Below are 72,089 nucleotides of genomic sequence, written 5' to 3' on the forward strand. Positions count from 1 at the left end.
AAAACCTTTATGCACGTTGAAGCTGTTGAAGCTGTAAAATCAATACGAAATCAAGTAAAAGAAATACATGAAGCTTTAATTTTCATCACAGAAGATGACAGCTTAATTAGGCAACAAGGCATTAAAACAAAATTGAAAGCTAGTTCGTTTGCAAAAAAAAATAATTAATTCTTTCAAGTTTATATTTGGCACGTTTGTTTGATATGACATTCTAAGTGAAGTCAATGTATCTAGCAAACAATTGCAAAATATCTGTTGCAATATTATGGAAGCCTTGAAATCATTAGATGTCACGAAAAAATTCTTGACGTCATACAGAAGCGAAAATAATTTTTTGAAAGTTAAGCACCAAGCCCATAACTTTGCTCTAAATATTGGGTTAAATGCTGAACTCGAACACGAACACGACATGTAAAAACTCAATTCGATTATGAATGTCCTGAGGAATCAATTACTAATTTTGAGCGACAGTTTCAAATTAATTTTTTAAATGTAATTCTTGATTCAGCAATAACATCAATTACCGAGAGATTTGAACAGTTAAATAAATATGAATCAATTTTTGGGTTTCTCTTTAACATTGGTAACTTAAAATTTGATAATGATACAGTAAAAAAAGCTTGTTTCGACTTAGAAACTGTTCTTTCTAATGGTGATCAAAAAGATATTTCAGCAATAGATTTATTAGATGAATTAAAGATATTGTCTCGGAGGATATCCAATAATTATTCTCCCAAAGAAGTATTAAATTATATTTGTGCAAATAACTGCATAGTCTTTTTCCTAATGTGTACACATCACTACGAATTCTTTTAACAATCCCAACTACAGTTGCAAGTGCAGAGCGCAGTTTTTCTAAATTGAGACTTATTAAAAATTATTTGAGGTCCACAATGTCCCAAGAGAGAGATATTAGACGGATTAACCACTTTATCTATTGAAAGTGACATAGCCGAGAAATTAGATCTCGAAGAAGTAAAGTCTTTTGCCGAAATTAAGGCTAGAAAGGATTCTTTTTTTTTTTAATAATTAAAATTGTTAATTTCGATTCTTTTCATATTTATTTTGTCATATTTAATGTGATTTATGTAATATTTATAACTTGTTTTAAAATTATGTACTCATTATATAATAAACACAAAAATATATTATTTATTTATTATTATTGTTTAAAACGCAACATGTTTCATCGGATTGTCCGACTTCTTCAGGCGTGGGAACATAGAAAGTAAATAAAAATCAATATAAGAAACATCGTATTACTATAAAATGACTATTATAAAATTCAGTTAGCTTTGAAATGTAGCTACAGTCCGTGTTGAAGTTCTGTTGTTGGGCATCTGCGTGCGTCTGACTTGACGAGTGTGCCAATATCGGATATATATATATATATATACAGGGTGTTCGGGATAAATTTGACATATTTATAATTAATTATATTTTTCCGTAAGTTACATGTATTAACACACACTTCTCTTCATTTAAACGTTTGGACCCTTCTTCATTCATATACAAGATGTCAGAAAGGATGGATAGCTGGAACCCACCTGAATCATGGAAGAGAATAACTTGTATCATGATGATTCGTGCCCGCCATCAAAATAAGGATATTACGACTGCTGCCCAATGCTCCCTGAATACAGTAAAAACAATCAGGCATGAACTAGAGACTTGCAATGGTGACTACGAGGATGTAGCAAGAAGAAAGATCCCTAGCAGACGATCTGATTGCGTTCGTACAGCAGAATTCCTCGCAAATCTGCAGGAACAGGTGTTGAAGAACCCTGGCATTGGAATTCGGGCTTTGTTCGTGGAGTTGCCAGTTACCCTTGTTATCCAGTCAAGCCCTGGATAACAAGGGTAGCCAATGGTAGGCCGTATGTATGGCAGCAGGATTCGGCCCCTTGCCACACCTCTGGGAAAAGTCAAAAATGGTTGTCTGAAAATTTCTACGACTTCACCAGTCCAAATGTTTGGCCTCCAAACTCCCCAGACCTTAACCCCATGGATTATTTTGTATGGGGCGCAGTTGAAAAAGACACCAATCGCACTTCCAGTAATACAAAAGCCCAGTTAATGGATAAAATTAAAACAGTTTTTGCGGCCCTTCCCAGGGAGACTGTAGCATCAGCTTGTTCGAGGTTCCGAAGCAGAATTGAAGCTGTGATCGATGCTAATGGTGGTTATTTTGAGTAAATCTTGTTGATAGTATTGTAATTAACTCTGCCTGTAATGTTTTTTTGTCAATTCATTAAATTTAATAGATACAAAGAAGATTTTCTTTTTCCTTACGAAACTGTCAAATTTATCCCGAACACCCTGTATATATACACACACATATACAACATCAACGGAAGGGCGATAAAAAAATCTTGCCCACACTCAAATATTTGCTCGGGCCAGCGAGAAAAGGCTACGAGAAAATGTTTCGCACTTGAAACATGTTCAGCAAAATGCTCTTATAACAGTAGAAACATTCTAAGGACCTACTTAATTATGATTATTGAAATACTCGAGCAAAATATTCCATAAGCTTTGAGAAATGCTACGATATATTTGACTCTTGAAACATGGTTGAAGACTCCGGAAACATCATGAATATGTTTCATGGCACCTGAATTATTCTCAGTGACGTATTTGATAAGAACATGAAATTTGAAACTTGCTCATCAAAATATTTTGAAGACACTTGAAACATTCCCCAACACATGTTATGAAGACGTTTCAGACTTGCTCAGGGACATATCTGATGACTGCTGAAATATGCTCAAGAAAATTATTTGTTTTATATATTTTACGGATATGTTTTGACATTTGAAATAAATTTGTGACGTTTGATAACAGTACAAACATGGTAGAGATCTACTTCATGAATTTAGAATTTTCTGTCTAATATGTTTCCTGACACTTGAAGCATATTAAGATACGTTTTGTAACACTTGAAACATTCTAAGGGATATGTTTGATAACACTTTATACATGATCAGGAAAATTTTGAATGAAATTTTATACATGCTAATCGACATGGTTTTTTGGCTCTTGATACATGCTAAAGGGCATGTTTGTTGACACTGAACATGCTAAAGGGCATGTTTGTTGACACTGAACATGCTAATGGGAAAACATATCTGACTTTTGAAACATGATCAGAGACATATTCTTTTAGCTTTGAAGCTGGAATATTCTCGGACATGTTTTATAACAATTAGAAGTGAAAGGATGCATGTTTCATGGAATCTGATGAAAAACAAGGAATATGTTTTATATCATTTGTTGTATTTCCAGGATCATGTGCTATGGCACTCAGTGACATGTTGTGATACTTAGATATACACTATCCACCAATAATTGTCTAAACACTTTAGCAATTTACAATTGCAACCAGAAAGCGAATCTTAATATTGAGGATATCCACCTTTCGGCTTTGATCAACTGCACCCTTTGAGGGACGTTTTCCACCAATGTGACACAGACATCAAATGGAATTTGTGTCCATTCCTCCATCAAAGCAGCACTGCGTTCAGCGACAGATCGAGGATGTGTTGCTCTGTATCACAATCGTCGCTCCAATTAGTCCCATAGGTGTTTGATGAGGTTGAGGTCATGACATTCATTTAACACCAATGTCTTCATACCATTTCATAAAAGCTGCAGCTTGTGGGTGGGATATTGTCTTGATAGTAACGCGGGTACGTTCCATAAAAACTGCAGTATAGACAGCACCTGATTAGCCAGAATATCAAGGTACTGAGCTGCATTCATGGAACAATGGACAACGACTAGTGGTCCGACTCCAAACCAGCTGAATGCACTCCACACCCTGCACCACTTCACTGTGGGTATAACGCAATCCAGTAAAACGCGTTCACCAGGCTGCCTCCGCACCCACACCCTACCATCAGACTGGAAACATGTGAACCTTCATTCATTGCCAGAGTACGGATTTCCACTGGTCACTTGTCTAGTGTAAACATGCGGCAACGGCACGTATAGACATGTCTCCACTGACAGCTCACGATAACACTTCTCTCGGAGTCACCCGTATGCCATACCACCCGTATTTCGACGAAATACTGCTTCCTGTACACCGGTGTTTGTTATCAGCAAACTTTGAATGTTTCATAACTTCAAATAATAGAGGTATCCGGACCATTAGTGGTAAATAGTGTATTCAGGGACATGTTTTATGCACTTAACACATTCTGAGAGTCACGTGTTATTTATTACACTGGACATATATTTAGGCACATGATTCATGCTCGTTTAAACATTCTTACTGACATGTGATAATGGGTGGAACATGCCCGGGGAAAGGTTTTATATTACTTTAAATATATCACAGGATATAATTTATGAAAAATAGAAACATCTTAGTGGAATGTTTTATGGCATATTGAACATGTTCAGGGACATGTTTTATGAAAATTGAAAGATGGTCAGGGGACATGTTTTATTACACTGAAACGGGCTCAGGGGTGTGTTTTATAAGGCGCGAAGTCTACTCGGTGATATGTTTTATGACACTTTTAACATGGTAGGGGTTGTTTACAGCACTTGATGCATATTCAGGGGATGTTTTATGACATTTGAAATATCCAGAGGGATGTTTTTTGACCCTTGAAATATACTAGGGATGAGTGTTATGGCACTTGAAATATGCTGAAGGAATGTTCTACGAAACTAGAATCATGCCTATGGATATGTTTTATGATACTTTAAATATATTCAGGGGCATGTTTTATGACATTCGAAATATCCACAGACATATCTTAACTTGCGTTCAGGGACTTGTTTTAGGATATTTGAAATATGCTCAGGAACCCACTTTTATGATTCTTTACACATGTTATTGTTTTATGGCACTTGCGACATTGTTGAGGACATGTTTTATAAACGGGTAAGTTTTATAAAACTAAAGAATGGTATATGTTTTTATTGTGCTGTAAACATGCTCAGGAAAAGGTTTGTTGCACTGCAAACATCCTCGGGGATACATTTTATAATTTATCACACCTCAGTATGTTTTACATGTTTTATGGCATTTAAAATATGCTCAGTGACGTGTTTTATGGCTCATGAAATATGCTAAGGTTTGAAATTTAATATATGGGCATGTTTTGTGGTACTTGAAGCATTCAGAGACATGATGATTTAAACATGCTTTCACTGATATGTTTCGTGACAATGCAAATATTCTCAGGAACATATTTTATGACAATGCAGAAATGTTTGGAAATATGTTGTATTACACTGGAAGAATATTCGGGGATATGTTTTATGCCACTTGTATCAATCTCAGGGATATCTTTTATGGAATTGAAACTTGCTAAGAAGCACGGTTTTTTTGGAAATTGTAATACGATAATATACGTTTTGTGGCACCACTTAAACGATGATCAAGGATGTCTTTTATGGCACTTTGAAACATACTCATGGACATGCTTTATGACATTTTAAACATTTTTTATAGCATATGTTTTATAATATAATTCTGGAAATATGCTCGAACATGTGCTTATGGCACTTGAAAGATACTTGGGACATATTTTATTACACTTGAATTATACTCGGAGATGTACATTATGGCTCTTAAAAATTTAATGTTCCGGATCATGTTTTATGACATTTTAAATATGTTCAGGGATATGGTTTATTACATTTGTAACAAGTTTGTTTGTCGTAAGCAAATACCAAGACAACGTGATTAGTATCTTACAGGAAATCAAGTTTCATAATACTCAAAAACAAAACCGATTTGTTTGAAAAAAACAAACAAATTTGGGAATACTGTTCGAATTAACCTGATACGTGATTGATAGGGACGTTTCAGCTGTTTAATTATCCAACTGCTATTGGTTTCATGAAAATCCATCGAATGAACAATTAATCGAACGATAATTCGTCGAAAAACCAATTCACCGAAAATTTTAAATATTCGTTTTAAATGTTATATAAAAGTAATCCATTTAGAATAAAAACGGAACTACGAAGACAGCTTCTTGTACTGGCAACTTCTACTAATTCCACTAAGTCAGAGCTTTTGTAATACAGTACATAATTTGGACACGCGATTTCTTTGTCGCCCCGAATATAGCCGAACTGAAAACTGGGACGGTTCGACATTTTCTTGTAAAAGTTTCAAATAGCGAATCTGACTGAAATTTATCCCATAATAATTGCTTGGTTTTGTTTTTGAGTATTGAAGTGGCGTATTACTACTAGCAACAATAATAATAATAACGGAGCCTGCGTAGTTCAGCCGGTTCAAACGAAGCCGTTTAGTTAGAAAGACCAGGGTAGTTGGAATTCCATTTAGGAAGCGCATTATTTTTATCAGTCCTGTTCAGCTAAAGGTAAGTCATCAGGCATAATACGGAGATGGCTTTCCTCCTGGAAACAGGCAAATCAGTCCCAAGCACAGACAAGAAACAGTTATCGGACAAGAAAGACTATAAGAAACCATATTGTTCTACAATTATTCCCTATTAAAGTAGCGTTGCTTTCTCACTCTGCACGGTTCAGTATTTGTTCTCAATGGATCAATTTTCTCATAATACTTTCGAAAATTTAAAATTTTCGGTGAACTGTTTTTTTGATGAAATGCATTTTCGATGAATTGTTGTTCGATTAATTATTAATTTGCTGAATTGCCATTTCGATGAACTCTCCGGATACCATTGATATTGTATCAATTACCAATCCCCCCCCCCCTCTTAGAGGACACTCGTTGGTAGCGCGCAAACTAAATAAGCTTTAACTGAATGAACTGTTTATTCTGGATTTTCTTCGCTGTTAGATTTAAGCTTTAAGTATTTAGTAGAATTTAAATTAAAAATAAATATTGCGAAAGTTTTCAGAGCGTGTGCAGGCAGGTAATCATGATCTTGTAATGTTCCTTTCCATTCTGGGAATTATTAATTCCAAAGGAGAGAATAAAGACCGACTTTATTTGTTTCAGGAATTACATTTTAGAATGCAATTTTTCTCTTTGCATCATTAGGAAATTAATGAAATAGCAAAATTCTTTACCTCTGGCTAAATTACCACGCAGAAAACATAAAGAATGTAATTGCTTTTCTTTCATAAAAGTATTTGGCGAAATGTATGTCGCATAATTAAGGAAAAAATTAGACATGAGCGCATCTTAATCGAAGTACAGCTTCTCAGTGCATTACATCTAAATAAGAAAACATCATTCAACTGAAATACAGCAATCTTGTTTAAATACACCAGACAAATCAAATTTATGGAAGGCTGATTGAAACATATTCATCATTTAAGTTGATGTACGTAACGTCGCACATATTGGTAGAGTGAAACTGATGGAATAAGATTTCTGAGGTGTGTGTTTAATTATGCATCTACCATTCTGTATTCTCTTTTACATGTACCACCATGGGCCGACTGTAAAGGTGACGTTACGGAGTGGTACACGGATGGCATTGTTTCACCAGAGAACATGGACATTCCTTGCAAGAGGTGGTGAAGTTTCGAGTGTCTGAATCCACATTCAGCAATGTCCATTTAGCCTGGAAGAAATATGGGAGCTATTATCGTAAGGCAGAGCAACTTTGGCTGAAGCTCTGTGATGACAAATTGGAAACGCAGACGTTTGGGGCGAATAGAAACAGCTGAACATTTCCTGATTCGTCAAGAACAGCTTCAACAGTACAATGCCGAACCGAGTAAGCCAGTTTCAGAACGAACACTGCGGGGAGAACTGCATGGGTTAGGCATTTATTTTCAGTTGTGTAGTCCGGATACATCCTAACTTAACTGTCCAGAAGAAAAATCGCCAGGCTTGGAGACAACAAGATCACCGCTGGTCTAGTAGAAACCAATAATATGGTCCAATGAATGCAGATTCTGTTTCATTCCAATGATAGCTGCTCCACGGTCAAACGCATGCCTGGAGAAGCATTTAATCTCGAATGTGTCCAAAGGGCTTTGCAAAAAGAAGGGAGCAGTGTCATTTTGGGGAATGCATTTCAAGCTAAAATTGGCCCATTCGTTGAGATCTCAAATCGAATGAACTCCATGGATTATCTGACACTTTTAAGTAAAGAAATATTGCCATTTGTCAAGTGTTTGGAACAAAAAAGACAATGGATCCCGAGTTTCAAGATAACTCTCGTGTCCATCCAGCCAGAATAGTGCTGGCTCGGTTTGCAGAGCATGAGAATGATGTTCCACATCTCAACTGGCCACTGAAATTTTATCTTCCTCTTAGCTGACAGCATGGACTTATAGATGTTCGTCTGCTTCTGTACTCCACCTGATACAGTGTGATGAACTGTGGGCTTCGAGATGATATTCTGACCATCGTTGTTGTACTCACCTGTGATATGATTGGTTGTGGCCCTCCTGTCACCTTTGGCAAACTTTGTTATTTTTCTTTCACCCCTCTATTAGCTGTTTCCGTCCATAACATTGCCGTTGGCTTGAACTCGTTCCATTATTACAGCACTCCTAGTACATCTCTCCTAAACACTTAGTGTGCGTGAAAAATTAAATCTGAGATAGTGACACCAACATGCCTGGCATCAAGAGTCACACGACGTTCAAGGACACTCAGTAGGTGCTCGTAATAAAATGGCCACTCAGTGTAAACATCAGGAAGGAGGAAATATTTTCTGGACATTGTTGAAAATTAACAGAAAACGGGGGAAAATATGCTATAAAAAGAATAATCAAACATAACAAAAGTGATATGAAAACTGAGCCTGAGATGTTCCAGATGTCCGCAGGAATTCGAAATGTTGCTAAATGAAACAAGGGGTGGCAGCACGATGGTAGAAAACACCAAACAGGGATGAAATGCGGAGGTTAAATACTGAGGTGCGAGAATATTCCTCACTGCAGGATCGAACGAGCTGGTTTCATCTTGTGGAATATCCCAAAGTAGAGGGAATGACTGGAATGCCCAAGATACACCACCATCTGATATTGCGACTAAAGAGTGAAGACAAATTTTCCTTTTTTTTAAATATGTGTAATATTAATGATAATCAAGCCATTTTAGTTGAAGTAGGTTTTCGATTATATTAAGGGATTTTGAATTAATTTTACAGTTTATTTCAGTTTGTCCTTCGATGTCTCCGTTAAGCTTCAAATCGGAAAGGTGGATTTATATCGGGAGGGGTACGGACCTTAGTTGAAACTACTTTTTCGGATGTCTGAAAACGGAACTTTTGGCAATTCCAAAGCCACATAAACTGTATGTGTGGGTGAGAGAGAGAGGGAGATAACGAACTTAACGATAAATTATTCGTCGGTGTTTTGGTCGTTTTCTGTACTTCAGCTGTCGTCTGAAACTCTCGCAGATAATAAGTTTCTCGTGATTTATGCCACTCGGGCATTTGTAAATCGGATCCCGGCCAAGCTTTGCAGAAAAATGTGTCATTGACCATAATTGCGATTCTCATGAGCATTTTGCTGGCGTTGCGCTTTTAATTTACTGAAATAGTTCGCCAATGATCTCTCTGTAAAGGGGGATACAGTGGCTATTTTTCAAGTCGATCTGAGTACAGCATTTTATTCTTGATATCAGCTGGTTTCCCTTCACAGAGTGCATGCTAAGTTAAACCACCACGGGCAGCTTCCTCCCTCAAATCGTATCAGGGACGAAAAGGCTTAAGGGTCTCTCAAAGCGAAGGAGATTGTTGTTAGGGAAAGGATAGAAATTGTTTCCTAATCAGAAAGGGGTTAACCGCAGTCATTTAGAGCCACACAGGAGAAAGCTACGATCACAAATTATGAAAAAGAATTTGAGCCCTTTTTGGCTTTCTCACCAGTGGCGTAGAAAATATCGCACTGCTACTGGAATGATCTGATCGAAACTTCGGTGCGGATTCCGAATACGAAATTCCATTCAGACAGATCTGATTTATTTCTTTGGAAATTTAAAAAATGCAAAGAAATTCTGTGCTGAACGAAACGAAATTAGTGGTTGGAAAATTCCGAAAACTGCCGGAGAAGTTCAGCATAATCGACGAATTGAGATCAATGCTCCTTTCGTGAAAATCACTCAAGCGGACTTTCTTGAATACAATAAGATCACGAAATGCATTACTCGCTTAGAAATTCAAGCTGGTTTAAAATGGTTCATTTACTTTCGGATCAACCGTTTCCTGGCACTCAGTGTGCCAGAGGAAGTTCTTTAATCGAAAGACCGAATTTGCGCGATGAATTATTTTTTCGGGATTATACCTCTCTGCTCTCTAAAATCACAACCTGCTATTCTTCCTGCCCCCGTTTAGGATATTTCCTTGCAACGGTGCAGAGATAGCAGTGTTTGAGCACTTTTGAGGTTTTGGGGGGAGGAACTTCTGGATTTCAGAGAACAAGGATGGCTATCAGCAGCATCGTGCTTGTTTTTTTTTTTTTTCCTTTCCATAAACCTCTTTCTCAGCTGTGTGCATTTTGACAGTGGTGGAACCCATCTCCAATTGTACCACTCCTCATTCCTTTCCTATGAACATTTTCTGAACGCTTTGACTCTTCACGGAATGTTTCCGTGCCACCCTGGGAATGGGTGGCTCGTGGTAGATTAATTTTTTCATTTGGTATGTTAGAGTGCACTTCGATTAATGTTTGATCCTCCCACACTACAAATGCTACCCGAGAGATTATTAGTGTAGAATATTATATTCTACACTACTACTAATTATTACATAATGAACAAGCTACTAGAGGGCGCTCACTAGTAGCTTTATAGGCAGACCGTATTTATACTCTGCTGACAGAATTATCCCACTTTTTTCTCTACTTATTTCTAGACGTTTGTGGCCAGTTTACGAGATGTTGGCGGCCTACATCCGAGTTGATAGAGAAGAGAACGTAATCCAGACAGCTAAATTCATACTTTTACGCATGGAAGAACACCAAAGAGACACTTCCTACAACAGAACCAGGGCCAGCGCTCTCGCTCTCTCTCTCTCTCTCTCTCTCTCTAGCCACGTTCTCTTCTCTGTCAACTCGGATGTAGGCTTCCAACACCTCGTAGACTGGCCACGAACTTCTAATATCCATGTGTGATATGATGAATATAAGAAGAATAATTGAATCTAGAGAAATATCGCTCGATTCATCTCATATTACTAACAGCCTTAGCTACAATATTTCTGATGCACACATTGCCACTGTCCAATACTGGCGCACTCGTGTCAACTCACGCACGTAGTCAACTTCAGTTGGAAGTCAAGCACGCATTCCTGTTTTTAAATGTACTTGTTTGTTTTATACTAGATCTGTTAATGTATTTTATCATTGTCTGTTATTTTTTATTTAATTATTTGCCTGTGATACCTGAAGAAGTTGATTTATTCAACGAAACTAGTCGTATCTTAACATTAAACTTTTCTTTCTCGGTATAGAGTCATTTAATTTCCTTTTTTATATAAATTTTCTACCGAGTAAAATTATGAACAATAATATATATATAACACATGTACATATGTAATAAGAACAATGTAGTTCAGTAATTCAACAAACATTTATAATGGGGTACACAATGATTTTTGACAATATATACAGAAAATAATATATATTTATATTACACATATGTACTCGCGTAATAAGAAAAATGCAGTTCAGTAATTACTTGAATATTTTGTATTGGTTAATTTCTCTTGGTATAAATTGGTTAGCAAAGTAATTATACAATTACTCTAAACAAATTTTCAATATTCTTATAAGTAGGTACTCTCTATTCACATTTCTGCATGTGTTCATCTTGTGTTCCTTACGTATTAAGAGCGGTAAGCCTCTGAAGATTTTTGGAACCAAATAGATAGTGTTTGTGGATTATTTATTTTCGCACTTTACTAATAAAATATTTTAAGCCCGCTTTTCTAATACTTACGCACTGGTTATCAGTCTTTAGGAAAAGTAGCATCCTGTAAATATGTAGTTGTCTAAGTGGAAGGATATTTAATATGGTATATTTAGCGTTCACTGTGGTGTCTTCTCTCTATTTAATGTGGGTTAAAATGCGTATTAAGTTATTTTGTAAAGAGATTAATAGCGTCAGTGTGGTGTGTTATGTTCCTCCCTAGCTTAGTATACAGTCCTGTATAACAGTTTGTTACGAAGTGAAATCGAATGTTCTTAAACATTGTTAGAGTTAAGAATCTCTTTAAGAAGAAAACTCGAGATAGCATAAATATTACTTTGTTGCATACTTCTGTAATATGTGGTTTCCAGCTTAAGTTGCTGTCTATTTTTAATCCTAGGTAGGTTTTACTATTACAAGTACGTAGGCTGTTCAATACGTAATAAGACTATATTTATACATAAAACGGATTACATTTAATCGTCATCATTTACATGGTATTTTTCGAAGTAACTACTGTGAGACCCCATGCATTTGTTCCAAGGTTGCGTCCACTTCTTAAACACATGTGAGAGGCCGTTTTTTGAGAGTTCTTTCAAAATTGCCTCCGCAGCTTTTACACATGCTTTGTTGCTTTCGAAATGGCGGCCTCTTAGTGGTTACTTGAGCTGAGGAAATAGCCAGAAATCGCACGGTGCGAGATCAGGACTGTATGGAGGGTGTGGTAGGATATCTGTGTTGTTCTTCTGCAAAACGTCCACTACACAACCAGCAATATGTGGGCTTGCATTATCGTGGTGCAATAAGAATCCATTCTTCAGCAATGGACTCTTCCTTTTGACGTGCTTGATGATAATCGTTGCTGTCTTGATCATTGTCTCTGTGATGGACGTTGAAGGTCTTCCCTCACGTTCAAGATCTTCCACATTTTGCTTTCGTTCCTTAAACGTTTTATGCCAGCGAAAAACACTTGCCCTCGACATTGCTTCATCGTGGAAAGCTTCGCGTATCATGATAAAAGTGTCCGATGCCGATTTTTGCAAACGCACACAAAATTTAATCGCATAACGCTGTTCCAAGGACGCTTCCATTTCGAAGACTGGTAGCGCATCGCAGGAGCGCCGAAACAAGCTTGCGTTTAGTCGAGTGACACTCTGGCACATCAGCCCGTATACGCCATCTATCAACCTCTTTTGTTAATACAGACAGCAACATTTCGTTATTCCACAGAAATTAATATTGTGATGAGTGGTTTCGCCACAGTAAAATTAGTCTTATTACTTATTGAACAGGCCACGTATTTTTCAGTTTAAAAATTTTAACTTTTGTTTTTCCAGCATCGTGAGTGAGTTTGTTCACATGAAACCAATTTGTCACTATTTGCAAATCTTTGTTCACCATTTGAATTTCATTTACTGGATTTGCAGTGAATATCAATGCGGTATCATCTGCAAAGGTGTTTACTTTGCTTGATAACTGTAGGTCACAGAAGTCGTCGATGTAAGTTATAAATAGCTCTGGCCCAAGCACAGAACCTTGGGGAACACCACATTTTATCTCAACGAAATTGCTATACCTTTTGTTGGTTTTTACTGCTTGTGATCTAGACGTTAAATAACTCTTAAATCAGTCATGTGCACAACCTCTAATTCCTATATTCTCCGTTTTTTTATTAAAATATCGTGGGTGGTGTGTCAAAAGCTTTCTGCAGGCCTAAAAAACTGCTAAAATTTCTTTGTGTTGGTCTTGCGGTGAATAAATCAAGTTTGAAGTTCAGTAGACTTCAACAAAGGTCGAAACTGGTCTGGGGAATGACCCCTTCCCATAATGCATAGCATCATACATGTCCGCAAAGAGATGTGCTTTGCATTATGGAGAATACTAAGGAAAGTGATCAGAACTTACTCCACCTTTACCACGAGTTGCCCCTGTCCTGAAAGTTTGCTTACGCTTGGATCCGCCGAAACTTTTATAGTTTCTATATTCGGCACGAAACTCTTGTGGTTATATTCGGTTTTGAAATAAAGTTGGATTCAGTATCCACTTAATTTGTATAATTTTGCATCGCAGAAGTGAAACTTCTTGTTTCTTTATTTTCACCATGCTATTAATTAGAAGTAAAGCAAATCCAATGATTGGAAGTTTTATCATGGAACAAACCTTAGGCCAAAAAGGCATTCTACAATAGAAGAAACATCATGAAGAGAGGTCATTAATGAAACACATCAATAAGTGAAGAAAAAGCCTAATTGGACACTATTTGAGGCATGGGGGACTGATTACAGAAATAATGGAGGGGACTGTAGAAGGAAAGAGGTCACGAGGCAGACCAAGAATTTCATATATAAATAACATAATGATGCTAACTGGCGCTAAGAGTTTTGAAGAGATAAAAAGGAGGTCACAAGACAGGATGTTATGACGTGCTACTATAACTAACTAATCTTCGGATTGATGCACCAGAGAAGAAGAGAAATAATATAGGCTGTCTTCATACTCCTTTATCCATATTTCTGTCAGTATTAAAATTTCTATATTATAACCTTAACTACGTCATTTTATATTAGTTCTAGATGTTCCATTTCATCTCTTATACTTCTAATGTTTAAGTGTAATATTTTTAGAAGAGGCTCATCATTGAAAAATAAAAATCTTCCTAATTCTGTTGTGTCATTGCAAACTACACAATTTTCAAAAAAGCAGTTATACTACTTTCTCGTTATCCATCATAGTGCAATCAGCGATTTTTTCGTTATTTTTAAAGTTTTTGGAAGTCATCTTCGCACTTTATCCTCCACACATGCGACGTGTCATCTTTTGTTATGAAGACTTTATCGTCCTTGATCCAAAGAAATTGATAGTCTTTATCCTGTTTATATTTTTTGCTGCATCCAGTAGATGCTTCGTGTTCGCAGTCAAATATTCATTCATGTACATTTTGCCGTCTTTGAAATTACTACTTATATCTCCAGTACTTATTTTGTACTTTATGTTCTTGTTTCCTTCTAGCCTTATTAAGTTTCCTTAGTATTGAATATTACAATATGTTTTAGCTTTTTTTGTGTGCTTTATGGAATCTGTGGGCTGCTTCGTTGTCCTTCTCATTAAAATCCACTTGGGGTTTTTTGTGAAATCTGTTTCATTATTTCCAAATTTCTATTTATGGCTTGTTGACTGAGGTCATCAACAGTTTGATTAATTCATTAAAGTTTGTGCCGTAACTGTAAATTGAAATTTTCCAGTTCTGTATTTTAGTTTTAAGTTCTTAGATGTATTCTGACAGCCCAAATATCCTGTACAGAAGCTCGTCTATTTCGGCAGATGTATATTCATCAGCAGGTTTCAATTCACGTACCTTTTTCTTTAAGTCGCTGATCACACTCCTTAAATTAGCAATGGACGTTTCTTCACGTCCGTTGCTAATTAATATTAGGGCTGAGTGACTCGTTTACCTGCGAGCGCTGGTTCAGGACTGGAATGTGTACCGCTTTGGGACAAAGACTTGACCGCTGTAAGCTTGGTTGCGCCCTACATTTTCATGTAATACATTTCCACTTCTACTTTCTGTCTTTTGATAACCTTTTGCACCAATTTTCACTCAGTCCTGCGCAGTAAAAATGATAATTGTTGTTGCAGTTATAGTTTACGCACTTTATAATAGTCTTCTTATGAACGGCTATTTTCTCGCATACTTTGCAGCGTATCGTCATTTCCTAAGATAGCAGTATATTAATCCTTTAGCTCTTTGTTCTACTTACCTCGTACGTAGGTCATAAGGTTATGGCGGCTGTTGGCAGTCCTCGGGTTTCGATATATTTTTCATACACTGTTTGGACATTATCAGAGGCACACAGTTATCAGTTATATCACCTTGCAGGATAGTTGATAAGGTACATAACAACTAAAATTTACTTACTAATTTGCAACTAACCACCTTAAAAATGTTAAAAACAGATTTCACGGTTATAATTTCAGGAAAAAATTTAATACTGCGGAAGTGTGCGCAGGCGGGTGATCCCACACTCTGAAGAGCGTCATTTTTATTCCTGAAATGTAGTAGTTTAAGAAGGCTGAAGTGAAGAAGTTTCGTTTGTTTCAGAAACTCGGTTTGATCCGTATTCGATTAGCCTCATTAGGAAATGGTGAAAATGAATGATAAGGTAAACTACTTCTTTAAATCTAAGGAAATGAGTAAACAGGTAACAAATATTTACATTGCTTTTCTTTCGTGAAAATGTTTGTCAAAACTAATTAAGAAATTAAAGAGATGAGCGAACGCATCATATGCGATCGACAGCCACTCTGTATATTACATCTTAACGACAACGTTAGATAATAAGGAACTCGACATTCTTTTGTATTTATATTGGACCATAAAAATTATGCATTCGCATGCGAGCTGAGTTTCCCTATTGATGTTCTAATTTGAGGTGTCTGCTCTATTTTAAATCCTATGAAAAGATAAAGGATATTGAAAAGTCTTCAAGCTGTTTAAGACGATATCTATCGAGCACGAATGCCTTTTTGAATATTTCTGCAGAGGTGAAAAAAATTCTTCGAAGAAATTAAGGTTAAAAGCCGCAACACGAAAATAAAGAAGTGAATATGAGATCCCGTGCACCAGCACTTGATAAGAGCAGCATTTAGTTGCGTTTCAATTGTATTGGTGTGCCTGCTCTATCACTAAAGTGCAGACTCTTGGTTTCTTCTCTTTGGCTTGCTGATTATATGATGATGACCAGTTCATTACTTTTGTAATCCAAAAGTAATGGACCGGTCACGCTGCGTTGTTTACGGTCGATGATGTTTTTCAAATTGTAATTTTTGTCATTCTGAAATATTAAATCTTATTAGCATCTTGGTGAGCGAATCAGAAGGCGACATATGGAATAATCTCGCTTATAAAATGAAGCTGTTTCCACTTCTACTAACCAATTCGGATGTACGACGCCAGTGAAAACCTAATTTTTTCTCGCTTTACAACATACGACGCAGTTGCTTGAAAGCGGTGCCATTTGGCAAATGCAGCCACAGTTGGTGAACAGCGTACTTAAGAGGGCGTGCAAAGGCTGAAGTGAGTCTTTGCACCCCTCCCTTTAATTTATATCGCTCTAACCAAAATAAAATGAAAGCGGCATTTTGTGAAGGATGTCGTTTTAACCAAATTTAAAATTGGTCAAGTTGAATCGACAATGATACTACTTATTAGAAATCGACAATGTTATAGTGCTTGTTAGAAATCGGAACTAGGAGAAGTTCCATGTTTTGGTCTCTGCGGGAGATTTTAGAATGGTGTAAACAGATACGTTGACAGCCTTTTGTGGAAGGAATTAAACCAGTAACATCGGTGAATGATTGTTTTAGTGGATTTCATTTGAACGACTACTTTATAATTCTAAAATAAAAAGTAATGGTGTTTTAGGCTGCAGGAATATTTCACTACGTACTGTCTCAACTAGTCTGGCATTTAAAAATGTCAGTATGCGAATGCTGAACAATAAATATGCAGAAATAATAGGAATAAAGAATGTTACTTCATCTGAGTGTACCGTTTTCAATTTGGTTGCTTTACCAAGAACAATAACAACAAAAAAAGAGTCGCAGATCAACTGCTCTTCAACACGTGGAGTTCAACCAACCATCGAACATACTTTATAATTTTCAGTTGCTCAACATAAGAATTTCATCTAGTTTGTAATACTGCAATTATTTCGAAATTAGTTTTTATTCGTATGACCTATTTTATTTCGCTCGGTGTCATTTTCGCGTACGGTTTCTTTCCTTGTAAAATGAAGGGAGAAAAGCCTTGTGCGCAAATTTACTTGCGTCGCGAAATTTAAGATTTGTTCTTGGAATCATTTCCAATCGTTTTTGTCTAGTAAGTTCCTTCTTTTCATCGCTACTTAAGGAATTAATGCGATCTTGCTGGTGCTGCAGTCTTCTAATTTCAGACAAACAGACTGCCTTCACCTTCTGCCTTTTTTTCTCTTGAAACAAGCGTAATTGACTGAGTGCTGTTACTTCATTCGTTACAAATTAAGTGCAATTCATAATTTACTGAATTTGATTAGATTAGGGATTCAGATCGGAGATCAGTGATCTAACTAATTAGAAAAAATGATCACATTTTTCTTCTGGATGATTCAGTTTTTCCTTGAATTCATAATCTATTTGGGATCTCGCAACAAATTTTGTTGCTTCATGTGATGTGCGTTTTCGCAAGAACGGATGTTTCCGATTTAATTGTTTTTTTTTCTTGTTTATTATTCAAATACGGCAGCTTCTCGTCACGCTCTCCAAGAGATTTTGCGAAAGTCAGTGGACCGAGTTAAGCTACTTAAAACAGGTTCAGTGCATTGACGAAGCTTGTGGCATGAGAGGGGAAGGACGTTCGCTTCCCTAAAAGGAAACCTCTTTTCTCTCCTTTTTCACGATGACGAGGGAAGCTTGGAAAATGAAACGTAGAACTGAAAGAAGAGAGAAATGGTTCATACTGTAAATTATCACACCGAGAGACATTACGCGATTCCAAAAAATACTGGTGATCTTCGCCACGTATTTTCCTCCCAAATCTCAGTGACATCTCAACTTATTCTTTTGCGTTTGCATTTCTTCTCTGAATTTCCTCTTACAATCAGTAATGCTTTGGAGTTCTTGTGCACACTGGAAAATGTCTGCAAAATTCTACTTGTTTAACACCAACTGTTCTGCCGTTGGACAAAATTCTTCCTTCCAAATATTTAAATTAACACGCATATCTTTCGGTTACCTCGTTACTGCTTGCAGATGGCAGCACCTGTCTTTCGTGACCTGACTCGGTTATATCACTATGACGAGGTAATAATCCTTTCACGAAAAACAAATTGAGTATGCGGAACTTTTCTTTTGGCCGCATTTATTTTATTTGTGTCGTTCGCAAAAGTGCCCCATTAAGATGCAAGTCTTCATCGCCACCGGATGCATTTCAGTCAAACTTCTGAATCTTTGCTGTTGAAGGTCGACCCAGTCAAAACACAAACTCTCAGGTAAGTTTGGATAGATGTTCAAATTTACTACCGTTTTCATCGGTGAGAAATTTACGAGCAAGCAAATTATCGGAGAGTTCTCCTCGTGCTTAGATAGTGAATGATCTTTTCAGAATAGAAAATAATTAATTACCTTGGGGAAGAGGTGCTCTTTTGCTTTGTCAAAGGAATCATTTTCAGTGAGAAAAGGATCGCAATCACCGCGATACAAAACGAAAATGTGGCGCAATTGCTAGTTACGCACGCGGCATGGGAGGTCAGCAACTCGTTTCCATTATTGTAGACCTCAATCGTGGGATTCGTAGGTATTTTCAGCAGATTAAAAATATAATCGAAATCTTCATCGGGTCATTAATCTTAATGGTAATAATGCTTCCGGGTAGCAGTCTATTACAAATACGCGCTAATCGAAATATTAATTACAAAGCAACCCTAATTAATTTCAGCTAAACTAAGGAATCGACTAAACTTCAGGGGGTGTTTTTTCGCACACCGATAAATTCGATCGCCTACCGATGCGCAAGCGAAGAAATTTGGAAATATTTGGAAAGTGCCATTCGAACCAAATGGGGTGTGTGTTGATTCTCCCTCTGAAGAATTAACACAAGCTGATGTCTTTTTCTCTCCTTTTGTTGTTTGTGTTTATCAGACTTTTCGCGTGGTTAGCATGGAACTGAGTCGATCAAACAACTTTCCGCGTCGAATTCACGTATTCTCCCTTCCACAATTGTGTCGCTTCGTTTTATTCGCCATTCGTTTGTGCTTTCACATGCTGTTCGTGTCTGATGTATTTGAACACTAAGCTAAGGGATTTTGAAGGGAAAGCAGGGTCACACCCTCTCACATTCGCTTGCCAACATTCAGTAAAGATGTGTTCAGTAACCCTTACTGCCTTTTAACGCATGTGGCAAACATTTAATAAAAGTTTCTTTATTTTCTTCATTCTAGAAATTGGTCGGACAACTTACAGAAAAGTGCAGCGAAAGAGTTCCTGATGACCCCAATTAATCGATTGCCACTATATTTCCACTAAAAACCAGCGAATCGCCACTAATTACATTAATGTAGATACTTTGCTCATATTTTCACTCGGATTTCAATTTTGAATTCAGATTCGTGCACTTCAGTTCCACTCGGAAGGACTGAAATTATCGAAGATGTTCGGTGCTTCCCGCCCCCACTACTATAAAATTTAGGAGGGATGCTTCTCTTCTCCTTTCGCCTGTCTATCCCATTACTTTCTTTGTTGTTACCTTTAAAAGAAATGAAGGGGGGGGATAGATGGATCGACTCAAAAATAGAAGCAAACTTCTACCTCTTTTAATAGCATCACGCGATGCTGAGAGTTGCTGAAGCTGCTTTTAGATAACTCATTTGTTCGAATGGAAAGGCTGACTAATCATCAATTGGGAAAACATCTGAGAGACATTTATTCCAGCCTTCTCTTACCATTTTGATCTTCATGATTTTACCCTACATCAACTAATCGGGAATGGTCGCTTTCTGTTCTCGTAAAGCCGTCTCTAAACCGAGTATTTAAATCGCCCTGTTTTTTCGCAGAACCACTTTTGACTTTACAGTGAATTTCCTGAAGGAATTTAAGATGAGATTTGAGGTTTGTACCAATCTTCACTCACGAAATCAAAGAAAGATACTAATGGGAGATTTCCCTTACTTTTTCCTATTCTTCTCCTCCTCCCCCGAATCCTTTTTAATGTCGTAACGTGGCTGTCGAGAAATTCACATCTCTCACTTTGTTTCGTATAAGAGTTAACAGAGTGGATGCTCTATTTGCTTCCCCTCCCCCAATGGTAAACATAAGCCAACTGGGAAAGCACTCCTAACTTAATTAGCTGAAGGAGGAGGCGGAAAATACTAAACCGATTATTCGTTCATCTCGAATCAATGAACGCTTCATGGTTGCCCCTTTCACTTCAACAGAGAGAGAAAGAAAGAGGCGCGTCATTACATTAAGCTATTTGATCGCTTGATAAGAATAGTATCGTGGGAGAAACATTTCATTTCGTCTTCTGAGGCCTGATTAGCACGCGCTAATTGTATACAAAAGCGAATTTAGCTACATTGGATTAGGCTATAAGAACTCCTTCCGCATTTTAGACGGCTATCTCTCTTAAAACTGAGGTCAGAGGGTTCTTTCATTCCCATTATTACCACCTATCGTATGCACGCGATATTTTCAGGAAGGGGGGGGGTCTACATAGTATGAGCCTCGAAATTAGTATTCGTAAGGTGACTGGTGCTTGCTGGAGACAACATTAACTGATATCTGATATATATATTAACTACTGCAGGGTAAATGTATTCTTCCCAATTACTCGTTCACTAATTTTATTAATTTAAGACGAACCCATCTTGTGTGCGTTTCAGTGCATTGCTGAACGGACAATCGTCTCTTTCAGAGATGATAAGAGATTGTATTCCAGATGGGGAAAAGTCTTCAGTAACATCTCCAGCATTTACTTTAAATGTGCAAGAAAAGAACTAGCATTTATCGGGAGCCGTTGTCGGATTACGAATGCATATACCTCTCGACACGCGTCATCGTGACACCGAACTAATAACAGAACAACGGCATCTGTTATTTGCATTTTATTAGTTCGTAAGCCATGATACCAAACAGCTGTTTCGACTTCGTTGGTTATTCCTCAGCAGCAGTGAGCACAAACCTGGCGATATCTCCAACTGACTTGCACCGCTTGATCCATAAAAGAACGTTTACTTACAACAGGAGGGTGTCGGCAACCAAAGAGACACTGAAACGTTGCGCTCTTAAAAGGGAAGGACCGCTCCTACTAATATAACGCTGAATTGCTTCTCTCAAGGGAGAGAATCTCATATTTTCAGAATCAGAACTTATTTCATACAAGAAATAAGGAAACGAGTTTTTCACGCACAACCCGTGCCCAATTTAATGGACGCATACTTCGCTTTGTTGAATTCAACTTTCAAAAAGCGCAGAGAAACGAATAATACTAAGGTCACCAATTCGACGAAACATGCTGTATATCATCATCAGGAGAGACAGCCATTGCTGTATCAGAAATCGCTTTCAAACTTTCCTCTGATGGAACTGGCCACAGCAATGCTCTTCGCCGAATTGCAACCAAATCGTCCTACTACATCTTTCCACGTGTGGACCTGATTTTATTTTATTCAACAAGAACAAACCCTCGGAGTTTAGAGAATGTTCCCAACTCTGAGTGTTTCTGAGCTAGAGATGAGTTTTCTAAACTCCTCTGTAGCCAGAGGAAGATGAATGTCATCGCTGTTTCATCCATGATTGAAATTTTCTATTCAACTACCTCTGTTTTTGTTCGTTGATGTAGTTCGTGAGGTTAAAATATTTCTTCCCGTGAGGACCATTTGAAAGCACTCCTGCCTACCAGGAGTCAAAGTCTACTGCCTGTAGGGAATCTGTTCGTTCGTTTAGCTGCAATTCCCGTCACGCTGAAAATAAACTTTTGCGTCGGAGATGAAGTGAGTTTGGCTGAGTGTGTTCTCGGGGCATGGAGAAGTGGAAAAGGGAATTATCTGTAGGGTGTGCAGTACTTAACGGAGAATTGAAAGACATTGCAAATGAAAATACGACTGGTTTTACAACATTCGTGATTTCATAAAAGAAGGATTAATAATTTTAAAGATGTGGTTATCTTGTAGATGTGGAATTTCGTTTTTCTGTTAAATTGTAAATTAACAAAAAAACTGTAAGAAGAACATTTTGTTTTTATTCTTTCTTTCTTCTGGTTAAGATTTTAACTTTATCCAAAGGGCAAACAATAAATGGCTTTTTTTTTTTTTAAGACACAATACTAAAACCCGACAGCTTATGAAAAATTTGTTACCTGGGAGGAGAGAGGAAAAATTAATATTCGTTGTATTCCTCTCATTTTAGCTATAAAAAAATTATCCTCTTCCACTATGCTAGATAAACAATTGTAAGTGGAGGTTTCTGTGGTTTAGAAGTTCATGAGTCATATTCCTGTAATTGGATCACATTTTTTTTTATTAATCTAAAAGCACAATAAAGAAATAAATCCCGACAAGTTTCGTAAGCCGTTTGACTTAAATCTTCAGAGGTTAAAGGTAACTGAAAATTTAAACAGACGTCTGACTGTTCATAACATTCATCAATTCGCTACAATTGTATAGTATGAACTATTACTAATAATTTCTCTTTTGTTTGTTGTTTAAACTTTCAGTTACCTTTTTTACTCCTGAAGATGTAAGTCAAACGACTTACGAAACTTATCGGGTTTCGTTTCTTTGTGCTTTTAGCTTAATGAAAACATGTGGTCCAATTACCGGAATATGCCTTTGTAGATAAACAATATTAATACACTTTTAAATAAATTATAAGAACGCACAAAACACTGAAAATACAGCAGGTCGAGTCCGCGCATTGGCCGTTCCTACGATTATATTTAATATTTCCTGTCTTGAATAATTAATTATTCCGTTTAATCATACATTGATTTGGAACAGTAACCCGATAAATATCCGCTCACTGGGTAACTGCCTCTTCTTAAAAAAGATCTTTTTAATACTGAAAATGCTGCCCCACAATTGTTTATCAGTACTTAGTTTTCATTAAATGCTGACACAGAAATAAGTACTCACCAAACAGAACAAACGAAGAGAGTCGGGAATAGAACGGGGAAAAAAAAAGGAGAAATACCGAAAATAATTTACTTTAAAGCAAGTATAATTGAGGTTTCAGATTTATCTTTTTGACTTCCGCTTTAAGCCTGATTCCTCTAGGATTGGAGTGCGTGATCCTTCCCGCTGCTCTTGAAGACAATTGTGCGTGTAGTATCGCTAATCTTACTTGGAATAATAAAACATCGTAAGAACGATGTACTGCACTTTCTGTTGAATACCATGTAATCTTTCAGCGCAATTAGTGCGCATGATTTGACGTCTCTCCTACTTGGGCTCCACGTAATTTCCTTTGAACGTTGAGTTTTATTAAAGTAACGGCGCTTGTGATTTTCTTTTGTCTGTAATGACAATGAAGTGGGAAGCATTAGTTTTAGCAGCTACGTTGAGCAGCAAAAATACGCTGATCTTATGATCTTCGACACTCGCGTGTAATTCACCCTTCGTTGTTCTGAGTGCTGAAGCACCCTCTCCATGCTTACTGACGTTGCCATACCTTGCTGTCAAGAGTTAGCAATTCCTTATTAATTATTCTCGACATGTTATTCATTGTTTCTGAGTTGGTAAGAGCCGACTTTGAGCGACTCGTCCCTTTATTAAAACCTTCCATGGGAGAAAATACTTTATTGTTATCGAAGGAATCTGAGAGGTCCTAATTTGCAAGTAGTTAAAGGCATACATTTTTCTCTAATGAAACCCTCACAGGAATCGAAACTCCCCTCGCCTGGGGATATTTGGTTAGTCGGAAATCCATACTTTTCAGCCGAAAAAAGCTGCATTGAAATTTCTTTGAATTGGTGGTCTTCGATGGTCCCTTTACGTCTGGTTGTGAAGACCCACATTCGGAGGAACTCGACCGACAAAAGTTAAGTGATGAATTCCTACTCGTACCTGAATGGTTGTAACCCATTTCAGTGGTAATCACTCTTAATTTCTCTCCTCCAAAGAAAGATAACACTCATCTTCCCGAGGTACGACCTGTTCCATCAGATGAGTATTGTTGCCTTCAAGCAGAGTTCAAAATGCCCAGCAGGGGGTTTTCCTTACTCTGCTAAACACCACTGCCCTGACACTTTTTTCTTTACCCTTATAGCATGGCGTTGGGGGGAGACAGCCTTTATAAACATGCCTAGTACTCGATTAACTTAGAAGGTCGTGCGTGTTTCGTTTCTGAATAAGGAGCGTATCATTTCCCAGGCAGACGGATAGATAAGACTAATGGATTCCCTCAGAATGGCCTTCCCATCTTTAAATAATGCTTGAAAAGCCATCGTTGGTTTCGATTCCATTTAGAGAAAACATGGAATCCAATCCAGGCTAGAAGGCGAACTTTTTTTATCAGGGATTTTCAAACGAAGGTGAGATAGCCGATCTAACGAAGATTTCCGACTTTTCTTCCGGAAACCTCCGGTTTTTAATCTCGCGCAGCACATGTCTTTCTTTACTTACGAATGATAAATGTTAACAATTAAGTGAATCGCACATGACCGTCCACAGAAATAAGATTTCTGTACAAAATTCATTTCAGACGAAATCCCTCTTTCTCTAATCCCAAGAAACATCTGCTGTTGCAGTGAATGGTCACTGGCGAATGAATTAAATTTCGAATGCATCAAAAGGTTAAACTAAAAATGAATTAAAAGTATAATTACAAGAACTATAACAGTGCAGTACGAATAAAGGCTAAAACAATAGTTTCGAAAAACGATATGCAGTGATCAGCAGAACAATTTTCAGCTGGAAAAGTTTGGAACGAACTCTAAAACAGGATTAGAACAAAACCAAACTGTTAAATGGAAAATTTCCCGGCAAAGTTAATAAATAAATGCACTCACCAACCAAAACACGAAAAATACATACAGCAAACATTTTCGAGATAGGACTGTCATTGCAAATATGAAGCGTATAAAGAATACGTTATAAACTAAAAGACGACTTCAAAAGCAAAAATCCTGTGAAGGTTGAAAAAACGTAAATCTGAATTCCACGAGCACAGAATCACATGGGGGAGAACCTTCCGAAATTAATGAAAATGTGAGACTACATTAGCCCAAAGGGATCAAAACGAAATTATTTTGCCAAATCATATGTGAAGGTAAAACAAAAATATTCATGACAGAAAGCGCTGAAGAAATTGAAATATAAACAACGGTTTAATGAGGTGTGAGTGGCATTTCAAAATTTATAAAGAGAAAGTCTGCCTATATATAGGCAGAGTTTCTCTTTATAAATTTATATATATATGATATTTTAGTGAAATAAATGCAAAATTTCATTAATATTGAGGGATATTATAACCAATATGTTAAAAAAAGGAGTTAATCTGAACCTTCAAACCAGTGGGGAATGAACTTGCTGTCTTCCTCCTTAAATATGTGCAAAATTACATCCCATCCCAATGGCTTTAAGGCCCACAACCTTCCAAGAAGTCTTGGATTTCGTAATAATAATACAAGATAAGTTAGCTATGACTGAGAAAGAGGAAGCTCCTCACGTCGTCGATGGGAATCGAACCTAGGACACTCCTTTTCCATGCATATGGATGCGAAGCGCAAAGCCAATAGGCTAACAGCGCGGACAGTGAAAATTATAATCGGGACTAAATTTTAATGGCAAACCAAATCTGCAGTAGAGGTCGATAATACTCAACTTAAAAAAAAATGTAACTCAACTCAATAGAACGTAACAAACCAATATTTTTATGCTCTTCACTGATTTAGAAAAGCCTTCTCTTTTAATAGCAGTGCATTAAAAACATCTCCAGGATAGTTTTAATGCTCCGTCATAGAGATCAAAAGCAGCAAGAAGAACATTGAAATGATTAAATGAGCAGACACATGGATCAGACAGGGAGCATTGAAGGCCGTGCGTATTTAAGATAATTATTGAAGAAATGATGGAATTGAAGGAACAAAAATTGGTTTTCATTTCCAGAACTTAGTTGTCTTCAAAGGCGAATTTAATTGCAACAAAGTTACTTGGAAATGTGAACCAAAAATACAGAAATTGCAATGCAACCGAGAAGAAATAGTGGAATTAAATGGAAAAATATCGGAATGAAAAAGAATTTGCAGGCCGAGAGAGAAAATAACCAACTAAAAGCTAATAAAATACGGGATGTTTAAAATCGTCGAAATTTTAATTAATTTAATTCAAATTAAATGAATGAGCGTATTAATAGAATCTCGGAAGAAGAGCTTAAATTGATTGGAAACTGAGAGTCAAATACATAGAACCTTCGGCACACCAAGTAGCCTCTTACTAGGAAATATCACTCCAGAACTAACTAGTTATAATAATACTCTAACTGCCGAGCGGTTAGCGTATCCGCTCTCCAGCCAAAAGGCTGCGGGTTCGAATCCCGCTGTGGGCATGGATGTTCATGATGGTCTGTGGAAATGCTAGTTTTGGTGGCGTGGCGGGCGGTAGATGGCGTTACGGTAGTAATTGGTGGAGACGGAGAGTTGTAGAGTAGATGCCCTTCCTCGATGAGTTTTTGGACTCCCTGCAGATGTCACAATAATAATAATATATTCTTCGAGAATAAAAGAATTTTAAGGATTTCTCAAGGCTAAGCAAATTATCGTTACGACCAAATCAGGTTCACAATCGAAAATAAGTTAAGAGAAGTCTTGTCTGGCGATGTATCGAATTGTGCTCCCATCAAAATTATCGCGAGAACTGTCCTTTTCTGCGATCTATATAAAATATCGTTCTGCCACCACTTCAATGATATGATCGAAAACGTACTTGCCCGATAAAGGTCAGTGCGAAACCCACTTACTAAACTTAAAACAAAAGTTGGGCATTCGACCGATTTTTAAGCAGATACGAAACATTCTAATTTCAGTATGATCGGTTCAGATTCTTGCGCACTTTATGAAAGTTATCGAAACCAATGTTTGAATACAAAAGTAGGGCACGACATGCATAAAAAATGATTTCTGTTCGTGATGCTGTCTCGTAATGCGATGACCTGGAATAGATGAAGGCATTTTATATAAATTATAAGTAATAGATGTTTTTCATCTAAGAAAACGGCGGTTCTTGTCCTTCCGCTCTCTTCATTTCTAAGACATTCTCTTTTAACTGGCGCAGCGGATGCAAAGTTTAAATCCATTTTGACAAACCTTTTTTAAGGACTCCCCTTTTATTAGGTGAAGTTCCGAAGAAATTCAGGATTTACCATTCTGGGCGCACCATTAACCTCTCCAATAGTTTACTGTCTTTTGCACACATAAAGCAGGGTAACGGAGTATTTGAATACTGAAGAAACAAATTTCCACTGCATCCCTTCACGGTCATCTTGTGTGCGTCCGAACTGGTCACGTGGATAAAGCTTGTCTCCCTTCGACCAACGTTGTAGGTTTCATCTCACCATTGGGGTGGATGAATTTCGTCTTTCGGTGTGACACTTCGATTATTGGAGGACCAAAGAAAGTAGCCTTGTTAGGGATTCCCATCATACTTGGAGTGATAAAGAAAGGGAAGGTGTGTTAGTTGGGTTGGGCAATTCGCAGTCTCCCTCGATGAGTCATTGATTCCCTGGAAGTGTCAGATAATAATAGCATATTTATCAGCGTGCTTTGAATTATTCTTTTACTATCAGAAATGCCAGCAGGTTTAATATTTATAGATGTTCTCAATTTCCGTACATCGAAAAACAACCTCTTCGTCTTAATCTGTGTGTCGTTCTCCTGAAACCACAAAACTGTTTCTTTCGTTTTTATCACTCCATTATAAGAAGACAAAAATGTATATGGAAAAGAGGAGGTAATTATTGGAGAAAAGTATAGTTTATTATTATAGCAGATTATTAAAACTTGATTGCAGAAACACACATCAATCTGAAACTTAAATCCCTTAACATCCTAACCAATTTTCGCTTCTGAGCAATCCATACCGATGGCTCAGAAGCGAACGCTAATATAAGGGAGTCATTGAGATCAAGTGTAGATTTTAAAGAACCTTTTGGAATTCTTCTTCGTATTCTTGCAGCAGTTTAGAAGTCTTTAAAGTGTCAATTGTTTATACGCGCGAAGGCAAAAGTTTCAAGAAGGTAAAGTGTGCTTTAAATCTAACAAGAACATTCCATAGTAACCTTACCAGTATAAAAACGGACCTCAAGGACGACGTAGTGCTAATCGCATTTGCTGAAGGTGTTCAATCAAAAGAAAATATTGATCACAATAGCAGAAATGGAACCTTTTAGATTTCTTGCATCTTACGGATAGAAAGTTTGTGAACGAAAACGATTGAGTGGAAACAGAGAAAACAGACTGCTAATGGAGTTGTGTTTTACAAGCACCTCTTGCGTTTTGCTTCTCAACGAGAATGTACGGTGGCGCCACCAAGTAGACCGTTTATGTACGACTGCAGTACATTCCCTTGGTGCGCAACAGGCATCGGGGCCAAAGGAACTTGGCGTGAGAAGAGTTGCCAGGCTGGCAGTGGAGACCTCAATGGGTCATCAGGATTCAGTCGAAAACAAGAATCCTAAGAAATGAAATTGCAAGAAACACTCGAAAAGTTGTTCGCCAAAGTGTATACATTATTAATTCTAAATTAGAAGATGCTGAAAATGCTCCACGCGAAGCCTTGAGAAAGAGCTCGAAGTGTCAGTAGTTTAAAGGAGTAGGGCAGTTGAAGGAAGAAGAACCAGTTTCTTCACTAAAATAAGAAACACGACTCTTAACACTAGTTAAATAACACGTGGCGCATAACGTGCCACGGTTTTTACTTCGGGAAGTTCTCGCGGTGGCATTGGAATCGAATGCTCGGACATTTTTAATGGAAGTACAGACTGATGTGGAAAAAGTTTTGCGAAGTAAAAAAAAAAAAGAATTAAATGACTCGCAGTAAGGAAGAACTTCGTATTAGCAACTTCTTTGATAAACTGGACTGCTTCCTGCCGTTCCTCGATGGGATGTCGAAAAATGCGATGAAACGTACATTGCGAAGTAACCAACAAGACAATTTTTCTGTCAATATTTCTGAAGCAAACCCAGTGCCTTTTCCACAGAAACTTCACTGCCGAGTTTTATTTCGCTTGTAATTGAAAAAATGGGTTTAAACTAATGGTGATATATTAAAATTTGAGGGGGGGGCGAGAGGTATTATTGCAGAAACACCGGATGATCGCTAGTTAATATTACACCAGATCCTCCGTAGTTGAATGGATCTTCCCTTCGGCTGCAAAGAAACACGAAAGAAGAACGAAATCCCCTCATAACGTAGAGTTCGGTGTTTGATTGTCAGTCCCTCCTTTTGTTCATTCAGCCCATCTCCAGGCAGCAGTTCAAGTTGCACTGAGCTGCTGCGATGTTATTTATGGCCTGCAAAAGAATAACATCAATCAGTATAACCGGCACTTGAGTGTTTCTTTAATCTTTGTGATATCTTGAATGACATCTTCCTATCATCCAAGATGGTTCGTAAATGAGACAAATTGTGAAATGCGAATTTCAGTTTCAGATTCGTTAATTCCATTCGGTGAATGGAAATTGGGTGCCTGTAATTATCCAAAAGCTAATTGGGCTCATTTAATAGGCAGTTTGGCCAAGGAGTATGTCACGTGCTTACTGAACAATTAATTGCAAGAGGAAAAAAAACGCGTTGCATGATGGGAGAGTCGCAATTCGCTTAGCGAAGGGAATATTTTTGATTGAGAAATTCTGTTTTTCTTCGTTGTTCAATTAAATTGAATTGCGACAACAGCTAATAAATGAATCGATGAAGAAACGAAAACCGAGCACCACCCCACGCCTAGAAGTGAAATCTAAGAAACAGTTTTCTTTAACAGCAGCTTTCTTTTACTAAAGTCAAGCACGTGCATTTCACGTACTCGAAGGTTTTGTGTCAGCAGAAAAGAAGCTGGCAACGATGAATACGTCAACGAATAGGGGAGGAGTGCCTGTGCATGTACAGTAAACCTCGATTTAATGGACTAACAGGGCAAAGGGGTGTCCGTTAAATCGAAAGTCCGTTAAATCGCGATTTTTTTTAAACAAAAATATCTGTAACATTATACTGTACTTTTATCAATATTAACACTGCAATAACAAAAAAATTGTCTTTAGAATTATAATTTTTATAATTATCTTCCTAAAACTTACGAAAATGTGTAATAAATCTGCCGCAGGTTTTTACTTGTAATAAAACAAGTCACGCCACGCGACAAATGAACCAATTACAGCGCGACTGTTGGGGTCACGTCCTAATCATTCCCCGACCATGTTTTATGAGCGGTGACTCATTTATGTCGACTGAATTACTGCAGTGTTTTCCCAACATATGATGGCCTATTCGCCAAACATTGTTGAAAATAAGAGGAAATCAATAACAAAAATAACTTCTTAATTTAATTATAAGCAAATCTTGGTTAAAAGAATTTTAAAATTAACAGTTTCACGTGAAAAATTTTCACCCGTGACATACGGACCGGACATTTTGTCCGTGAAATCGAGGGTTTACTATATAAAGAGGAAATTCTTTTAGGGATTTGAATTTCGAAAAAAATATTAACCTCCATAAATGTGCCATAAAAAATATCCGATTTCCCCCCTTATACACGCACCGTCCTCAACCCACTAATGGGCTTCCGTCAGATTTTTCAGAGTACGAGAGCTTCTGATTGGCAGAGCTGCGATGTTTCTTTCCCTTAATTAATATTAAATCCCAACAGATGAAAGTTTATTTTTATTTTTTATAAAACGTCGTGAATTCCGTTTAGCAAATTCTTCTCTGCTGAATTCCGTGTCACGAGGAGTGGGAAGCGTCACACATCTCCAGCAACATGTTTCGTGGTCAGTCCACGCTATATTAGGTGAAGTTGCATGTGCTATTGCCGTCATCATTCGCCCTGGCGATGGGGGGGAACAACTCATCAACTAGGCAATACGCCACCGTAAGTGTCAATCGCAACGCTCGCGTATAAATTTAACCAATCACATTGGAAATAACACGTGGACTTTAATGACCAAAGATCCACCATCAGATTTGCATATCTTTACTATATGGGCTAAGGTCGGTGCGTATATTTGGAATTACAGACGAATCCAGCATTACATTCACACATTGTGGCTGCATCTTCTGGCTGGTTTGCCTGTTTTCAGTAATGAAAATACCGGCGGTGGTGAGCGTAGTGCATTATTTAAGGTTGTTTAAGAAAGAACAAAACGTGCTTGAGGTAACGGCTAAACGTGTACCAGAATCTCTCACCCAAGTGAGAGCTGGAACACATTAGGAAACCTCGCAATCATTCGAGTATTTTTATTTACGGTTTGGGGGATGTTGTTATTTATGGCAAAAAGACATCGAAGGTTATACTACGCCAGGTCGCAAATTACAGGAGTGCATATGGCGGACCGTTAGTAGGACAATCACAGACATCCATGCGCACGGTGGGATTCAAACCCACAGCCTTGTAGCTTGAGAGCAGATACACTAACCACTCGGCCAAGCAGGCCGGCGGTCTGGTGGTAATTAAGCCTCTTTAGAGCTTTTCTTCGCAGCCGCTCAGGTTATTTTTAAGAGCTCCCTCTTCCTTTTGTGGGTTAGTAGAATTCCAAATAAAGAAACGGATTAAATAAAAGATGAAGATAACCAGCGGTGTAGCTGGAGTTTCTTTATTAAAATTTGAAATCGATTCGGTTCATGATGGAATTTCTAAACACCTGTGAGATGGAAAACGATGCGATCCTCGGTGAAGGATATTTGATGCAAATATAAGAAGAGCGAAGAAAATAACTTTGCTGGTTAATGCACACAGATGCGGATGAGTTGTTAAAATCTCAGATGTAAAAATTGCATCTCATTTGCGACTTGTGTTTGTGCCAGTGTTTCCTTTTGGGTCTCCATTCTTCAGACGACGTTATTGCTAAACATACCTCTCGTGTATGTTTAGCAATGTGTATGTCTCGCGAAATATTCAAAAAACATTGTTTTGTGATACACAAACATCTCCCCACCCACATCAGATGAAGTGAATTTGGAAGATAAAAAGGATTGCACATGATAGAAGACAAACTTATGTTTTTAAATATATAACTTTGTGGAAAATATTGATTTTAATAGGATAGACAGATGATTTTCTACGCATGGAGTGAAGGTCATCTGGAGTGACATAAATCTGAAGGATTTTTTTGTTGTATTGCCAAGCGAAACACGCCCAATAAATGAAAAGGAGTGTTGAGGTAGGAAAGTTGAGTTTTGCGGTGAAGAAGGACGTCATTACTGAGCGACACACTGAACGATCCCCATAATGCAATGGCTGCTCAGATGGGAACCTAAATATCCCTTAAGGTCATATTTAACTATCTGGAAAGTAATAGGACACAACGAACACTGAATCTCAAGGTCCCTCTATAATGAACAGTACATGCGCATATCCCTCTGATCCTTATTCAGGAATACCATTTGAATAAAACTGAATAAAGGAGAAGCTTTGTGGATCTTACAGCGATCTCGCAATGAAAGTGAAAGAAAAGTACTGGAATCTCCCAAAATAATACCAATCTATTCCCGCGTGAATGTACTAGAGGACATTTAGCACTATGAGGGGGGGAGGACAGATTTTTTTTTTGTCTCTGCTTTAGAGTTCAAATACATGGAAAGCCTGGCTGCACGGCCATTGATGGATTAATAATGCAAATGTTTGATGCGGCAACGAACTCGTCGTAGAAATTACCCTTTTAGTCAAACGAGTCAAGAAATGAGTGCGCCTAAGCCGAGGGAGGATATTTTTTAATTTTTTCGAACTTAACTGCACAATTTGATATTTTCTTCCCCACATATATAATTCTGTTTGATCAAATGAATCGCGTTGCTTTTTAAAAACCAAGAGTTCGATAACAAGCGTTTAAAGCCTCACCTACGCTCAGGCAACATCGGACACCCGTTGTAGATAGTTTTGTTGCAGCTTGGTGGGTCTCAGTAGCTTATTGTCATCGAGATGGATCTCTAAATTCAAGGAACCTTGCAGGACGTAATCAACGTCTTTGGGTCCAATGCCGTTGGTATCCGACTCACGTTCACTATTTCGTACCATTCTTACCATCAAGAGATGAATCACTTGGTCTGGAAATAACACAAAACAATGCCCGAGTTTGATTTCTCACCAAGAGAAGCCTCATTGGGGGATATAAGCGACAAAATGAAAACGTGATAATTAAAGGGTTTTCACGAAATTCGTTTAACATCACGATGGTCCGAGTCTACTAAAACATTTCGAACTACTGAAGAAAATGAATTACTTATATGCAATCCTGGAATCAAAGAGATTGGAATAGCACGGAACAAACACAACGATAGGAGAGATGGAGAATTCACCGAAAGGAGTGCAGAAAGGGATATCACATCGCGGAAAATCGAAGAGGAAAGGCGATCATATTTTAGGATTGTCAAACGTTTCTAGGACCCGATAGGGAATTGAATAACAGCGCAGTGATTGCCGATGTCGCGATGAAACTCAATGATAAGGGGAGGCAATTCAGACAGATGCAAAGAAGATCATCGAGCAAATCGTTGGAGAATAGTACATTATGGAGGAAGAGGGAGGAGGAATCCACGAAATTTGAAAATAGAAACCAAAGTGGTCTGCACTCAAGAGAAGAAACAGTCCCCGAATGAGATTAGATTCCGACGAAGGTGGATTTCTCATAGAACACGTTTGATGCAATTCCAGAAAGAATGAGCATTAAAGATTAGAAGACGATGAAACATTTTATGATCCAATATCCCATAACGCCCTCTCGAAGGTTCACGTACCTCTATCATAGCACCCCCCTCTTTCTTCTGTCCATCAGTGTCCGCAGTCCACATACTCTCAATCCACCCTCATTATTTGCATTCCGTAATCCCGATAAGATATTTGTTGCTCCTCTTTGCACTTCCCCCCGTTCTTCATCACCACAGATGACCAAATGTGTGCAAAGTGGTTCATATGAGGTGGTTTGAAGACCTTTTTTTAAAGAGGCAAAATTACTTTCTTATACTTACATGTCAATCATTCTTTCTTTCTTTTTTTCTACTCTCCTATAGCTCAGATTTTATTCGTGTTTCGTTTTAACATCATCCTAATTCATATAATAATAATAAAAAACTTCCACAGAATTGAATTCGAATAACAAAAGTCGATTGAATTATTAAAATGTCTTTTTTTTTATGCGGGGACTTCTTAATGGAGCGGAAGACTTTCCGACTCGTAACTTTGCTACTTACTTTCATTTCCGTGGAGACAATCCAATCAGGAAATTCAAATCTCAAGTGTTGTCACGAGGGCTCGCGTTGAATGAGTAGCACGAAGGTTGCACTTTTTTTTTGTTGTTGCCTTTCGGCTACTAAAACATGCACCGAAGGGTTTTCAGTTTATTCCGACAAACTGCAAGGCTGATTTTGGATGGCGCAATTTTCAAACATACAAACGCGTTGTTACTCGCACCGGAATAAACACGTCGGTAGATGAACCTCCTCCGCAGAGAAATTCCAGAAAAAAAAGTCTTACAAAGATAACCAGTACTACAAGGAAAGAGTACAAAAATATACAACCACTAACTTCGCAAAATAGTCGAGAATGAAACGCTACAAAATAAAGTTGTGTGTGGGGGGGGGGGAACTGGAAAGCAAAGCCAAGTAGAAAAGATCTTATAACTACCGGAGAATAACATTTCTCTGAGTACAATTACATTACGCTTACGTGTTCTGATTTGTATGAATGAAAGTGCGTATCAGAGAGAATCGGAATCTTTATTAACAGTTGCGTAACAAACTTCATAATAACCCTGAAGTGGGGAAACAAAACAGAAGCAAATGCATTTTGAAAAGAATTATAAGAAAGCATAGCTGAAGTGAAACCAACCGAAGTGATTATTTAAGTCCTAACACTGTAAAAAGATGGGGATTTAAATGCTCGAATTGTGAATCACATAACCACAGGAATACGTCAAACATTTAAGGAACCACCAAAATAAAAGCAGTTAAATTACTGCTTTTCTGTACAGACAACGAATGGAAAGCCAACACTTTATACCGACTTAAAGAAGTTCGTTAATCAACACGGAGAAATACATCGAAATACCCTTAGAGCGGGAGAATTAATTGAGATCCAAATTCAGGCATAAATGGATGGTAGGAAACGATTAAAAATAAGATTGAGAAAGAGAGTTTAATGATCGACTATTACAGTAAGAAAGTGTTAATAAAGAAGAATGGAAGAACTTCATTTAAACAACTTTAATGAAAACAAAGAACACAACTGAGTTGTATGAGGATGAAGAAAAAATAACTCTCACCAAACACTTGAAACCCAAAATGAAGATCTTTAAAGGTGAGGATTTCTTCGATAAAAGTCCGAAATAGAAAACCCACCGGAATGGAAAAATACGGGATGAATTCTTAAAATAAAGAGGATAGTTCTCTCAGCTCGAGTATTAAAAGTATCCCATAAAACACAAATAAATAAAAGATGGCTGAAGTAAAAATATCGCAGTGCCAATGTTTTAATGGGACGAAACGGAAATTATAACCGTTACTGATGACGTAATAAAGGTTATAGTCACAAAAGGTCATTTACAAAGGGAAGGATTTCATTTCCGACAGGTTTGCTAAAAATATAATATGGAAATATCAGTTGCAAAGCCGAAACACTCGCGATCAGTAAACAAACAATTAAGCTCACCTAACTTAGAAAGAAACAGAAAAATAATCGAACAGGTGACAAATTTTACAAACTTCTAAATTCGTATTCATTCAGTTCCTTCATGACGAATGAAGCTAAAGGCAAACGAGATTTGGATGTCAAAATGTCAAGATCTTGATAGTTAGATGAAAACTAGAAATGGATCTGAATATTGCAACTGAGGCTAGTGAGTATAAATAAGACCAGTTTAAACTTATACGTCTGAATCAAGTTCAGTACTACGACTCAGATGAAAATTCTTAGCGAAGTTGGAGGAAAAACCAAATTAGATAAGATTGGAAATGAAGAAATGCGCAAAACATGTTTGCCTTAAAAGCAGTAAATGAATTCACAAGCGAACGAGAAAGAAAGGAAGCACAAAAGTACGTTAGTCGATTGGGGAAAAACAGATGAATATAAGAATGGAATCCTACTTTGAAAACGATTGAAAGATGCTTCGCAAGAATCGTTATTGCGAAATGATCTAAGACCTAAGGTGCAAGAAGGGACATGGCACTTAGTTGCTTTTCTTAAGCACGATTAATTTCAGGCGCATTAATACCGCGCGCTCTCGCAGGAGCGTGTGGGGGGTGGGGATGTTAAAAACGAACGAAGAAAGCTGTTTTTGATCGCACTGTTCTGAGCACTTGGAAATTACCGACTGTGGTGGTAGTGAGCACAGGACCGAAATGCAATCAGGAATGCATGGCAACACTTCAATTATTTGTGAATTGTTGATTTGCAGGACTGAACAAGCTACGCTACTGATATCGAATGCCCATCGTGGGAAGCAAATCACGTGAATGCTCAAAATACGTCAAACATCTACAATTGCGAACAAAAAAAAATGTTCTTCGAAAATGGATTCACAGAAAGAAATGTTAAGCTATTCTCGACGAAAGTCAGGATTTAAGTTTCCCTTGTCGATTACGTTAACGCATTTTGGAATTCTGGTGACAGTTCGAAGTTTGTTTGTCCTTCGCCGTGTCCTTTGCTCTTCAGTGGGAAGGGGAATCGATAGCGGGAAGAGCAAGAGAAGCTGACTTGGAACAGCGTCTATGGGTGTAGGAAAAGGAAACCTTTCCACTTTTAAGAGCTACGTCAATTAATCTCTGATGCTGAGAGAGAGAAAATTACTGTAAATATAATTTCTTAATCACTGATTTGTTCTGTCTCTCGCATTCGGAATCTTGTACTATCGCAGGTATCGTAACTTGAGCGTACGTGTGGTCGTAAGAGTTTAAATCACGTGGAATTTCATCGCAGAAGATGGTGTTATGCACAGTAGATACGAGATTCGATCATCGCGATTATTTTACTCACGTTCCATTCCTAATTTATTAAAGTATTTCGGCAATGCTCTCCCTGTTAACGGCACAGACGAGTTTTATATTTTCCACGTTGCTTTTACCTCGACGTTTGCTCTCTTCAGAAACGACGTCCGAGACTAAAAGCTAATTGCAGGAAGTTAAATCTCCACGATGCAACTACCCTTCGAATCGCATCAAAGACGAAAAGAATTTTAAGGACCTTTCAATGCGAAGAAGATTATTGCTGCAAACAAAACTTTTCCCAATTAAAACAAAGTCCATAGAAATGATGTCTGGACACGCACCAGAATGAGAGAATTGCAAATTATCGCGAGAACTGACCCATTTGTGGCTATTGACCTAAAACATCGCAAAAGCATTGTCTGATTGGTATTTTAATTCCTGATGGAGTTCCGTGCAGATCCGAAATACCAAAGTACGTATAATTCCAGAACTCAGTTCTGTTCTTTGAAAAGTTAAAAAAAAATCAAACGCTGTACAAAACGCACCTAAAATTGATGGTGAAACAAATTTCTGCAGGGGATTCCAGAAATACTGAATTTCGATGTAAGCGGTGAGACAGCGGCAAGCACAAAGGTTACGAGTGGTGAAAATTATTGGACTGACCCTTGTTGAGTACAAAATAAGGGCACGAAATGCATTAATCTCTTCGATTGATGGCTGTTTAACGGGGTTCATTTACCTCCGGATCAATCGCACGAAAATCTTTCATGGAATATTGGCGACAGGCGAAATGAAAAAACGATAAAAGATATGCGGTGAATTTTTCCACATTTGTTCTGGATTAGACATTCTTCTCTCGAAGAGAATTTACTTGATATTTCTACTCCTTCCCTTCCAGTATATTCCCTTGCAACTGGTGCAGAGATCGCAATGTGTAAGCCATTATTGGAAATACTTTTAAATCGTCTGCTTCGATGTTTCACGCCCAAGATTTTATAAATCATCGAAAGGAGTTCATTACTGAAGAAACATCAGTCGTGCTGTTCTTGCACAGATCAGTGAATAAAGCAACTGAAGGCATTTTCATTGGGGACAAAACCGTCCCCATTGCACCACCACCACTTAGCTCTTTTTATTTGAGCATCCTCTGAACCCTGGCCCTTCGCGCAAGGTTTTAATGCCAAATGGACGTGGGGCGGTAGATTAATGAAAAATTAATCTACCGTCCTGGTAGATTAATTTTTCATTCGGCATATATTTGAAATAAAGCGTCATGATTGGTCCTCCCACAGAACGAATTCCACCTATGAGCTAACAGCCTTAAGAATAACAGAATGAACAAGATGATAGAGCGCTCAATAGCAGCTTTATAATTATACCCTCCTGCCTTATTTATCCCAATATTTTATCTACTCATTACAGAATTTGTTCCCTCCCGATAGCGTGCGTTGTGAAATTATGTTTTAATGGAATTCCAAGTATGAATTAAATATTGGGAAAGTTTTTTCAAACTGTACCGACGTGGGCGATGACATTTCGAAGTACTTATTTTCCATCAAGGAAGTTTCAGAAGATTGAAGAAAACCGGATTTTCTACAGGAATTTGTGATTACCTCATTAGTGAATAAAAGGACGAGATTACTTCCTTAAATCAACTGGACGAGGACAGAGGCATCAGAGGTGTTGAAATTGCTTTGCTTTTCTTTCCTAAAACTATATCAAAACACGTTTAGCATAATTAAGGAGATGAGTGCAACAAGGATTTATGCAGCTGCTCCGAGGAGCTTATCCAGTGCTGTGTACCCAAGAGCTGAGCAATGAAATGATCACAGAGACCGAATGCTTTGGTGTTTGTGTCTCTGAATATTATGCGTGCTAACCAAGGAAAAGCATATTACATTTGTCACATCCTTGGTTTCAAGCTCCTCCTTTGCGCAGCTGGAAATAGAATTCTCCGTCCAAGAATCTCAACTAATACCTCCGTATACGACTTTTCTTATAGTTTTAGCGACGTCGAAGGCTCTTAATAACGTGAGATCTTTGTTTTATGGAAAATTTCTAACCTACAGTCTTCTCTCCATAAATATATTACATTAGTTTCCCTCGGCATTCAGGAAATCTGGTTTCCACTTTCCTGACGTTGGGTTGGTGTCCTATGAACTCCCTGAAATGCTCGACTCAGTACAGAAGGGAATGATTCGCTTGATTTAATCTTTGACAATTTCGCTCCTGCTGTTTTCTACAGATACCTCGATGAACAGACTGGGTCATAGTTGGCATCAATAACTGCATCAATCTTCTAAATCTATTTAAACTTGTGAATAATCTATTGACAATCGCTTCAGCACAACTCCATTCTTTCAGAACAGTTTAAATTCCACTTAATTTCTTTAGTGCTGTTTTTTTCGGATCAGGATTCAATATTGTGTACAACCTACAGGTCTTCAAATCCAATCTTAACAAGATTAATCTTTCCAAGTGTTTTACACTTGGATGTGGTACCAATTATATATTTGGTTTAATAATTTATCCAAGTGTTAGCAAACAAAGAAGTTTACGCCTGAAATATTTTCAGAACTGGGCAACTCGTCGCAAAGTTAGTATGACTTCTCACCACTTGCCTTAGTATCTCCCATAATCCAAAGCACATATCCTTATGGGTATGTATAATACTATGCTTTATGGGAAGGGGAAACCCAGACCGGTTTCGACCTTTATTCAGATCTCCTCAGTGGGAGCCAGACCCAGAGGTGGTGATACTAAGGTGGAAGCAATGGATAAGTCCTATTTAGCTACACAATTTGCCAAAAGTTGTCGCACCTTATTATTAAAATTTGCCGGATTAGAAATGGTTGACGGAAGTGTTTTTATAATAGTTGATGGAAGGGAGGATAACGATTAATCTTTATCCTCACCTCTGTTCATCCTCGACAATCATGTATTATAAATTTACCAAATACTACAACTCATCTTAGTGTCGGACGCAACATGGCTGTTTGGCAATACTGGGAACGGAGGGTGGTTTAGGATTAACCGAATTCTAGAGAGATTTCGATAGGATTCCATACGTTTCATTCTCAATCTGTTAAAACAACTGCAGAACATTTAATGTATTCAGGGAAATCGTGGCAAATTGCGTGAAAAAAAGGAAACTCTATGATAAACAAAGTTAAGAAACCGACCCTCCCCAATGTCACAAAGGGATAACAGTATTTCGATTAGCTGCGTACTCTTCCGTTCGACTCGGTCAGTTGCTTCTGTGATTTAGAGAATTAAGATTTACATCTACACAGATCACGTCATGGAATTCTGGGTAGAAGACAAGCTTGTCTAGAGACAATGTTCATTTTGTCCGCCGCAGAATGATATCAAAACACTCTTCGGATGAAATGGACGCACTCATGTGCGGATGGTCAGTGCTTTAGGGCACGAGAAAGGCATCCTCCCCATTTTCCCAAGACCCTCTTGTTCGCAGAGTCCGCGGGAAAAAATAACCTAATTTAATCTTGATAAATTAGTCTCAGTATACGGTTGAACTGCGTATTAATACCGCAACGTGCAAAACCCAATGATTTCTCAAATTTACACGGAGATGCAACGTTAGAAAGTGTGCCTAAACTTGATTATACTTACAGCGTGGTTTGGAGAATGTCGGACGCAGAAGCTGGCCGATGTTTGGGGGACGGAAGTAGTGGCCGAAATATTGTTTCCCGTCGATCAACATTCAGCGGAAAGGTTACCCGAATGGCATCTGTAATAAGCGTCAGGTCAGGATGTATTGGCTTGCGAAGTCCTCAGACCTCCCCTATTTTGGAAATTCAGTTACTTGTGAGTGATATTTTAAAATGATGACCAGGCGAGGAGAGGCGGGGTCATCACGCTGCGCAATCGCAGCGGTATCAGTAGGTAAAAAAGGCAGAGAAGCATTTATTAATAAAAGAGCAAATTCCCTACTTGGTTAAATCTGTGCAAGTGAGAACCGATAACTCCTATTTAAAGATTTTAAAAAGACTCAGATGAGCGCGATTAAAGGCTTGCTGAAAGTGGGCTTACTAAGCTGAAGGTGTTTCGACAATTCAGGTAGGTTTGGCGAATAAAATATTCGTCGGTCCCTCTTTGCTGAGTGGAGAATAGAACCAAGACGCAACGGCAAAAATCCAGAGAACTCTGCGAAAGTTCAGTGTGGAATACTCGAGTTCCTTCCAGGAAGAGACGAACTGATTGGTATCCCCTGGATACGGAAATGTGATTCGTCGCATTTCCGCACAAATAAAAACCGTTTTTGCATGTTGCAATCGACACTAAAATGACGATCGTAAACTATCGTAGCTCAGTCGGTATGGACGAAGCCCTTTGGTCAGAAAGACTTCGGTTCGATTCCCTTCAATGAAGTGAGGAACTTTACCTGGTCTCTTTCGACTAAAGGTGAGTTAGCCGGTCTCATACGGAGGTAAGTTTTCTTCACCAGGAAAACTCGGGTTTTTCATTCCCCAGAACAGGCAAACAAACCGGCCCCTTCTTAAACACCCGCATCTACAGACAGAGGTCACACTGGGAGGATGAGGACTTTACTCTCGGTTTGGAAGGGCTAAGGAGACCTCCGTAACAGGCTGTTAGGCCTAAGACGTAAAAAGAAAGAACTATCTTAAGAATAACACTCGCAGTTTAAAGGAAATATGAAGTCAGCTGTGTTCTTTAACATTTCTCAGAAGAGGTGGACTCAGATTTTTTCAGGATCTGCAAAAAAATTGCAGGTTGAAATAAATGAATGAAAGCTGACTTTACACTGATTTTGTTTTTAATAAATACACTTTGAATGCAAAGTAGACGCGGCTGCCCTGACGAATCTTCATTAAAAGCAACTTTTCTTTGAGTAAGGGTGTGGAATAGTTGAAATTAAGGGGGCTGAAGGTGTGGGCAGAAGAACGAATAAATGTAAAGGGAAACTATAGAATATCATCCAGGCAATATAATAATGGATCCAATCGATTAATTTGGATTTTTGTTCTTCCTGTTGATGGATGCCCGTTTCCACTGCCACAGGACGACACAGCAGCAGCTTTTTATCAAAGAACTAGCAGATTCACCAAGCCTTTTCTAGTTCTTTGTCGTGGCCTTTTCGAAAAGAAGACAAACAAAACACTCGATTCAGAAGTAAAATTTTCGTGGATGCGAATTTCACAAGATAAACGAACTGATTCGTTTCTGCAAAAATAATTATCGATTGAAACTCATTAAAGCAGTTATATTTTAATTTCTATTTCGCAAAACATTCTCTGTTCCTTAAACTAATGATGTTTTTTTTTTTTAATTTAATTCTCCTCTTATTAGAAAATAAGAAGGAAGTTGACCAGGGAAAATTCTACACTTAAAACATTTATTGAAATAAATGTTTTAAGTATAAGTTTTATTTGAATTAATAATACAAAATGAAATCGGTTTTAAATTTTTGGGTTTCGTCTCGGTTCTGGGGAAATACGAAGAAAACGAGTATGGAAATTACGAGCGAGAACAATGAAGAGAACCCTCCTTACTTTGTTTAGAAGCTCGAATTATAAAGAGCGAATGTAATTAGAATGCGGGGAGGAGTAACGGAAGCCTAGAGGATAGAAGTTTACTGGAATTAAAACTTGATGTTCTGTTAGTGAAAGCTACAACTTTGTGTTCGTGAAGAGAAGTCTGCTTTTGTTTTTACTTACATTCTGTTGACATCGAGTTTCATCCTTGATAAACAGGAAACTCGAAGAAAGGAAAAACACGAGCTTGCTAAGGAGGTGATAAAAATGTACCACGAACTAATTAAAAGGAGGTGGGGGGTAACACGTAATGGTTCTACTAAAAGATTCGCCGGTCCTACCAGTCTTAAGACTTGCAGTTCAGATTCGTGCGTTACTTAAAGCAGCGCTGTTTTTGCTAAATGCATGCCTTCATTCGGTATTGACGAGAAAATGAAAGAATACCGAGCTGATACGTGGCTATGGATTGAATGTTTGAACCGAATCTGGGAGATGAGTATCATCATCTGTCGGGAAGTCTCCCCCCGTATATTTGAGAGTTCAAGTAGCTTGAAAAATATGTGTGTGTGTAGTACAATGAAAGTTTGATAATTTCTAATCCAGTATTACTGTTTCACAAATTCATTCTGTTTACTACTTAACTTTCTTTCCACATTGCATTTACGTAATTTATATTTATTTCGCTTTATTTCCAGCAAGATAGCGTATACTGATTGTTGCATTACACCTTGGTGTACCTACTTTGCTTCAGTATGAATTTAAGGGATCATATGATCCGTCCAAGATTCATGCGTTGCGTGCACTTTATTTTGAGTAGAAAGTGGTTTTCTTAAGTATTATTTAATAACAATTAATGACAAAACAAAAACTGATTATTATGCTCGATGATTTATTTTCTACAACCTCGTCTGATGTTTGAACCTCATTTATGGCACGAACAAAGAGTCCTCTTAAACGTTGCTTCCGCTTTCTCATTTCGTAGCTTCCTTTAAGAAGGTTAAAGATTTTCTTGGTGCCAGAAATGAGCAATAGCGCTGCAGGATGCTTTTTGTTTCTCCTCTTCAATTGAAAATTGAAAGCTTAGGGTGGTGGGTGGGTTGTGTCTATTTTCAAAACTTTCGCGAGCAGGAATGTCGTCCTTAAATAAGCTAGAAGCTATCCCCCGTGGCGCGTGTGTACCCTGGAGCTATTTCTAAAGAATTTAATGATAATTAAGGCGTAAGCAACTGCTTCGAGCTATGACCGAGGATGCACACATTAGACGAGCAACGCCACCCTTGATGTGCGAGATAATTTGCCGTCTCAGTAACCGGGGCGACAGGCTTCGTACATAAAGAAAGATGACTCACGGGCGTGAATTGCTGAATGGGAAATGATCCGGTTTATTTGCAGATGGGGTTCAGATGCACGTTGTCTGACGCTCTCCGTAAGATCTCGCCTGGCAACAAATTACTTGGTGAAAAAAGTCTGCCCATCGAGAGATGCTCTCTCTGCATTGAGCAACGTCCTTTTAGAGTTCAGTTTCGCTTTTGCCTGCATTACTTGATTATGCTCGTCTTGAAGGGTGGCAGTCGTGTCATGAATTAAGGAGGGTAGTGATAATAAACAAGTTCTCGGCAAAGTAATTGCACCAATTTACGTGCACATTAAAGGGCAAACAGGAAGTTGCAGCAATTGTTTTCCATCGGTCGGGAAAGTGGATTGCTAATTAGGTTCATTAGCCACACCGAGCGACTCGTGTGTGTGCATTCGCTGAACCGAAATATTTTTTCGCTAAATTCAGAGACGTCAAACTGCCGGAAAAGTTTTGAATGAATTGGCGCCACCAGAAAGGAAAATATTTTCAGCTGCGAAATGAAAGGAATGCGATAAACGTGATTCAGCGATTAGGGTCACCTCTGACTTTGCATACTTGAAGGAACAGCACTTTAAAGTGTCTCCCCGGTATGCTGAAATGTTAGCTTGGCTAACTGTTGTACTCACTCGTCTAAGTTTCTCCATTACCAGCATATCTTGGGGGAATCGATCGCTCTCCTCGTTGCTAACGACACAAGAAAAAAACGTTCAGGTGAAAAGGAGGTGAATCTTCGAGAACATCCTAACCACATCTTGTAGTATCCTACAGGTAGCTCAAGCAGTCCTTTATAATTTACAACTTTCTTTCCCTGAACTCTTCAGAAATATCCCCAACCGAAACAAGTTTAAGCCCATAGGCGTTGTAGGTTCTGTTTTAATGAGACTATTTTCGCTTCCTTTGTGTTTCAACACGTCCCTAACTTCAGGTTCAATAAATTCACCTCTTTTTGTTTTTAATTATGGCTTCTACACTTTTTTAAAGCATGCACTTTCGTACTCCAGTGCAACCTCCTTTTTGTTCAATGCTTTAACAAAGAAGGATATTTTCATAATATTCATTGTAATATGTAACGATGGACAAATCTCTTGTGCCACCATGAGTGATTATTTATCCTCTTTCACCTATCGCCTCTTTCTGGTATAGAATCCAGATTTTATTCACGTCATCGTCTGTTGTGGTTACCTTTCTGTTTCGTAAACGAAGAGCTTCAGGGTTTTGTAAGTTCTCGTTCATACCCTGCATTAAGGCAATTAATTTTTAATCTGAACAAGCATGTTGGTGGTAGTCATGGTACCTTCATTCCATTAGTCATTGGACTTCCGTCCACTTTGACAATCGCCAAAAAGTATTTTATTTTATGTGAGACAACCATGAAAGGCCAAACCAAAATCCTCAATTTCACGAAACCTAATAACCTTTTTGGTAAGGGAATGGTTAACTGTAAAATATTTGAAAACGTGCATGGATGTCCGTTATTGTCTAGAAAAAGGAAAATGAGCTTCATGACCCGTGGTGTGGGAAAAGTGCTCCACTTATTGGGACGCCTGAAGAGGCTTCAAAACATTCCGTATTTGGTCTCTTAAGGGCATTTCCAATTTTGTAAAAATAAATCTGAAACTTTATTTTTAAAAAAAATCAGCTCGCCTACGGCACTAAAACGGAATCTTCAAATATAAGATTGAAAATTCCTAAAAAAGGAAAAAGCGTATTTTATCGCAAATCCAATACAAAAATTGTACTATGGGCAATTGTTATTCTATTTTATGCATTCAATGTGCCTTTTCTGGCGTTCCTTTAGCAGATTACTATTGGTGTTTGTCAGTGCGTGCTCATACTCTATCTGACTTTTCTTTGAATAAATTCATTCGAAGAAATCAATTGGGTGGAAATTTCAGGGATGCTGAGATATAACAGATGAAACCTCAGCATCCGTCAACAACATGTGTTACCAAGGAAATGCTACCTTTTAATGATAAATTTTTTTATTTCGAGCGCAAATAAACCCAGTGACTGTTCGATCTCACAATGCGCCAACTAATTAGTGGGAATTATTTTCTTTTCTCCATTTCACAGAAGATCAGTTCACAAAGAATAAATTCAATCTGGTAAACATCGCAATGATTGTACGAAGAAGAGATTCGTAAAGTGCAAACCAACCTCTAATAGTAAACGCATCGCGGGTCACACTGATATTAGCATATTCCCGCTGGTTACGAAACGTTACCTAGAAAAATAAAATCTCATGTGAGAGAGAGACGTCTGCTGTGCGGAGTTAAAGAAAAAACAGCGGAATGAACCCGTAAATGGAAAAGGTGGCAATTCTCTGAACCCTGGGAAATGTTAAATCCCAGAAGACGAAAAGATCGGACTCGATTCCCACCGCAAGAGTGGAAATTCTCAGCCAGAAGCGAATCTTCTCATTTTCAGAAAAGAAATGCGTTTATTTAACACAGATTTTGGCCAAGAAAGAGGAAGATTAAGGGGTGGGGGGAGAAACCCTTTCTGGCTGGAATTAGATGAGGCAAATGCGATTGTTTACAAGTCATTGCGAACAATGCGAAGGAAGTTTCGGGTTATATTTATGAAGAGCAAACTCATCCAAGAAATAAGATGTAACAAAGGTTCCGAGAAGAAAGCGGAAAAAAAATTATACCGAGCGGACGCCGCCTTCGTCTTGCGTCTACTCGATATATAACTACGTTTTCTCCGTCAAGAGTACCCTACAGCAGCGCTTCCCAAACTATGGGCTGCGGCCCCCTTGGGGGCCGTAGGTTTTGTAGAGGGGGGCCGTGAAATAATGAAAACAAATTTAAAATGTTTTAAGACTAAGTGTATTTTTTTTTTATTTTAAAAGAAACGTATTCAACTTTTATTATTTATTATTTCTTTTTTGTTAATTTTTATATTTTAATGGAAAAATTCACACATTGGTGTTGGTTCCTAAATTTTGCTTCCTGCGTATTTCGGCGCTTAACGAATATTAGTAAATATTGCTTATTCATATGTTTCATTTCAAAGCAGTGGTTAATTGTATTTACTTCGAATGCTCTCCAGGGAAGCTCCAAATCTTCCTGTCCCTTTCATAACGCGTTCGTAATCAGGGACTGTTGATATTGACTTTATATACATATCAAAACTCGTTTTATATTATCATGAGCTAGTTTTCTGTTACCAATAAAAGTTTCGCATATACTTCACACATGAAAAAAAGCTTAAACAAGTTCATGTGGGGAGATAGGAACTCGCCTGCAGGTAAACAACACGCCCTCCCTAACAGCCACTATACTGCAGAGGCAATAAAAACAAGTACTTTTATTATGCCAGTGAATAAGGTATGAGAAGTCTGTGTAATATATTACTCAACAAATAGTGCAATTAGAGACAACTGGGATAAAAACACACTAATTAATGAATCACATGTCCCCTCATACAGAAACTATGCTGTATAGACTGAAACAAAACCATATGTTGCATGGGCAAACACAGTATCTAACTAAAAACTATTGTTATTAATTAGATGTGTGTGGGTTCGATTTCCCAAGGCAGCAATAAAATTCAACCGAACGTGTTAAAATTCGTAAAAGTGTTAAAACTAAGTAATATATATTAAATGTTATGGCAGTTTCACATATGGAATTTGGTTGAAGAGAGTTAGCATTTCAACTCAATTGTCAGCTATGCTTTTATCTTTCGTTTGCGCGATCTTTTGTTAATACCGCACCAATCATATGCACGTCTTAATAAACAGACTGCCTTTGCTGTCTGTTTCGCGTTAGGCTTAATTACCGTAAAAGGAGAAAAGTCACAAAAGTGAAAAATGTTCCTGGTTCGGGGATTCCCTTATTCAGGTAATATTCACTAATTTCATGTTATCAGTCTGTGGTGTGCCAGTATCGGTAAGTGGTGATATTATTTGATCTATTCTACGTTAAAAAAATTTAATCCTGAGATGGATAAGTGGCTGATAAAAAAAAAAAAAAAAAAAAAAAAAAAAAAAAAAAATATCCACACGAACAATCGGAAGAAGCAGAAACAGAACTCAAAAAAAGGACAGTATTTCATATTTTACCAGAACAGCCCGCATCGTTTTCAGAACCAAACGGTAAGAGGCAAAAAATGTAATATATGCATTTGATTTTTGCGATATTCGCTGTGTATGTTTTGTATTGAATATAAATACAATAAATATTATAATAATATATCTCTCTATTACGCTTTTTTGTCGAGGGGGGGCCGTGAAATATTTTAATTTTGCAAAGCGGCCCTGACATCCAGAAGTTTGGGAAGCACTGCCCTACAGCATTCGTAAATTGGTTTCTTCCGGTGTGATCATATCCCCTCCCCCTCCTTTTTGGCATTTGAAGAGCACTAATAGCGACAGAAAGGAAAAGAGGAAGGAACGAAGGAAGCACTTCATTCTGGGCGATTCAGTTCTCCCCGAAGAGCTTTCGTGCGGTAGTACCGAGGCGTACGTGCGCGGTTATATTTAGTTCGGCAGTCTTTGGACAGCTTCCGTAGTGCGCTTATGATTACATAGAACAAAAGATTTCCAAGGAGCACGACATTATTTGAGCGAGTATTGATGGCTTTATGAATAATCAATAACGCCCACTTATTGGTCAGCTTGTTGGGACTGACAGCTACAAACTAATCCACGTTATTTGTATTTCTTCTGAAACCTGATTGAGCCTTATGTAAAGTCACATGGAAATGAATGACACACGGATTACGGAACCTGAATCCTTAATCTAGGAACGTACTCTCAGTAATTTTGTAAATGTTAATAGTTCTCTCCTCCCACCCACGAAAAGCCCTCAATATAACAGCGTGCATTCTCACTCTAAGACGTGTTTGGATTTACTCCAGAGACCAAACATCTTGTACTTTGGTTCATGGTATTGAGTGAAATCAGTTCCATCATCCAATGAGAAGGATGGTGTTCTGTTACGTGGAACAATGAAATGTGTCTACCAATTCAAGGACTTCTGAAAACCAAGATAGAATATGAATCCAGTTCGTGTCGGTGGGAGGGCGAGAACCTGCCTACCAACCCAGCTTTTTGGACACAAAGCTTGAGGGCTTTATAATGAAATTAAATATTGCGGTAACAAGATTCATTTTTTCTTCTTCATAGAGTGAAAACTGGGGCTTTCCTTAATCAGAAACAACTAATTGCTTTTATCTACATACAAGTCGTTTTTCTTATATATATATATATATATATATATATATATATATATATATATATATATATATATATATTGTGTGTACACGTATTTTACGCATAAAGCATTGTTTATGAAAGAATACGGTTAAATGAGGGGACGCCAGCATCTTTTCGTTTGAAGACGAAGCGTAGATAACTTACTAGTTGTAAGGCCTTCGCTTGCTACCGCCGAAGTGCATCATCCGAGAAACGTAGCATGATAATCACCAAAGAAATCGCTCATTAAAATTATAATTCATATACACACAGCAAAGGCACTTAAATTTATGAAGCGTATCGGACGACTGGCCTCTGCATCAGTGCACAGATGGGTGCGTCCCTGCATAAAGATTTCTTCGTACAGACAGACTGTTCTTAGTGTTAAGTAAGCAACAAAATCACAGCTCTACTAAGATTATGTATTAAGAATAAAATCGTCCTTCCTTTATGATCTACTAACAAAGAACTGTAGTACACAATATTATCAATTCCGCCAGATTCGTTGAATGACTTCTGACTCTAAAAAGATGCGAAACAGAGAGAAATCCACTGCTTGGAGAGAAGTCATAAGACATCGCCCATGGGCAAGTTGTATCGTGCCTTGTAAATACTCACCTGTTCATAGCAGATATAAATTGTAGACTTCCAAGTGATGAAATGACTGCGAGAGGGGAACTGAAGGAGTTTGAAAGATTCATTGTGATAGGATGCCCTATTATAGGCGTATCTATGCAAAGTGTTAACAAATTAATCGAGCCCAGGTAAACAAAATCGCCGATCGTTGACCTCGGATGGCCCACACAAACCGCCATTTATCGCCGACACGTTGAATGCGGAGTTCCAGGCATCGACTGGAACACGAATCTGCCCAAAAACATTGCGAACCGAGGTTCACAAAATGGATTTCTGTGGCAGGACCACAATATGCAAGCCCCAAGTTGTCCGAACCAACATGCGGATCATCTTCAGGACTGCAAACAGCTTTGCAGTGGAACGTGTAAGCTTCAAAAGCTGTGTTGGAGTGAGGAACCACGCTGCACACGCTACCCAGCAAATGGATTGATGTGGATACTGCAGATGCACGGTGATCATCTCTTATCAGAGTGTACAACCCCAGCTATGAAATTCAGAAGTGGCGTCGTGATGGAATGGTCCTGGTTTGGCTTCCGACCTCTGTTTGCCACTGAGAGGTATGGAACAGTCTGGACAATACAATACTTTGCGGGATTGGAACTGACCGCTTTCAGCAAGGCATTGCAATATGTCATAAGGCTACTGCTGTAACAGCGTGGTTTGTAGACATGAACGACACCACACGTGACTGGCCTCCACCGAAACCTGATCAATCCTATTAAACATCTGTAGAATGCATTGGAGCGTCGGGTTGTGGTCAACGGAAGTCCTCCCCACAAATAATCCAGGATCTCATGACATGCCTACGGAAAGAAAGGTCGAAAATTCCCATTGATCACTTATCGTACGCTGAGGGAACGTATGCTCCGTAGGATTGCTGCAGCGAAAGGAGGTCCTACAGGTGTCCTTAAGGTGGACAACACTTTGACTGTTTGTACCTCACACTATGCTCCAGTTGACTTTCTTCAACCCAGTGTATGGTGCCGATGTAGGAATGCATACATAACAACATTCCAGCAGCCACAGGTAGTATCCAATCGATTTCCAATTTAAAAAGTACATAAATGATCAGAGAACACTATACAAATAAGTAACTCGTAAAGGCATTTTGAATAGTCGCTGTATTTTCATTTTTGCACAGGAATCGAAAGAAGTATTAATCGATTTTGGCTTACGCACCGTGCTTTCCATCATCGATAGAAAGGGCTTCATTTCGACATCGGAAATTATTAAACGTGTCTTCGTGGTCTTTGAAATAATCATCCAGTTTCTTATCCTTTCAGTTTGATGCTAAGATGAAGCCTCTGTGGACTCTTCGTCAATAAGTCTAATTTATTTGGAACTCATTTGGAAAATAAGCAACTTGTGATCACGAGCTATATTTGGGCGGTTTGTTTGGGAGAACACCCGTTTTGAAATGTCTGTAAAGCTACCCCCCCCCTAATTAAAAGCTCAAATTTGTTTTCACAATCTTTCACTTTTGAATCTTCTTTTAAAAGAAACTGTTTTTGCTTACTTGGCTATAAAGTAGGAATGAGTGAAGGAAATTTTTAGCTGAAGGTATGTTAATATCTTATATGGAGGTGGCAGGGTTCCATCTAAAAAAAAAAAAAGAAAGAAACTGATTTATTTCAATTGCGAAGAACGTATTTTATTAAGGGAACTAAGACACTAAGAGTTACAGCTCATTCCCACCATACCAAATACCTGAACAAACTTGCGATCATCGCGTGCACCAAACGTCTTCATATTCTATACAGATCACAAGAACTGATTCATTGCTTTACTGTTGGTTTCGTCTGTGGAAAGTATGTCCGTAGGATTGCTGCAGTCATCCCAGCGAAAAGAGGGCCTACACCTTATTAAGGTGAGCGCCATGATGGTTGTTCCTCACACTATGGTGACCGCTGACTTCTTTCCATACAGTGTGTGTGTTCTTTGTTGCGCATCTGTAAACTTCTCCCAGTTTGACCTGAGTATATCTTTCCACAAGAACACGGAGTCTTGTACTTACCCGGATGTTTATAAAATAGAACTTTGTCTTCATGGAAGCGTAGAAAGTTTCGTAAAAGGTGTTGACTGGTCTGAACGCTGCTCTGATGTTGACTGCCTTTTTAATATTTTGGGCTATTTTGCTCGATGTATCGCGAGCATATGGAATGGATACCCTGCCTATTAATTTGTGCTATCATCGGATGGTTTGACAGAAAGTTAGATTTTTAGTACATTTTTCGAATATCCATTTGGAGGAATCGATGAAATAGTATTTTGGGTGGATTCATTTAGATATCAGCCGCTGGAGAAGAAAATAAAAAAACAACGAACATTTTCCAGCTGCCGCTCGCTAATATCTATAAATAATATCGGAACTGTAACGATAGAACTAGGTTATTAATATTAGCGGAGAATTCCAAGATATGGTTATAACAGAGTTAATTGGACTGATCGGCAGATGAGTCTGGCAAGAGAAAAAGGATTCCGTAAGGTTTTGCTGGCCAATAATTCTCATCCGTCGAATCCAGATTGGCCCTGTCCATTTTTATTTAGTACTTTACAGTCATATCAAAGTAAAGTAATGATTTCAATAAGGCGGAAGCAACATGTTCTAAATGTCAATTTATCTCTTCTGCAGCTCAAAAGGGAAAAAACTACTAAGCTTCTTATGAGATTAACTAACCTGTCTTCAGCTGAAGAGACCTGATTAGGAGCGGTTTCTTTTTAACCGAAGGACTCAGACTGGCTATCGATAGTACTGTGGAGCGCTACTTCCTGCACACAATGACCAATATGAAGTGCTTTCGGCATAAAAACCAATACTACGAACAGTGCGTTGATTTAACTGGCTTGCGTAGCGATTCATGCAAACCATTCAAGAAACAAAATGATTAATTCTCCTCTCACCCTTACTGGCCGAAATAGTTTTTGTTCCGTTTTCCCGTTTTCAATCTAGGCTCAGTCCGAATGAGCATCTTTTAATCTGACTGTTCAAGAAATCACGAGAAGCTTTTGAAAGCTGCGATGTGTTCAGAAAGCGATCAAATAGCTGTTGGCCATGAGGGCCCCGCAGTAGGAAATGCGCAACTTCAAAATGGAAGAACGTTCTTTCTAACTGCGTTCGACACTTTGGTCTAACATTCACAAATCATTGGAAGTAATTTCGCCTTTAATCACGTGGCCCTGCAGGAGTCCTCGCCCTCCTCATTTTCGCACGCCGAAATGAATTCACTTCAACACACTCCTCCATTCCATCAATTTCGTTTCAGTTTAACGCCTCGTGGGACAACATTCGCCTCCGTTATTAATACTAAACAATTCTCATTCCGTTCTTAGCTAAGGTCCGACCCACTGAGACCTTATTTAGAAAAGTTTTATATTGAAGATCATTTTATTCAGAATATTTTCGTTTACTTCTGAAGATACACATTTCGCAAACGTAAAAGAATATTGTTCAGCCCCACCCCTTTTTAGGTTTTCCACTGCAGGCGGTCATGTTTTTCCCTCCCACCCCAAACACAAACTCGTTTAATTTGCGTGGCCGTATTAAGATACGGCAGCGCTTCTGTTTTTTCAGAATAAAACGGAAATGTTAAGTTATTCGAACAGATGTTTCCAGTAATAGGAAACGAAGCGAGACACTCCGCTGGATCAATAGTTTTATTTTACTCTGTTTACGGTTGAAAGATTGCCCACCACATCTACGATGTTCCGATTAATTTTATGTTTTCTCACGGAATCCTAATTTTAAATTTCGATCGACGTATGTCAAGTCTAACGTCAATCCGAGCCAGTTTTCAGTCGCTGTTCAATACCAGCTGCAAGAATCGAGAATTTCAGCAATCTTTGCGAAAGGTCCATTTTATTTTTAGAATCTGGGGACGTACCCCAACTTTAAAAGAAATAAAATACGAATATACGGCACTTTCCCCTTATGGAAGAAAGGTAATGTCGTCTGAGAATGCAGCAGAGCGAATAACAATTCTGCTTGATCCTCTTTTGCGAGCAAAAGTGAAACATGATGAAAGACTTCCGATTCGTAGTATTTGAATGGATGATTGCAACTGATGATGGCATCTAAACGTCTTCGGGAAAGCATTACTACGAGGAAAACAAGAAAATGAGTTTTTGTCCCCTCTACAATGTAATAAGAGTGAATGTCAGAGGAATTGCCCATCTACGCTTTCAGGTTAAAAGTTCCGCAGCTGATCTGAGAATAGGCTAACCTTTCTGTCCGCTCACCTTGGCTCTCACCCAACTTTCTCGCCCAACTTGGATCTCACCCAGGCTAACTTTCTGTCCACTCACACTTGATCTCACCCACAAGTTGGGTTCAGGCAGGTCGACTGCAACAATCAGATTTTTACCTTGAAAAAAAAGAGTCAATAATTCAGGAATATAACAAGAATTCTGAGAAAAATTAAATAATAGTAGAGAATCAGATTTTCAATCAGGATTTAGAAGGATGTAAAAGGGATCTTGGCATTAATAAGATGGAAAAGGTAAAACTATTTGGTGCGAAGTTGATAGAAAAAATTCTAAACTTCGATAATCCACTTCGAACCTGGTGGATTGTTGCAGGTACTGTTTTGGGAACTCTCACTCACAGAATCTGCCACACAGCAGATGAACGACGAAGAAAATTGTTAACGGAAGGTAGAAAATGCAAAGTTGATCATTTTAAACTTAAATTGAATCTTTAGTCGGCCTGGTCGAGCGAGTGGTTAGCGTATCTGCTCTCCCAACCGTCGAATCCTGCTTTGATTTCCGTAGCGGCTTGCGATGTCTTTAGGTGAGAGATGAAGTTGATCTTCCAATCTGCTTATTAGAATCCAAAAGTGACTTGAAAAATATTAAGGGAATATTGAAAGCGTTAAAAAATTTCTATTCCTGCTCAAGATCCAACCGAGCTTTCATTTCATGAAGGGGGAGACCTTGAAATGAACACAATCGAAGTCTCCTTTACGCTCCTCGAGGGAAGGAATGAATCGGGAGATGATTAAGGTGATCTAAGGGCTTTGCTGATGCTGCTTTTTTTAGTAATTCTGTCGTTCCTTTAAATGCAGAAAGGAATTCAACAAAGCGATGGCAGCAAACTAGCCGCTTTTCAATTGCATCCAACTTCCGAGGAAGATGAAAGCAACCATTTCCTGCGCAGTCTCTTTTTATGAATTATTTTTTAGATGAAAATAAAACAGCCTGGGAATGACTACTCACGATGTGAGGATCTTTTTTTTTTCGTTATTTTCAAAGTGCTTGATTGTCTGTTTGGAAACGTCGCTGCAGTGTTTTTTCACAATACATTTCTTTTTCCAGTTTCAGTGAAATTTCTGGACCACGATGGACCACCGAAAGCGATTAATTTCACGAAGGAAACAATTTTTAAAACCTCGTTTTGATATGTGTGAATAAATATTGCTCACCCAACATCGCACTCTAGTAAGCAACTCGTCCCCCCCCCAACTTGGCAGACTTGTTGCATGGCCTTATCTTTAAGGTGAAACAACACACGCTCACGGCTAAAGTATTTGTCTTTTATTTTAGTAGTGATTTTTTATCTCATTGCAGATAAATATTTTAGCAATACCCCCCCCCTCATACACCTGTGAAATCCAAAGATGGAGATACTGGATATCAGGAAGAGTGTTGAACATTTATTGTGTCATCTCTAGAATTCCAGTTTTAAAATATTCTCATTGGAATAACTCAACTTTCGGCACTGCACTGCTTTGCTATTTCTGTAAGCAGATAGCAGCTAGTAGTAAGTGTAGCGTTAAATTAAAACATTAAGAGAAAAGCTATTAATCAGAAGCTTCCTTTTTCTAGCGGGCCTTTATTGCCTGCTTCCGTCGGCTATACTCTCCATCCATTTTTAAAATTCTGGATGACTCTGACCTTTTCGATAGAAATCAGTTTCCGTACTTCAAAACAGTATCGGATATTGATTATTCACATGATATTACAAGTACGAAAAGTTTGATTCAATCTCTCACAGGTTGAATAATAAAAACAACAGCTCTCGACTGCGGTGTTGGTCGAACGGATGGAAGAAGCATTGCGGGTAATTGATGACCTGCCTCGTCCTGTATGAGCTGAAAACAAAGACTTCGAATGTTACTTGAGAAAGCATTTTATTAGTACAAACTTTCTTCAAATTCTCCGAAACTCCCATTTTTTGTATAAGTAAGAAAGAAGACAGCGGGTCTCATCAACAAACAGCTAGAATGCCAACCTCCATAATATCAAAACATTTTTCCCTCTGCAAACTTTCTTCTCAATCTACTCCGTCCCCCTGTCTACATTTAATTTCCCCCCGAACATCGGTTCATTTGAAAATCGACTGATCCGTAGTAACCCGAGTGAGTCAGGCAGCCAACTGCGTAACTTGTGCCCAGTATAATAAGCTGATGTGCATTATTGCCTTCGCACAGTATTGCGTGGTTTAAGTCAATATCGTACACCCCAAATAGCATTGCAAATTACTCTTCTGCTCACAATTTAATTGTAAGGAAGTTAAATCCGAAAATATTTACTACAAAAAGACGAGGGTCTTTGTAAACCCGCAACGGGAACACCGCCGAATGAGAAGTCTTGTGGACTGATTTCGAAGTTGTAGCTGCGCAGATCACTCACGCCTTCTTGATGGGAACTCTCTGTTAGGACCGAATGAATATCCAGCTTAAAAGAGATGAATCCGCGTAACAGAATTCATTCAGTCGTCCTTATATGGGAATCGCCATTTAACAACTTTTGGCAAAGCTTTGTAGCCTAGAAGACTTAAATGTGGGTCTTTCTTTCAGAGAAACAAGTCTCCTTACTCCGTGAGGAAGAACACTTTAGGCGCTTCACAACCTTTTTAAAATCAAAGATGTATTTTCAGCAAAGTTCTGAAACTTTTTAAAATAAAATGTGAGAGTTCTTTTTGTAAGTAAATTTGAAATTCTTTTTTTTTTCGTGCTCTCAGAATTGTTTACAGAAAACACGGAGTTGTTTAAAAGTCGAGTTTTTTTTGAGATGCGATTCCTTTTTAGAAATATTAACAAACTGATGAAAGACGAGAAGGATTTCTTAAAAATGAAAGTGAACAATAAACATGACAGATATAATAAAAAAAAATATGAAAATGTCACAAGATTTATCATGAAACGGGGTAGGGTTTAATGGACCAGAGGTTTTTAAACAAAGCATTCATGAAAAAAAAAAAATGCAAAACTCGCTTAAGAAAATATTAATATCGAAGCAAGTTGGTGGCACTCGTTCCCTTTCAGAGAAAACAAACGGGGATTTACGATAACCGCTTAGATAAGGAGAGTCTCATTCTTGAAATTAAGATTGTAATTGATCGTGTTAGTCAGCTGATAGAGAGGTGGGGGTGGGGGATAGAGGTGCTTTTCAGGTGTTGCGTCACGTACTCAGAGATCGAGTTCCATTACTGACGAATCGGCTCTTCTTTCAATCATTTGACGTGGCCTGGAACTGACGGCAACTTTTCCTTTCACCATCCTCCATTTTCTCTCTCTCAATTACCAGTTAACTAAGCAAACAGAACAACTTCGTGAATTTAGACCCTCTTCTTAAAGATAAATCCCACGAACGACTGCTTTACTGTGAACAGCCTTAAGTGGTTATCAGCGCTTGAAAGGAACTTCAAGTCGCTCGAGTCTGAAAAGTACGCTGGAAATAAAAGTCGCTAAATGTTGTATTCGTGCTGATTTTATATAAATAGTAACGTCTAAACGTTTCTTCTTATGTGAAATCTGAGTACAAAAGGTTATAACCCAACGTAAATGTAGCATTTCGTAGCTAGGAGGGGGGGAAGATGAGGGAAAAAGAGCTGGCTGTAGGGACCAAACGCTCTACTTTTATTGAGCCGCTTTCACCAGCAATAAGTAAGACGGCAATCTCACACTGAAGCGATTACTTGGAAGAGATGCCGATAACCGAAGTTTTGAGGGTCCTCCTCTGTCGAGATAAGCATTACATGAATGGGGTTTATGCTGCTGAAGAGAGTGGAGGGGCAGGCATTTCCACGTGGCATCCTAGAATGGATAATACGCAATAATAGTTTACAATTCTGTCCTGTGTTCGGTTGGAGAAGCTGTCTTGCAATAGAAAATCGACAGTTAGGCTTTTCTAATTAACAGCGACCTGCGTAGGAGGGATAGATGGATATTTCTGTTTAGAACCACCTAAAACTTAATTGGAAGTGGGATATTCTCGTGTGGAAGAATCCGCCATGCGCAATACTATTATTCGCTTAATTGAAATGCATTTGTTACTTTAACCAAATGAAATCAGAGAGACTCATCGTGACGTAATAATCACGAGCAGTTTTGTAAATACTTGCAGGGAATAACGTTTAATAGAGAGAATTGGCGTTCAACATTTCTACATAAATATCGCTAGCTGGTAAACTCAAAACTACTCCAGGAAATCATTATTTCCTGGTGTAGTTTTTAACTAATATTTCCTTATTTATTTCTGAAATAGGAAACCTTCATTGAACAAACGTCATTTGAATTGTCGATCATGAACGAGAGACCTGCGCGATGTACTTTTCCATCAGCTCCTCTGACCTGAATGCTTCGGTCGGAATTATTAAAATGCCACAACGGAAGATCTCGGCTTGTAAGAATAATTAACATAATTAGCCACGTGTGCGAATTATTCATTTTCCTCAACGAAATATGGAAAATAATAATCGAAAATATTCTGCCATTTCCCTTTTTCTCAGTGAGGTGACAGCAGATGCAGAGAAAGGACTTTCTTTCAATGGGCAAAGCGAAAGCAATTTTTCGAATTAAAGACTTATCACGTTTCCAGCTTAAAAGCCAATATACAAATTTATTTCGTATTTATATTTTCGAGGTTATCAACAGCGGAAATTCTGCCTCCATTATTCCTGTGTATTTGAGGAAGTGCTATGTTTCTACACCGATGCACCCAGTACCCAAAATACCTATGAGTACACCACATTGCAGCTCCATTGGCTGGCTAAGAGTAAAGGAATGCCCACATACCTCGAAGTTGTCTAGACCCTGTAAGCGTGTTTCGTCACTTCGAAGGGTTTCGGGCCTGTCAGCAGAGCGCTCTCGAACATGAACCTGGAATGCAATTTGTAAAAGGGGCGTGCACCACACCCCTCACAATTCTTACAGGTCTTCTCGGTTGCAAATACCTTCTCGGCTTTCTCCAGAGGGATCGCATGTTGCATTCATTATGAAAACCAAGGGATTGAAACAAAGCATTACTGCAAAGCGAATAATCTGACATTTTAGAGATCGCCTGGAATACGTAACTTTTGTACCGATTTTAGACATTTCTGACGACACGAGCACATTCGTTGCTGCAGATTTCAGCTCTTCGTTTACATCTGACACAAAATATCGGCGAAGCACTTCAACTCAATGAAAGAGAAATGTCTGTTTCCCCGTCATCTTACCGACACGCTCCTAACTGGATCCTGTTCGATCCTCTTACTAAAGGAACCCAACAGCGCTTTATTTTTGAAAATAAGGCACAGTAATTTCTCCTTCTTCATTCTGAGGGCAGGGAGGGAGGGTTCAGAAGAGTACAGTTCATTTCAGAGAGAATTAGTCAAACTAAAATATCTGTTCTGATGTTTACATTAATTCCGTGTTTAGTGAACGATATCATTTTGCCAACACACTCACACATCCCATTAATATATATTTGAAAACAGGATCTCTCATAGTGCCTTTTAAGGTACAATATTTTATGATTTCTCTTGAGCTAATCAAGTTTCCCTTATGTTATTCCCTTACTTAACATATGTTGTGATTTGTTATTCAAACAGAAATCTAAGCGTCTCTAATCCTGCATGTGGACATTTTCAGCAGCGGTAAATCATTGATGCACGCAGTCTTGTACATTCCATCAGGGAACCATCTGCGTTACCCACTCAATTATTTCACCAATTTCGTTAACGTTTTGCTTTATTCTTTCATTCTCATTTGTTTGTTCTACGTTTTTATCATTTATCCCTATGATTCTCTTTTCGTTAATGTCAGTTGTAAGCAATTCGTCTTCCTGATTCGGAGTTCTCCTTCACATACTGGTTCAGTGGACTTTAGCTACTCTACTGACCCCTGAAAGTTCTTGGTAGATCCCACAGGTCTGCTTTTATTTGAAGTATTTGTTAGTTTTTGCTGTTACTGTTTATTCAGTCAGTGACATTAAGGCGTTTATCAAAGCCTGTTATTGCAGGCGCATTTATGGCATTTTTGTTTTGTTTTCTTATCCCTTGACGTGTGAGCTACACGACGTCCGTAACTTACTCGGTTTTGACGAATGTCTCGGAATGGTAGAAAGATTTTTTTCCTCACGGTAATTCGATGTTTTCATTCAGCACAACTTAAGAGCTTTACAGAAAAGGCAGATAAGATTAGTCGCCCTGTTCTAAGCAAGTTTCAAAGAAGCAAATATCTCGGCCATTCAGCCAAACACGAAAAAGAAAAATGGGACCTCGGACATTTTCTTGAAGTTAAATTTGGAAATGCCAACACGTGCGGCGTGATGATATTCGCTACATTCCATTCGGCGCTGTCATTTTCATCGCCTTTGAGGCTTACGGACGGATAACAGCGAAGGTCATGCGCATTCTTCTAAAGATGATCTGAGCAGGTATTGAGCGGAAATGTGGAACACTTCGTATGTTATCTCAGTCACGAGGAGGAAGGGTGTAGAATTAAAAGAAAATACTCCCCTCAGTTATAGGATAACGCCTTTCAACTGTTTCTCTGATTTTTCCTGAGTTGCTTATTGAAAATGTTTAATTTCTAGTTCATAATGATGAAGACAATTTCATGTGCATCCCTCCCACGAACGATTTTAAGCCCTCAACATCATTTCGTATCGTGAGTGGGCTAAGGATGAGCTAATCCGGGATCACTCGTCTACAGATCTAACACGAGGGAGAGGTTGAAACCACTTCAGGCTTACAATAAAAGGAGGGAGAGATAGTCCAACACGATGAATTTCATCTTCCACCTAAACACAATCCCACTGCGGATTCGAACCTGCAGTGGGATTGTGGCTGGAGAGCGGATGCACTAACCACTCAGCCAACCATTCCTGCGCTACAAAGGAGGAAAGGAGACGCTCCAAGCATGTAAACCAGCACACTTCCCCAACACAAACTGAATTCATAGTTCTGGAGAGGTTGTTTTCGTAATGTACGTTCATTTAAATATTGAGGTTTAAAATTTCCCTTCAACCAATTTATTGATTATGCTGATGTTTTCTTATCTTTGAGAATAAAAATTCACTTTTCAGTTTTGAATTCTCCAAGTGGGGACCACAACTCGTACACGCGTGACTCTTTTCACAGCCCACTAATGTGTTCTCCGTATTCTACTCTTTCTTCACGGGGAGTAAGTCGAGAGGCTAAGAATGGCTCCGTAAACTAATCAGTAACGGGTGGGTGGAAAACTGAAAATGTCCCCGACAAGGTTGTGATTAAAATAGAACGAGATCCATTTTCAGCGAGCATGTAGTCTAAAGTCAGTCGAGTGCACGCGCGGCTACTGCGCACATGGCTGAGGAATGTCAGAATTACTGCGTCCTTTAATGCAGAACATTTTGTTAAGTAGTTTGATCAGTCCAGGGGTTGTTTTGTTACTCTTCGGCATTCTCAGTTCGCTAACGTAATATAATACTCGCAAGGAAGCGAAACAACATTTCTTAAAATATGGAAATGACGTTTGTAATAATTGATGCTTTCGGAGGGTACGATGCATCGTTTTCGGTATTCTGCACGGAGACCTTTTTCAAAAGAGAAAAAGGAAGAATGAGGCTTTGAAGATAAATCCTCTTTGCTTTATTTTCATGATTCTTCCTACTATTCGCCCCACTTATTTTTAACGCGATGGAGGTTTTTCTCGCCTGTAAGCTTTCTTCCACAGTTTTCATTCTTCTGAAATGTGCGTTTTTTATTTCAGTTTTAGCAGCCATGCAATAAATTCGTTTGCTTCAGAATCGCTAATCATAAAATGTTAGCAACATTCCTCCTTTTGGTTTTCTTTAAATAGTCAATTTTGTTACCATCTTTCAAAGGATCGTGTTTTTGCGCACGACACGATTTCTCTGCTTAACCCCATTCCGCTATCAGGGACGCAGTTCAGCTGAACTGGCCCCGGCAATCTTCCCACGTTCCGAAACGTCGCAAGTAATAAAAGCATCTGCTCATCAGAAATGAATGCAGCAGAGGTTCAAACTAATTACGAATTCTTTTCAGTCTTTCTCGTATTCGTTTCCTCCGCTACTCTCCGAGACAACCTTCCTCAAGCTGGGAGAGTTTTCGTCCAAGTGTTTGTGTCTACTTTGGTTTCAACGAGGTCTCGTGCTCGGAAGAGGTTTTGGTTTATCCACATCGGGCTTCACGAGACGAAGCTACGGTCACCGAGATCTCTGCTATGGACACACACCGTAAAATAAGCGGATTTGTCGCAATAAAATTGTTCAATATTTTAGAAGAATTGACCAGTGATCTGATCTCTGAATGTCTCAATTCGCCTTAAGTACACTTTGGTTTTGTACTTGGTTAGGATTTTATCATATCTTATAGGATAAAATGGGGAAGTCACTCGCAGCCCACAAAATCGCTGAAGGTTTATGAAGCTAATTTGAAAGATTGCTTATTCTGTTTGCACATTAACGAAATGCCGTTACGAATAAGGACTAACTGTGTAACTCATTTTGTCGGATTACAAAATTTCGTGATTATTCTTACTCTTTCTGTATTCGAATATAAAGAGAGTGCTTCGTTTAAGTCATTTTTCCTTAAGGTAAAAAGAAAATATTCTGCGAGAGCAGATCTTTGCAGAAGAAACTAACGATGAATCGTCAAGCTATTCATCCTGGAATCAGAGAAACAACGTTCAGCATCTATTAACAAGCGAATAACTGTACTTGAATAAAACGAACGACGCCTTTGAAGTGGGAAGATGGGCAGATTTTCTCTGAACAGTTTGAAGGAGTGATACTCATCTTCTTTTCATTACGCACTGTGGTTCATGAGGAGTGACTGGTTAATCATCAGTCAGTAAGGACTCAGTTGGCAATAAAGTTGAACCAGAACTGCTAATCTGGCTTAGCATTTTTAGTCAACCCATAAATTCTTATTTCTCTTAGAATGAAGTGAACTCGTAGCAATGAAGATCATTACGTGGTATAAACAGCAAGAACAAAACCCTCCTGTATATGCTCTAAAAGCCGAAAGACTCGTGCAATGAGTTAGTATGTTTCAGGAGGTGGATGCGATGTTTCCGTTCTTCTTCTTGAAGCGCACTCTCATTGCAGAGGACAGCAAGTTGGATTTGAAGAAGCTTTTCAGGAGATCTCTGTGATCTTTCAAGGTCGAAATAAAGCCAATAAATTACTAGAAAACAAAATTCGGCGGAAATTACTGAGAATCCGCTTAATGGGATGCAATGGAGCATCGAAACGATCTTGTAAGTCGCCTATTTAGAGTTTTCGACTTTTTTCTCTTCAGTTTTTTGGAATAGCGAAGAGAAATTCAAATAAAGAGTCTTACTCTGAGCGTATCGTATCAGCCAATGTGACGCCATAGACAGAAAATACATTCGAAACTGCTTTCTGAAATGCTAATCATCCCATCCCTTATAATACATCAGTAAGTAATACAACGAAGCCTTTCTTTCGAAATACGATCGCTTGCGAATAGACCGTTAAAAATAACTTCATTCAACTTCCCCGAAGAAAGAAGCAAACCGAACATCACAAAGACGAGTGTTTCCTACAGTTCATAACGGAAGTGGGATGCGGAAACCTGCAAAGTGCTTTTTACCACTCGATCAAAACAACGCTTCGTATCAGCACTTACAAGCACTTTCAGATATTCTAAGAGGCGACCGTCTTGGAAGTCAACAAGCGAATGTTACAGCACCGGGTTTTGTAAACACTCGCGTTACCTACCCGTCGGGCAAAATATTACCAACACCCGCTGATAAACAGAATCGCTGGACACGCGACATCGTAGCAGCGTTCATGGAGAATAAGAGTCAAGCGTGTTTAAAAGTGCGAATATTAGGAGTTTTCTCATACTTTCGTTCCATCAATTCTGTTACTGAACGTTCTCTCTCGAATAATGGTCATTGCTCTTCTGGTTATGGAAGGATGTCGCCTTCGATCCCGTGACGGCATAAAAGAACGAAGCCATTTCACTCCGAACTTTCGCTATTAATAATAATCCCGGATGTTGATATTTACTCGCGCGCACACTGTGTACAGCAGGAAGGATAGTCAAGAGTTACTACAGGTCTGATTAGTTTTCATAAGGACCACTAATGGTCCTTCGAGAATGGCGCAGTCCCAAGAGTTGTTGCAAAGATAGACGATCATTCTCTGCCCTTGGAACTCACTACTTCTCGAGACGGCCAATTGTACCTGCGAGATAAGGTACAGGTCGTGGAATTTTTAACTCATCTGTCTTTGCTGAGAAATAATTAACTTCTGAGGTAATTAATGCAACGAACAATGTGAGGAGATAATCAGATTAGTTACGCAATCGACTTTGTACGAAGTTAGAAAGGGAGGAACAGTCTTCAAACGTTAATGAAATGCGCTGCGTTTGGGATACATTAGGAAAGCATGGAGTGGGTTCAGCTCCTTCAGGCTGATGTCACCCAAATGAGACGAAGTTTAAGACCTACAGACTTGCCGACCTAATTGACCGAGTGGTTAACGCATCTGTTCCCAACCAACAGGGTAAGATTCGAACTCCGTCCTCCTGTCCTGTAGGATGTTTGTGCTGTCGTTAAGTGGGGAATAAATTTGACCGAATGAGTCCAGTAATACTTTGCTTATCAGACACCTGAAATAGCTTCAAGTTCCGTGTGTGGTAACCACAGCATATTTCCGGATGGTATAAAAATAGAAAAAGTTATTTAATATTGTTAATGTTTTTTGCCTTTGGTTAAAAACTATTAAAAATATTTTAATATATTTTAACCCGGGGAAAAAATATTGCATTAGTTATAAAGATAAATTGCAAGAAGAAATTTAAGGAGGGCTTTAGTGATGTCATCAGAATAAAACTTGGAAAGATAAGCGGATGTCCATAAAATGAGATTGGTCAAACATTCCCTTAGAGTCTGATTACAACAAGGAAATATATGTTCTTAATAGCTGCCTTAAAACTCCTTTAAAAGTGATTCTAAGATAATTTTCAAATCGAAATAATTTCTGTTTACAGTTTCATTTTCTCAATTTTGTATTAACATTTTTAAAAAAAATAATTCGCTGAACGAACGACGCATCTAAGATGAGCGGGTGCCTATCGAGTCTTTCAGTAATGTTCTCTTTAAGTACTTTAAAATAGATTCAAATGTACTTTTAGCAATCTGCAACGTCCACATCTCTCTTCACAGCTAGGTTGGTCATTCATTCTTAAGCAATTGAGGTATTTCCATTTGAAATGGGATTTTGTTACGGGAAACCTCGCCTGTAAAAATCGACATTTATTAACTTGATTGGAAAATACTCCTCACTTATTATCCATTCCTTTTACTACTTTTTCTGCTCAAGAAAATTTCAGAATATCTAAGTGCTCATCACAGAGATATCAGACAAAACCTGAGTTCTGTCGATGTGTGGCTAATACAACGTAGAATGACTGTGACGTGCATGGATAATGTGGATTAATGAGAATCGTGCAATTGGTAATCACTGCAAGTATCCGTTTATTTCAGGTATTTTATTCTCATAAATCTAACTTTTACTTGCATTGTCTCCCCCCCGGGGGAGGAAACCCATAGCAAGTAGAAGAGACGGGGTAATCTATTTTATGTGCAAATGAAGAATCCCTCATTTATACCTTGGAGGTTTCATTTGCCTAGAAAGAGATGCTCTGCCAACTTTGAACTTTTCTTCCATTCCCACACTTTACATCTCGAACGTCAACTGATGTTTTGCTGAAAGTCAGCTGTGGATCAGTTCTTCCATTAGTTTGCACGTTTTGTGGGATGAAATCTCTGCCACATCAGTTATGAGATCGGCCAACTCGCCTTAATTTGAGAACCCCACACCGTCCTAGACGGAATTCGAATTCCAGGTCTCTCAAACGAAAGTGCATCGTCTGTCGAATAGAAGCTCCGCACGCTCGTGCGATTAAGAAAGTTAAAATTCATTCTATGAAATTAAAACACGTTCTTAAATATTATTAATTCTTATTGAAATTAAAAGATGTTTAAATAAAATATTCTTGAAATCTTCCTGCAATGTACGAATCTGATTAATTAAAGTTCTGATAATTTGAATAACATGATGAAATATTTGCCTGAAATGCTCAAAATGAGTCCAATTGATATTCAGACTCACTGTGGATAAAAGGCATGTTACACACACACGATGTTTGTAATCTATCTGTTACAATTTATCGCTTCTTAGGGTAATGATCGAAGATTTAATCTACGGAAACTTCGTCTGAGAAACAAATTCATTAAACCGATGACGAGGAAGATTAATCGGAAATCCTAGAAAAGAAGCAGGCGACTGAAGGCGAAGCTTTTCCACGACAAACGAGGAAGAATACAAAGCAAATTAAGGAGGTCATTATGAGACAATCCGTTCCTACTTCGGAGAACGACGACGCTCTCTTGAATAGAGAACCTGCTGAATGAAAGTTCTTTCAATTAGGGGCGCCCTCTGGCCGATTGGCTTATAGGGCAACGCCACACAGCCAAGAGAGCAAGTTCGCTTCTCTCACGAAACTTGTTAGTTGAGTTCTAAGAATACCTTGGATGAAGGAATGCGACACGCAGAAGCAAGGAATTACAGCATTTACTCGTACTCGCACAAGATTGCGATGAATTCCTATCACAATCAGCTTAGAAAAGTTGCTAACCAGATCCGAGGAGGAATAGCTTGGATCACCTTAAAATACTAAGCGGCCTCGAATGCATTTCGATGAGCTTGTTATGCCAAAAATGGCGATTTTAAGACCTGTTTTTTACTAAAACCTGTCACTAAATCAGTGACGACTCCAGTTTGCTTTGGTCACTAAGCTACCGATGCTAGAAAGATGAGAGATGCGGTGTTGGCCACAAATCTAAATGAATATCCCTCTCTACTAACCAAACACGACTTAGAACACCGCGATGCATCTTCCACAGTCGGACTCGGCAGATAGCACGACATTAATTATGTTTGGATGTCAACAGAAGTCGCAAAACGGTGGAAAAGTTTAGTTGACATTTACTATTGAGGGGTGCTGAAAGGGAAATGTTGTGAGCGCGCCAAAGAACTGAGAAAAGGAAACCATAATCTAAGCAAAGAAAAAAAAAAGTAGGTGTTTTTGAGTTGATTTTTCCTTCTGAACACTGAGCAATGGGGAAGGAATGTGTGGAACGGAGAATACATCCCGATGTATCATTGAAGTGTCCTCTAAGATTTAAGACAAATGATTTTTGTAGAATTCTAATAGGATTAGATGTCATCATTGTGGAGATTTTTTGTTCATACGCACGGAGTGAGAATATTTTTCTATTCGAGCTGCGATTATTAATTAATAAAAGGAATTCGGTTTATTAATTTCGGAGATCGTAATATTCCTCTGCATTGCCATTCGCAATAAACAAAACCGACGATGAAATATCTCTGAAAATGTCGCTGAGAATTACAAAAAACGCTGAGAATCTCAACTGTTATGTTTGTGTGGCGTGTACAGGGCAGCCCTGTCTTGATTTGCATTGATCACTCTGCACAGCAGTAGTTGTAGCCGCAACAACTATACAGTCGTCGAGCTCTTTTGAACTAACTTTGTCATCAGATGAAGGCAGAGAGCGACGACTATGCAGAGATTTCAGTGGGTTCAAAATCCTCTCGAATATACCGTTTTTAGATCTGTTCTCTGAGATTTTAAAATATACATTTCAGCACGTTAGCTGTAACACTCTCTTACCTGCTCGTTTAATAGGCTGTATCCTACTGCCTGTTATCTTTCGTTCCACAGAAGAAGAGTTTTTCTGTCTCTTCCGCTACTATCCTGAACAGGAACTCCCATTTTTCGAGTGAAATTTCCCTCTCGGTTACCACGTGTGAACTCGCGTATCTCACCTGTTTTCAACGAAGATCTATGACAGCAAAGACCCGAGTTCCAATCCTGTCTAAAACGCAAGGAAACGATCAAAACGTGTTAACTGAAGGAGAGTTAGCCGTCTCGTAAGGAGGTGTAAGGTTTCTCATCACAGAAAAGCGGACACAGAACGAAAACGGCAAATCGGACACCTATCTACAGAGCCAGGATAACATTGCAAAAGGAAGGCAACGAAAAACCACCTTGTTTTATAGTAGTTCCTTAAGAGAATCTCGTCGATCGTCGAAACAAATTCCGCTTAAATGCGCTTAATAAACGTCTTCCGCGTCCGCCTATAATGACCAGCTTCACCTTTGCAGTTCTGGCTGTCTCAAAGACGTGTGCTTTGCCCTCCTTCCAGGGATCGGGATATTTGTTTCGAGGGGCATTCCAGTCCCGATTATGTTGTCATTACGGCAGACCACTTTGATTTTAAATGATTACTTATGCAAGTTGTGCACGTGTGGCTTTCGTTAAAATTGCCTTTGGCAACAGAAATGAACCCTCCTCCCTGTGGTGATGACCGACTCCCCCGATGAGTAGGTGACATCTCACGGAGGCGATTTGTTGCGAACGTCTGAACTACAAAATTCCTTGATGGCGGGTGGAAGTAGAATGTTGTGCGTCGGTCTCACTGAAGGGTTCACTACTCCAACTGATGTCCACGCGACTTCACATGATTAGAATCAGTTGCAGCTCCCCTCCCACTCCATCCAATTTGAAAGATGAGAAGCTCCTTCAATCCGGTTCGCAGTGTATCTGCCGACTGTCTAAGACTTACCAATGCGAATTCTTAAAAACAAAAATAATAAAAAGATGGGGATGAATTCCAAATCCATTTCTCTACGTGCACACTTCAGACGGGTTAATAACCACACAACGGCAGCGAAAGCAAATTTTTATTTTTCTGTTTACAGGAATCCTCATGAAGGACGGTTAATCCCATCGCCGATTGCAATACTGCGAGAGTGCAAACAAACTGCCCAATTTCGGCAAACACTAACAGCTCAACTACTTTAATCCTGAGACCATCTCTCTCTCGAACGAACGAGTGTGCATTAAGCAGCAATTGTAGCGATTCGCCATCGCAAAGGTTGCGTCTGGTCTCGGAGGTCAAACTTGTGAGAGTCGTGGATGAGTCAGGCGCTCTCGACGGCTTTCACTCCTAGTAGCTTTGGAGTTAACAGAACCGGTCAAAACGATAGAGAATGGCGCGTGATGACCTCCGTTAACATCCCTTTTTACTGACTGCTCGTTATTCTGATATTAACGATTCATGTGTCGCGGAAGGAATCTATTTGTGTACTGAGTGCGAAGTCAATTTGCGGCAGATTACCTTCTTAAAGGGAATGCGTGGGAATAGCCTAAGACTGCCCTCTTTCCAGGCGAGTGACTGACATTACGTCCTGCAGCTTGTAATCTCCCCCCTTCCTTCCATAAACACATTAACCCGTACACAAATAGATTCCTTCCGCGACACGTGCATTAGAGGAATTCCTGCTACAGAAGAACCCCTTCAATTAATTTGCTTCCGCCGAATACCCTGATGAAGAATGTGTGCTGAGTCGTGTGACCCAAAGGAGAGCATTTCTTCTCCCAGGGCTTCGTTAGCTATTCACGGACTCCTTTCCGTCTCGATGTAACTGAATTAGCGAAGAGTTTTCTTTTGAAATTCTCTTTTAATTCAGAGAAACAATTGGGTCGACTCGGGTCATTTCGAAGCAAGGATTATCAGTAGCCTTTCTGGTTATTGTACCGAACTGGTATTTTGAGAGAAGCACACAAAATTACAAAATTTATAATTTCCTCTCAGTAAAAAAAAAAAAAAGACTGGCACGATACGTGGCTGTTGTCGTTTACGGAAACTGTTTAGTTGATTGGATTTCATGTTATGACGAAATGGCATCGTTAAGTTGGTGCGATTTCAGCACGTATAGATCAGCTGTGGATCACGTGATTAGAACATGGAAACGGGATGGTGAAAGGAAACGACGGGCCCACCCGTGCCTTCAAGAAAGGTAGAATCGGAGCTGACGCGAATTCTCCTTTCTCGTGGTGCGCATTCTCTCGTTCAGGGATGAGGAAAAACAGGTCATAAATGGGATTGCCTTCTAAAAACAGAAGGAATAAGAAAACTAAAATGGGAAGTACAAGTGATTAAACTACCAATTAAATCTACCTGCGCATTTCCAGGGGATATTGCGCAGGAAGTGTTATCGATGATCTCACGGGTGACCTTTGGAAGTAACGTCAGTTCAAACTGAGATGGAAATGCGTTTCTATTTCTTTCGCGTTCACGGGCGCTGTCAACCACTTACTCGTCTAACTGTTCAGAGCGTTGTCGCAGCGGGATGGATTTAAGAAGTTCTTCGTTCTATTTGTCGTTTTTTAAATCGTAAACATAGCTAAACAAAAATCCCCCGTAAACTAAACTGAATGTAGAAATTGCTTTTCATTGATTTACAAATCATACGAAGGAATTAGAGAACAGCGAAAAAGTTCAAACGGCACTTTTAAAGTAACGTTTCGCTGCGACAGAACCGGGTAAACAAAACTCGTTCGTCTTGGACAAACGATGTGACAGAATCGAAAGAAGTGAAGAGATTCTTTGACCCCTGTCATCCGCCAGAGTTCGTGGAATAAAGTAATGTAAAAATTAACTTATCGCAGTACATTATGTTTTATTACTTTGAAAAGAGACGTTTTAACAGAGCAGAGAACATTACTCGCATTATAAAATTATATTTGAAACACTCTAATATTCACGAACTGTCCCCCATGATAACCAGTCGGACTTGTGGTTTCGAGGATTGATGCCAACAAACAAGCCATTTTGGGTCTTTTTATGACTGGGTTAGTGGCTAATGGGATCAGGAGCACAACACGCACGACGCACACCTGTCACGTTGTAGTTGCTTTTCAATTCAATCTAGCAAATGCTTAGTTTTCGCGATGGCGAAAGAAGGGCGGCACAACTGCTGTTCCCTACAGTTAGGATGACCACGATGCTGCCCATTACCTTCAGGGTATAAACAATCATCACTTTGTTTTATAATTTACAGAACTTTAAAAAACCTTATTGCTACTCGGCCGAGAAACTTGACACAATTGTTTACAGTCGTTGCGTGAGCTCCTAATCTCATTTGGAACGTCTTGAAAGTGCGTAATTTACGACGGGAGGAAGTGATAACGGGGACTACTGTGGTCATCATGTCATCTAATTCGAAAATTAGACATTTTATTGCAGTGGATGTACTTTAACTTGACGTTAATTCCACAGTGAACGAAACGGCAACCAAAGCCAATTAGTTACTCTCTGAATGTCGATGTATAGTACTACATGATTGCATCCACTCCTAATCGAGAGTGATCAGCAAAGAACCCACACAAGCTTTGATTTTTTTCGCTTTCCATTTTAAAGCTCTTCAGCGACATTTCGGATGTCTCCGCCAACTCTTAAATATTCGTCTCACAAGAACCAGTGGTGACGACGATCAATTTCTCACTTGCGTTTGCTCAGTTAATGTTTCGATGCCGAAGCGGTTCTCCTAATTGCGATCCGATTCGCTCTCGTTCGACGAACATCACCTCGCTGGAATCCATTCGGCATACATTTGCTGAGGAGTTCAGAAATGTCGTTACTGCGCCATTGACGCGTGTCATTCCTCTCCTAATCTCTCCCGAATATCGCGGCAGAATGAAAAGCAGCAATTGCATGCGACCCATTCGGATTTATTCATGCGATCGAAAATGCCAACGTTCGCTGAGATAATTGCGATCAGT

The sequence above is a fragment of the Typopeltis vanoorti genome, chromosome 7 (genome assembly GCF_054136105.1).
Source record: "Typopeltis vanoorti isolate ZY-2024b chromosome 7, IOZ_Tvanoo_1.0, whole genome shotgun sequence".
Lineage (NCBI taxonomy): Eukaryota > Metazoa > Arthropoda > Arachnida > Uropygi > Thelyphonidae > Typopeltis > Typopeltis vanoorti.